Genomic DNA, 72,089 nt, shown 5'->3' on the forward strand with positions numbered 1-72,089 from the left:
TATTTTTAATCTTTCACTCTTTAAGTAAACTGGGCTGTACATTTATTTTGAGAAGTGAAAAAAAATTTGCTCATTGGCATTGGCATCCAGCTAAAATCAAGTTCAGTAATGCCCCAGGCTATTCAAAGCTTTTGTGCCTGTGACCTATTTGTGGGAAGATAATGTATTAATAATTGTAATGTTATAGCAGCCTCCTGATAATATATTCCAATATTTTATTGGTTTGCTATCTCTGAAAGGACTGGGAACCCCCTGAATAATTCCACTGAGGCGGGATAATCTTAGAAAGTCTCTGAACAGCAGTGAGTCAGCCAGAATAAGCCTGTCTGGCACAATCCACAGGGATCCCCTCAAGAGAGAAAACAAAGTCAAAAGTAGCAGAAACAACTGAGTGGAAGAAGTGAAACCAGTGGAAGATTTAGCCAATTTCCATGGCAGATTTAAGTCACTGGTTTAATGTTGGTCGAAGAGGTGTTCTTGGAGTTGCCTGCATTACGTTGCTTCTCATTTCGATGCTTAGTTTATGAAACATTTATGTGTCTTTTCATGTATTGTTAGTTTCCTCCCCTTTTACTCCCTGGAATGAGAGTCACAAGAGAGGCTACAGAAGAGGTAGTAGCCCCTTCATATCTGATGCAGACATGCAAGTTTTCAGTCCCTTACTGTAAGTTATGCCTTTATGCTACTTGCTTTCAATCCTGGCAATGCCACCATAGATTCTGCTGCAATTGGTCTTGGCTGGGTCGGGGAATAGTGCTTTTTAAGAGCAGCACTGGTGATTCTAATATGTAGCCAATGTTGAGAACCATGCCCTCCATCTTTTTGGCTTGTTTGCTTTGAAAGACAGAAGAGCAAAATTAGGGGAATATTTGCAGTGTAAGGTCTATCTATATTCCTCCAGGACACACATGCCCCTCTCTATCCCCTATCCTTAACTAGGCACATTCATGAAGCAAAAATTCCCTGTACCTCATCATGGCCACGGGCATGAGGGAATGATGCTGGATCATGACCTTAAAGGAACCATGCAGCTCTATGGGCATGAAGAAGCCATGCAGTATGATGGCCATGAGGGAACCATGAGGCTCCATGGGCATGAGGAACCATGCAGCTCCATGGCCATAAGGGAATCATGCAGCTACAGGGCCATGAGGAGCCATGCAGCTTCATGTGCATGAGGTAGTATGCAGCTCCAAGGGCATGAGGAAACCATGCAACAATATGGGCATGGGGGAACCATGCAGCCTCTTGAGCTTGAGAAAATCATGTGGCACCATGTGCATGAGGAAACTGGGTAGCTCCATGTGCCTGAGGAAACTATGCAGCTCTGTGGGCATAAGAGAACCACGACGCTACATGTGCATGAAGGAACCATGCAGCTCCATAGCCATGAGGAAACAATGTGGCACCACGACCATGAGGAAACCACGTGGCTCCATGGGCATGAGGGAACCATGCGGCTCCATGGGCATGAGGGAACCATGCAGCTCCATGGGCATGAGGACACCATGTAGTATCATGGGCATGAGGGAACCATGCAGCTATGTGTCCATAAGAGAACTATGCAGCTTCATAGGCATGAGGAAATTATGCAGCTCCATGGGGATGTGGAAACCATGCAGCTCTATGTCCATGAGAAAACCATGAAGCTCCATGGGCATAAGGAAACCAAGCAGCACCACGTACATCAGGAACCATGGAGCATCATGACAATGAGGAATCCATGCAGCTCCATGGTCATGAGGGGACCATGGGGCACCATGGTTATGAGGAAACTATGCAGCACCATGGGCTGAGGAAACCAGGCAACTCCATGGGCATAAGGAAATCATAGCTCCATGGCTATAAGAACAGCAAGCAGCTGCATGGCTAGAAGGAAATAATGCAGTACCATGATAGTTGATTACTGTTCACAACTTTTAGTACATCTGGTAGTCTGAGCCTTTAGATACTGCATATCCATTTCCTAGTTGAATTAACTTTTATTTCATGTCTTTTAAACTGGGTTCTTGCCTTTTGACTGGATTGGTAAGTTACTGGACCATCTAAGCCTTTTTCCTTATCAGAAACAGTGTCTTTCTTCCTCTGTATTGTGAAATGAGTGCAAATAGCCTGAATGTATTAGTCCGTTTTCACACTGCTGTAAAGAACTACCTAAGACTGGGTAATTTATAAAAAGAAGAGGTTTAATTGACTCCCAGTTCTGCATGGCTGGGGAGGCCTCAGGAAACTTACAATCATGGTGGAAAGTGAAGGGGAAGCAAGTCGTATCTTACATGACATCGGGAGAGAGAGTGAAAGAGTGAGGAAGTGCCACAGTTTAAAACCATCAGCTCTTATGAGAACTCATTCACTATCTTGAGAGCAGCATGGGGAAGATGGCTTCCATGATCTAATCACCTCCCAACCTCAACATGTGGGGATGACAATTCGAGATGAAATTTGGGTGGAGATACAGAGCCAAACCATATCACTGTGCTTGCAGAAATAGCTTGAAAATCTCTTCTATTCTCATCAACATACCTCTGAGGGCATGATTTCTTTTTTTACGTTCTCATAGTAGAAAGAACTGCAACGTAGACTAGATAAGTTAACAGGGAATAGCCAGTTCGTTGGTATCATTAAAGGGTTTAAATATTGACGTACACAGTGGCTTAAACAGTGCATACAGGTTTTTAATATGGAGAATATCTATTTCATAAGAACTAATGAGATGATGTATGTGACGGTACCCAGCACAGTTCATGGAATTGAATGGGTGCTCAATGTGTCTGTGTTTCTTAATTTATTAACTCCTGTGCCAAGACACTTGATGAGGGCTTCCAGCACAAGATGCTGGGAGTCCTTGACCATGTCAGTGATAAGAGTATGACCCATTTCACTGATAGTGGGTTACAATATTTTCTTTTATTTTCTAAGTAACTGAGAATACGGAGGTCTTATCAGCAGGAAGTTCAGAGTTTGTTCTTATCTTTGCTCACTCATGTAGGTAGTAAAATTATTTAAACATATTTTTCTATTTATTAACAAATATTAAAAAGTATCTACTTCCATCAGTGGATGAATGGCTACACAAAATGTGGCCCATACAAACAATGGAATACTATTCATTCTTAAAAATGAAGACAATTCTGATACATGCTACAACGCAGATGAACCTTGAAAACATGATGCCAAGAGAAGTAAGTCAGATGCAAAAGGACAGATAATGTATGATTCCACTTATGTGAGGTATGATAATAGGCAAATTCACAGAGACAGAAAGAACAGTGGTTACCAGGCATTGAGTGGAGCAGAAGAAGAGGAGTTATAGGGAGTACAGAGTTTCTGTTTGGGATGATGAAAAAGTTCTGGAAATGTATAATGTTGATGGTTACACAACATTGTGAATGTACTTAATACCATTGGATTGCATGCTTGAAATGGCAAATTTTATGTTAGGCATATTTTATCACCACCACTACCCCATATTTTATCACCACCACTACCCCCCCCCACCAACACACACACACACACGTAACTACTGAGTATATGCTGGAGGAGAGTAGTGGCTTTCTGGAATATAAACAAAAGCCTTATCTGTAGCATTGGCTGATTTCCATGGTGTAAATTCTTCCTCTGAGGCAGATTTCAAGCTATCAACACAATGACTCTGAACTTGGAGTTGGCAATAGAAGAGCAACATTGGCTCTTCTGAGTCAGTAGGAGCTGACTTCAGCCCACTTCTGACTGGAAAATGAGAAATTTGGTATAACTTGACTTTTTCACTGCTTTCCCCACTTGCCACTTTTTGTTGTACATTGGCAGTTTGAATTAAGGTTAGAAAATTATTATTTTTATGTTAAGTAATATAATGATAATTTGAAACTTGTATTAAATTTTAATGTGTATGTTAACTTTGGAGACTACATTTTACTGATCACTAGCTTTTCTTTTTCTTTTTCTTTTTTTCTTTTTTTTTGAGACAGGACCTCACGCTGGCACCCAGGCTGGAGTGCAGTTGTGTGATCACGGCTCACTGCAGCCTTGACCTCTCAGTCTGAAGCGATTCTCCCACCTCAGCCTCCTGAGTAGCTGGGAGTACAGGTGTGAGCCACCACACCCAGCTAATTTTTATTTTTTTGGAGAAATGGGTTCTCACTATGTTTCCCAGGCTGATAACTTCTGGGTTCAAGCAATCCTCCTACTTTGGACTCTGAAAGTGCTGGGATTACAGGTATGAGCCACCATATGCAGCCCCAACTTGTTTCAGAGGGGTGCATTTGTCCCAGTTCTTCAGGTTTCCCCTTATTTGATTTGCTTTAGTGCTTTACATGTTTAGTGATTTTTTTTCCTGTTTACTCATCTTACAGAGTGACATCAATTTCTCTATTGGTAGTTGAAATGGGTCTGATGGGAGGAATGTGGATTTTTGTTTATTTCAGGCACATAGGAAGAAGAAAGAGAAAAGGAAAAGGTTAGGTTGCCAGGAGACTTTGACTTACCAATTAGTCTAGAGATCTAGCATGCTAGTGGGTAAAGGCTGGGAAGTAGAATCAGAATTTACTTCCATATTTCTTGAGGCAATCAGACTTCAACAAGGGCAATGCTACTTTTCCTGGTGTGGCAGGGTTGTTCTTAAAATGGGCTAGTGATGGCAGTGCTCCTATACTTGGTCAGCATGGCAACATGAGCTGATTTCTTAGGTACATTTGTCCAACACATGAGAGAAGTCATGGGAACAGCCCGCTCTTCTCCTATCTAATTGCCTTTGCATAATGGTTTGAAATACCTCGATGTTTCTTGGTTGAAGATGTCACCCATTATTCTTACCTAAAATTTTGCTTTTACCTTTTAAATTGGCACTGGGAATGGGACATGACAAGATTTCTTTATCTGGAAATCTAAAAAAGAAGATCATAAACTAAATGTTTGGGGTCAGAGGTGGCAGTTCCATGCTGCTGAGAGCCTGATGTCTGTTTCTTACCAGCGCTGGCTTCTCCAACAGGTCAGTGCTTGCTCTTTCTGTGTGGATCCTGTGTGGGGCTGTGTGGATCCTACTGTTGCATCAGCATAACCGATACCATTTACTTCATTCATTTGGGGTACAAATATGATCCCGTCACCTTAATATTGTCAAATTAATTGTTTAAAACCCAAGGTATCCTGGTAGGAAGATATCCAGTGGTTGCCTTAAGACCTTTACCCCTACTTAAAAATTCCCAAGAACTCCAAAGCTTTACTCTGTCCAAATTTAGGGGAGGATTATTTCTCCTTCTATTAATAATACCATAATTAGAGGGAAGTGGGAACCCTGATCACTGCTTCATATTAGCTCATGTCACTGCTGTTGAAACTGGGTCCCATAGATGATTCCCTTTGCAATATGTTGAATGTTCAAGTTCCTGTGCAGACCACTGTGGAATCTCAAAGTTGAGCTCGAGATCATTATTCCCATAGTCCATTCTTAAACATGTCCTAACAACACTGTGCTAGGATGACTGAGTCCCAAGAGGCTTCTAGTATCAGTATGCATTGTGCTGTTACCAGGCCTCCTGACTCCCAAGTCTCAGGCCTGTTGAGCCCCGGTCACTAGCCTAGATTATACCTTTCCACAGTTAATTTTATTCCAGAGGCCTTGCCTTTCTTTACTCTGGGCCTTCTTCTGGGCCACCCTCGTCTACCCTCATGGTTCTCCCATGAGGGAACAGGGTTTGCAGGATCAGATCCTTCTCTCCTGCAATATACAATATGCAGATTGGTCCACTTTCTTCAGCAGACATGGACTCTGCTTGCCAGTGGATATTGTGTTGGGTCTGACGTGGCAAGGCACAAATATTCCTATTGTAATCTTCTGCCAGAGAAAAAGTCCATGCTCATTCTTCAAAAGAGAGAACACTCAAGTGATTCTTTGAAGAAAAAATATCTTGTTCAAGGTACTACTCTGCCCTTACCTATGTTGAAAAGCAGCTGGCAGAGACTGTTAATACAAAGGCAGATGTAACTCCTTTTGTGGTATTGTTTCATCTTTACGTTTATTCTGTGGTACGAGAGAGCATGGCTAATGTGGGCATATGGAGTCACAGTATTAGAAAAGGCAAACAGGTAAGTGGTAGAGTCAGAATTTGATTCCATCTCCCTGACTCTGAGGCCAGTGTCTATTCTGTCAATTGACAGTTATTATTGGGTACTTGCTGGTGCCAGACACGGCACTTGGTAGGTGCTGGGGATACAAGGAGAAGACATGGTTCTAGAGAGGAAGTTAAACTACAAGAAAGAAAATGTAAAGGTGTGAACAGGGCACTAAGAGCACATGAGAGAGGGCACTTGAGCGGGGGTTTCCTGGAGAAGGAGATGTCCAAGCTGAGTCTTGAAGGAAAAATTGGGTAAGGCGAGTAGGCTCTTTATAGTGAGATAAACAGCAAGTGCTGACTGCAGAGCTTTCTGGTTACCATAATGTACTTTGTTATTGGGATAGAGAGCAGCTGCTGTGTAAAGGCTTTCTAAGTGTTTCTTTCTTCTTTCTTTTTTTTTTTTAAAAACACAGCTTTATTGAAGTGTAACTGATACCCAGAAAGCTGCACATATTTGATGTATACAATTTAATAAGTTTGTACATATGCATACACCTGTGAAACTATTACCACCGTCAAGATAATAAACATATCCATGCCCCTTTTTTTCATGGTAAGAATACTTAACATGAGACCTACCCTCTTAACAAAATTAGGCGCACAATACAGTATTGTTAACTATAGGCACCATGCTGTACATCTGCATAACTCTAGGACACATTCATCTTGCATGACTGAAGCTCTATACCCATTGAACAACAACTCCTCCTTTTTTCCCCCTCTTCCATCCGCCAAAAGCCACCATTCTACTTTCTGCTTTTATGAGTTTGACTATTTTAGATGCCTCATATAAATGGAATCATACAGTATTTCTTTATAAGGGCATATTTATACCTACTGGAAACCAGTTTGTTGCAACTAATTACCATTTGAACTTATGGGACACATTGGTTTGTGTAAAACTAAAACAATTCTGAACCCATTATTGCCTGGTTTTCATTTCCATTCTTTAAGTCCCATATAATCAAAGTTATAGTTATTCTAACATATTTTTGAGCAATGTTTGTAAATGGACTGATGTTAGTTGAGTACATGCCACGTGTTAGGTTCTTTATATCAATGTTCTCATGATGTGTGTATTATTACCTTTGTTATAGACAGGAAAACTGAGGCTCAGACAGATTAAATATGCTGAAGGTCGCACAACTAAGTGTATCAGCTGGAGCAATAAGTGTGTCAGCTGGAATACAAACTCAGACCGGGCTGCTCATTCTAAGGCAATACCCAGAGCTCTCACTACCATCCTCTGTGTTGCTGGAAGTCTGAGTTGCTGACAGAGAACCCTATTAATTACATGTGAGTGAAAATAGACTGAGGGGCATTAAGCAGGTGTGACCATAAAAACTGCTTCTGTTTCCATGGATTTAATTATCTCCCACTATTGGCTTGAATTGGTTGTGAATGCACTGATAGAAGGTAATCAAAGAGCTGAATGAACCTGGCAGTTGTAAACGGAAGCACAGGGTCCCCGTCAGGCCAGTACAGAAGTGAATGCATCCGTTGTTTTTAATAGGCCAAATATTTCTCTCTTGTTCCCTAGGAGGCAATTGGAAGAGACATGCTGATAGCTCCCCTTGGGACATTAACCGGAATCATATTTGTAAAGTGAAGCTTAAGTTGGTCATTTTATTCCCAGTTTCACAGAAATAGGAGGCGAATGGCAGTGGGAGCAAAGACACAATTTCTAGTTCCTCAAAGATCACAAATTCTATTAGTGCAATATTTTCACACAGTTATATAAAATGTTCACTTTCGATAAATCTCTATTTTCTGGTGGTTTTAAAGGCAAATCTTTTCTACTGTAATGATTGTTTGAATGACCAATGTGGACATTTCTCCTTGCCTAGATTTCTGATTCCTCAGCAATATAATCCCATGATCCACATTTAGTTTGTACTTTCTAGGTGATCAACACAGCTGCTCTGTCTGTGGGATGTGGATAGCCTCGTGAACTTCTGACCCCTATGTTTTGAATGCCTTATGGTCATGACTTAATTTTGAAGATAACATTTGGTGAGTCAAAGGAAAAGAGTGAACTCTCCCATATGTTCCTTTAATACTACTTCCCAAGGTTAAGAAAGAGAAATTGAAATATGCTAAGTCAGAAAAGAAATTCATGGCAATGGGAACCAGTTTGGGATACGGCTATTCTGAAGGTTCAGAGATGTACTTATTTCCTGGAAGATCACGTTGCAACTGTCAGTTAACCTATAAGGATCCCTATCAATAGAGGAGAGGAGAGAAGAGGAACAAGATAGGTTTTTAGTGCCTCGGTGCATTATGCTATTCTCATCAACCATCACATTATGAATTTAATGAAGTTACTCAGATAACTATAAGTCAGATTAGAGTTCAGTGTGTTTTCGATTGAATTATCCAGTTTGATTATTGACATGTACAATATTTAATTAAATTTATTACCACTAATACAGTATAAATGAAAATCTGGCTAGATTTTCAAAGCCATAGTTTTACCTAGGAATATGAATAATAACTGGATGTGGCAGTTCTCAAAAAGAAAGAAACTTTTTTTCACAGATATCTCATTCTATGTCATAACAACATATATGACTGTTTAACTGGGTAACCATTTGTTTATAAAGCTATTTTCATGTTCCTAGCACTGCTAGAGTTTGGGATTCCTGTAATGAGTAAGATAATCCCTTGCTTTCAAAAAACTCACAGTCCTTTTTATTGAAGGCTTGAATTATTTATCTTTAGTAAATCGAAATGTGTTTTAAGTGTGCTCACCCAGTCCATGAATTAAAGTTCTGGTTAATTATTTTGTAAAGAAAGGATTACTTTTGCCATAAGAAGAGCACTGTAAGTTTACTCTTTTTGTATCCTGTTTCTTAATGTGGGGCTTTATAGCTAGTGTAGCTGCTTCTTAAAACAGGTGTTTCAAACAACGGAAGGGAGAGCCAGGTTTGTTGGGCCTTGGGTCTTCTGGCCACTTATTTCCCACTTTTCCCCTACTCAACCCTCTGCTTTTGTGACATTTCTTGCATTGAGCTCATTCTCCCCTTCTTTGATAATTTGCTTGTTATGTCCCCTTCACCCAGAGTTTCTTCTTTTCTTTGATAATATGAACTTTTCATTGTTTTTTAAAGCTTAGCTTAACTTTTCTTCCTCCTTAAAGCTTTCCCTACCCTCACCCAGAACTCTCTTTTTATTCATTAAATTCTAGGAGCAATGTCAGGGCAATTAGCACTTGGTCAGTTTCTAGTGTTTCAATAACATTAATAACAACAAACAGCAGTTTTCACTAAGTGCTTACTGAGTACCAATGTTATAACCACCGGACATGCATGTACTATTATTATCTTTATTTTATAGATAAGAACATTGCAATCCAGAGGACTTTAGTAGCTTAATAAAGGCCCCACAGCTGGCAAGTAGTGGATCTGGGTAAACCCAGACCATTAGATCCTAGAGCCTGAGCTATTATCCACTGGCATTTCTGAATGTGTGGTCTTCTGACCATGTACATTAGAATCACCAACATGGATACTGTTAAAAATGCAGATTACTGGCCTGGCGCAGTGGCTCTCATCTGTAATCCCAGCACTTTGGGAGGCTGAGATGGGTAGATCATGAGGTCAGCAGTTGGAGACCAGCCTGGCCAACATAGTGCAACCCCATCTTTTCTAAAAATACAAAAAATTAGCCAGGTGTGGTGGCTGGTGCCTGTAATCCCAGTTACTTGGGAGGCTGAGGCAGAAGAAACGCTTGAACTCGGGAGACAGAGGTTGCAGTGAGCCAAGATCGCGCCATTGCACTCCAGCCCGGGAGACAGTGCGAGACTGTCTCAAAAAAAAACCCCAAAAAAACCAAAAAACAAAAAAAACAAAACAAAAAAAAATGCAGATTACTGAACCCACCCAGATCTACTGTCTTAGAATCTATGGATCTAGATGCAGAGCCTGGGAATCTGCATCTTTAACAAGCTTCCCGGGTAACTCTTACAAACTATATTTTGAGAATCATTGCATATACTTTGCTGACTTTTCATTAATATATTTACCTTCCTAATCTGACTGTAAACTTCTTGAGGTCAGAGATTATGCTATCTACATACAACCTTCTAAATCCCCAAGTCTGCAATAGACATTTAGACATTGACTACAAGCTTAATCAATACTTGCTTTTTTTCTGATATAGGCAGCAAAATTAAATATTTTCATACAACTGTTGGAAAGATTCATATGATGGGACTTCTCATGAAAGCATCTGGTAATAGCCAAAGGCCCCGTAGTTAGGACCAACCTCATGAATGCTTCTTCTCATTCTGATACTGACTTAGTACATCTTCATTTCCTGCCTCAGTTTGCCTGCCTTTGAAGTTGGGGACATTTTAATAATAAAGAAACGGAGGTATTGGTGGGAGCTAGTAATGGTAATTAGAATATAGAATTTAAAAAGTGATAAGACTAACATCTCATTTAGACATTTAAGATATAAATGAAATTAGCTTATTATTGAAGTTAGATCATACATGGTCCATTTCTAATTCACTGTGACAAGACTTTCACATCAGTTCAATTAGGTAGATGTTGAGGGGTCACACAAAAGCTTTTCTGTACCCTCTGATGGCTGTTGACAATTGCTGAGTTAGCTAGTAGTGGCCTTGCATTAGTCTGTGATAACAGGATACTCACACCTTCCAGTCCAGCCTCCTAGTTTCAGATGATCTATATAATTTCCTCAGGTCAAGCCAGAATTTTAACCCTGATCTTAATATTCCAAATTCATTGTTTCCCACAGCCGCATCCTATTTCCTCTGCATGGCATGCTACTAAACATATGAGTCAAAAAGCAGCTTAGGTCGTGTGGGAATAAGGCTGGTAACAGAAAAGAAAAGACTTATTTTGTACTCCCCTGACCTTTTTTTTTGGCTAACCAATTTCTTATGCGGCATCAGCTCCTGAAGGACTGCTGACAGCATATTAGCCATTTACATTTTATCCATTTATAATCAGAATCATGGCAATCCAAATGTTTACTTTTAATATGAATACCAACCGTATCACTAGGCAATTGTTATCATTAAACCCTAGCAATTGGCTAATGTCCAACGAATAATTTAAACTGTGGAACCTTGTGGGTTACTGTCCTGCCTGTGTGTTATTAATTCTTATCAACATTTTGTTTAAAGAAACAGTTTTGGAAGGAACAATAAGCAAAAAATAAAAGTATCACCTACCTATCACACACTACTGAGGATGGAAAACATCTAATATTTATTTGGAGATCCGATGGACTGGGGATGAGTTGTCAACAGAAACAGCACCTGTGAATGTGCCCTTTGTCTTTCTAGAAAAGTCATTTGTTAGGAATTTATTTATTAAATAAATTTTATTGTGTATATTGTGTTTATTTATAAATTATATTATATATTTTATATGTAGTATGTGTATATATATAGTAGTAAGATGATTACTATAATGGAATGAATTAACATATCCATCATCCCTCACATAGTTACCCATTTTTCCCCTCTGTGGCAAGAGCCTCTATAATTTACACATTTAGCAAAAATCCTAAATACCATACATTATTATTAACCATAATCTCCATGTTGTACATGGATCTTTTAGGGCTTTGCCATGACATATTACCTGTCTATTACCTGCCTGTAAATAGGTTTTTAGATTTCCCTGACAGGAGAAGGTTAAACATTGTAAACATTGTAAAAATGTTTAACCTTCCCCTCAAACATTGTAAAAAACATGCCATTAGATAATTTCTTAAGGAAATACTCCAAAAAGCTTCTCTTCTCCTAAGAGACATCTTAGGATGAGTTAGTCAGTGTAAATGGGGGGTTGAAGCACATCCAAATGAAAGATGAATTCTGCTGCCTCATTCTTTTAATGGCCTCCTGCCCAAAATAAAACTAGCCAGCAAGCGGTATTTATCTTAGCGATGCTGCCATTTCATATTACAAAGTGACCATGCAGTCTCATGAACATAGTCCAAAAGTGCTGACTTTCAAAGGCAGTTGAATTTTTTTTTTACTTGTTACTGTTTTATAGCTTTGCATAAAATGCTAATGCAATGACATTTGTAGAACTATTAAATCATTTTAATGAAAGAGTAACAGTTATACAACTAATTCATTTTAGTGCATTTCACTTGCAGAATCCTTTAGTAGTTGATTGTAATGGGAAGAAGCAATTTTTTTTTGTAGCTCCATAATTTTGTTCTCATGTGGAACCAAATCTCATTATTTTGGTGTAGTTTATATCCAAGTCTAATGGAGCAAATCCATTGACAGAATTTGTTGTCCCAAATCTGGGCCCATTTGCCTGATGGCCCCCACTTAATGTGATCTATAGTCTAGCCAAGCCAAGTCTGCTTCTCTGGAAAAATATGGCTTTCTGTTTTCCTTTTAAGTGTTTAGGGGTAAATATACAGTCATGCATTTTCAGCTACTGAAAAATGAGCTCAATCGCCATAACACCAAATCAAGGAAAACATTTGGGCTTTAAAAATTATCTTTGATCATATAACAAGACAGCTGGGATTGATTATTATCCCGGTCCCACATTTCCTCATTAATGGCCATCCCACTCGGTATATGCTGTCATGCCAGGACCTCTGTGGAAGAGAATGGCTGGAAAGCCTGGAAACATTAAGCCCTGTGAGCAGTGGAAACAGATTTACATTTCTAAACAGATCCTTTGTTAAAGATCACCAGTGCATAGATCTGCAGCTTTCTTCTAGAGTAAAATCATTCTCTGTTTCTCTATTCCTGGCCCCCATGTTTTCAGACAAAGCTTCCATTAATAGATAACTCTTTCTTAAACAAAAATTTCTTTTAAGGAATTGCATTCCCTGATGTCCTCAAATGCTTAGGTTACCCAGAGAGTTGACTTCATTGTCAACATATTTTTACCCCCTTACAAACATATGTATTCCCTTTAACATTTTTCTCCTTACAAACTGTATTATTCCTCTTAAAATAAGTATATTCTTGTGAAATATGAATTCATTTTGTTTACCCTTACTGCAAATTTTTCTTCTGATTTTCTTCTGAACCAACTAGTCTCATTATTATTCTACCATGAGTTTAAGGATTTTGCTGCTAAAATGTTCATATCTTTTCCTTCACTCAGGCTTCTCTTGAGCATAGATGTAAAATATTGCAAAGATGTGAAAACTAGAATGTTTTCCCTCCAGGTGAACTGATTATCAAACTTAGTGTCCTGAACAACAGCACTCTTCTGCATTTTATCTAGCTTTGATCATTTTAGAACATAGATTTCTTCTAAAACAATGCCTGTACAGTATCATTCCAAATATATAACAGTGAAATTAATGCCTTTTTCATTCACACGGTATTATCGACCGGAAGAAGCACATCCATTTAGATTCTCACTAGCAGCCTAGTTTACTTTATTCCATTATTTACAATGAAAGGGTTAGAATTTCTGTTTGTATTTATGTAGGTGGTACATTAAATGTGTACAATTTTATGAATATTTTTCATCCAGCTCATCAGAATACCAATTTTGTCTGTTAAAATATCGTATATTTCTGGCCAATACCACATCTGACCCGCGAGCACAGAACCCCGCCCTTGCCGCTCTGCCGCCCAGTCCACACCCGCCGCCAGCTCACCATGGATGATGATATCGCCCCACTTGTCATTGACAACGGCTCAGGCATGTGCAAGGCCGGCTTTGCAGGTGATAATGTCCCCCTGGGCCATCTTCCCCCTCCATCGTGGAGCTCCCTAGGCGCCAGGGTGTGATGGTGGGCATGGGTCAGAAGGACTTGTACGTGGGGCGGCAAGGCCCAGAGCAAGAGAGGCATCCTGACCCTGAAGTACCCCATCGAGCACACATCGTCACCACCTGGGATGACATGGAGAAGATCTGGCTCTACAATGAGCTGGGTGTGGCTCCTGAGGAGCACCCGTGCAGCTGACTGAGGCCCCCATGAACCACAAGGCCAACTGCAAGAAGATGACCCAGATCATGTTTGAGACCTTCAACACCCCAGCCATATACGTGGCCATCCAGGCCTTGTGGTCCCTGTACGCCTCTGGCCGTACCACTAGCATCATGATGGACTCCGTGGATGGGGTCACCCACACTGTGCCCATGTACAAGGGGCATGCCCTCCCCCATGCCATCCTGTATCTGGACCTGGCCGGCTGGGACCTGACTGGCTACCTCATGAAGATCCTCACCCAGCGCGGCTACAGCTTCACTACCAGGGCAGAGCAGGAGATTGTGCATGACATCAAGGAAAAGCTGTGCTACGTCGCCCTGGACTTCGAGCAGGAGATGGCCACGGCAGCCTCCAGCTCCTCCCTGGAGAAGATCTAGGAGCTGCCCTACTGCCAGGTCATCACCATCGGCAACGAGTGTTTCCTCTGCCCCAAGGTGCTCTTCCAGCCTTCCTTCCTGGGCATGGAATCCTGTGGCATTCACGAAACTGCCTTCGACTCCATCATGAAATGTGACGTGGACATCCACAAAGACCTGTATGCCAACCCAGTGCTGTCTGACGGTACTACCATGAACCCTGGCAACCCTGACAGGATGCAGAAAGAGATCACTGCCCTGGCGCCCAGCACAATGAAAATCAAGATTATTGCTCCTCCCGAGCTCAAATACTCTGTGTGGATTGGCTCCATCCTGGCCTCGCTGTCCACTTTCCAGCAGATCAGATATGGACCAGCAAGCGGGGGTATGACGAGTCGGCCCCTCCATCCTCCAAATGCTTCTAGGCAGACTGTTAATTGCGTTACACCCTTTCTTGATAAAACCTAACTGGTGCAGAGAACAAGATGAGATTGGCATGGCTTTATTTTTTATTTTATTATTTTATTTTTATTTTTATTTTTTTTGTGGCTTGACTCAGATTTAAAAACTGGAACGGTGAAGGTGACAGCAGTCTGTTTGAGCAAGCATCCTCCAAAGTTCTACAATGTGGCCGAGGACTTTGATTGTACATTGCTCTTGTTCTTTTTTTAATAGTAATTCCAAATAACATGAGATGCATTGTCACAGGAAGCCCCTTGCCCTCCTAAAAGCCACCCCACTTCTCTCTAAGGAGAATGGCCCAGTTCTCTCCTGAGTCCACACAGGGGAGGTGATAGCATTGCTTTCATGTAAATTATGTAATGCAATTTTTTTTTTTTTGAGACAGAGTCTTCTTCTGTCGCCCACGCTGGAGTGCAGTGGCGTGATCTCGGCTCACTGCAAGCTCCGCCTCCTGGGTGCACACCATTCTCCTGCCTCAGCCTCCCGAGTAGCTGGGACTGCAGGCATCCACCACCACGCCTGGCTAATTATTATTATTATTATTATTATTATTATTATTATTATTTGTATTTTTAGTAGAGACAGTGTTTCACCATGTTAGCCAGGATGGTCTCAATCTCCTGACCTCGTGATCCGCCCGCCTTGGCCTCCTGAAGTGCTGGGATTATAAGTGTAAGCCACTGCGCCCAGCCTAGCACAATTTTTTAAATCTTTGCCTTAACACTTTTAAAATTTTGTTTTATTTTAAATGATCAGCCTTCATGGCTCCCCCTTTTTTGGCCCCCAACTTGAGATATATGAAAGCTTTTGGTGTCCCTGGGAGTGGGCGGAGGGCAGCCAGGGGCTTACCTGTACACTGACTTGAGACCAGTTGAAAAAAAGTGCACACCTTAAAAAAATCATATATTTCTTTGGGTTAATGTCTTAATCATTTACTATTTTTTATGAGTTGCAGTGAAAATGAGATGAAAATCATTTTGCAATTTAGTCCTATGTATCATTAACTATACATTAAACTCCAGAGATCTGAAACAGTTAACAACTAACAACTATGTAGTAATTAAAAGTTTACAGAACACATCAACCATAACCAGAACCCACCTCTGCAACAACCCTGTAAGATAGATTTGTTATCTTATTTTACTGTTGAGAATACTGAGGTTTTGGAGAACATAATAACTGGAAATTTGTTTCTGATCAGTGTAATAGAAAACATCATTTTCTATATGTAGCTGGAAATAAGGATGAATCTGAAGACCTAATATGCATGGGGTATTTGGCCACAACAGAACCAGTATGTTTCTAGGAAGATGTGCTCCAGGACTGATGCATGATTTTTAAAATATTTTTAATTTTTTGTGAGTACAGAGTAGGTATGTATATTTATGGAGTACATGAAATTTTTAAAAATTTTTTATTTTTCCATAAGTTTTTGGGGTACAGGTGGTATTTGGTTACATGAGTAAGTTACTTAGTGGTGATTTGTGAGATTTTGGCGCACCCATCACCCAAGCAGTATACACTGCACCATATTTGTAGTCTTTCATCCCTTGCCCTCCTCCCACTCTTCCCCACAAGTCCCCAAAGTACATTGTATCATTCATGCCTTTGTGTCCTCACAGCTTAGCTCCCACGTATCAGTGAGAACATATAATGTTTCATTTTCCATTCCTGAGTTACTTCTCTTAGAACAACAGTCTCCAATCTCATCCAGGTCACTGCAAATGCTGTTAATTCATCCCTTTTTATGGCTGCATAGTATTCCATTTTATATATACACACCACAGTTTCCTTTTTTTTTTTTTTTTTTGAGACGGAGTCTCACTCTGTTGCCCAGGCTGGAGTGCAGTGGTGTGATCTAGGCTCACTGCAAGCTCCGCCTTCCAGGTTCACACCATTCTCCTGCCTCAGCCTCCCGAGTAGCTGGGACTACAGGCATCCACCACCATGCCTGGCTAATTTTTTGTATTTTTAGTAGAGATGGGGTTTCACTATGTTAGCCAGGATGGTCTAGATCTCCTGACCTTGTGATCTGCCTGCCTTGGCCTCCCGAAGTGCTGGGATTATAGGCGTGAGCCACCGTGCTCATAGATTGATGGGCATTTGGGTTGGTTCCGTGATTTTGCAATTGTGAATTGTGCTGCTATAAACATGCATGTGCAAGTATTCTTTTCAAATATGGCTTCTTTTCCTCTGGGTAGATACCCAGTAGTAGGATTCCTGGATCAAATGGTAGTTTTATTTTTAGTTCTTTAAGGAATCTCTATACTGTTTTCCATAGTGGCTGTACTAGTTTACATTCCCATCAGCAGTGTAGAAGTGTTCCCTGTTCACTGCATCCACGCCCATATCTACTGTTTTTTTATTTTTTTTGATTATGGCAATTCTTGCAGGAGTAAGGTGTTATCACATTGTGGTTTTGATTTGCATTTCCCTGATCATTAGTGATATTGAGCATTTTTTCATATGTTTGTTGGCCATTTATATATCTGCTTTTGAGAATTGTCTGTTCCTGTCCTTAGCCCACTTTTTGATGGGATTGTTTGTTTTTTTCTTACTGATTTGTTTGAGTTCTTTGTAGATTGTGGATATTAGTCCTTTGTCAGATGTATAGATTATGAAGATTTTCTCCCACTCTGTGGGTTGTCTGTTTACTCTGCTGACTCTTCCTTTTGCTGTGCAAAAGCTCTTTAGTTTAATTAGGTCCCAGCTATTTATCTTTGTTTTTATTGCATCTGCTTTTGGGTTCTTGGTCATGAAATCCTTGCCTATGCCAATGTCTAGAAGGGTTTTTCCAATGTTATCTTCTAGAATTTTTATAGTTTCAGGTCTTAGGTTTAAGTCCTTAATCCCTCTTGAGTTGATTTTTGTATAAGCTGGGAGATGAGGATTCAGTTTCATTGTCCTACATGTGGCTAGCCAATTATCCCAGCACCATTTGTTGAAAAGGGTATCCTTTCCCCACTTTATGTTCTTGTTTTCTTTGTCAAAGATCAGTTGGCTATAAGTATTTGAGCTTATTTTTGGGTTCTCTATTCTGTTCCATTGGTCTTATGTGTCTATTTTTATACCACCACCACCACCACACTGTTTTGGTGACTATGACCTTATAGTATAGTTTGAAATCAGGTAGTGTGATGCCTCCAGATTTGTTCATTTTGCTTAGTCTTGTTTTGGCTATGCAGGTTCTTTTTTGTTCCATATGAATTTTAGAATTGTTTTTTGTAATTCTGTGAAGAATGATGGTGGTACTTTGATGGGGATTGCATTAAATTTGTAGATTGCTTTTGGCAATACGGTCATTTTCACAATATTGATTCTACCCATCCATGAGCATGGGATGTGTTTCCATTTGTTTGTGTCATCTATGATTTCTTTAGAGGACTTTCAACTCCTTGGTTAAGTCAGTTCCTAAGTATTTTATTTTTTTTTGCAGCTATTGTAAAAGGGGTTGAGTTCTTGATTTGATTCTCTGCTTGGTTGCTGTTGGTGTATAAAAGAGCTACTGATTTGTGTATGTTAATCTTGTATCTGAAAACTTTGTTGAATTCTTGTATAAGTTCTAGGAGGCTTCTGGAGGAGTCCTTAGGGTTTTCAAGGTCAACAATCATATCATCAGCAAACAGTGACATTTTGACTTCCCTTTACTGATTTGGATGCCTTTTTATTTCTTTCTCTTGTCTGGTTGCCTTGGCTAGGACTTCCAGTACTATGTTGAAGAGGAGTGGCAAGAGTGGGCATCCTTGTTTTGTTCCAGTTCTCAGAGGGAATGTTTCCAACTTTTCCCCATTCAGTATTATGTTGGCTGTGGGTTTGTCATAGATGACTTTTATTACATTAAGGTAAGTCCCTTGTATGATGATTTTGCTGAGAGTTTTAATCATAAAGCAATGCTGGATTTTGTCGAATGCTTTTTCTGCATCTATTGAGATGATCATGTGATTTTTGTTTTTAATTGTGTTTATGTGGTATATCACATTTACTGACTTGTGTATGTTAAACCATCCCTGCATCCCTGGTATGAAACCCACTTGATCATGGTGGATTATATTTTTGATACATTGTTGGATTTGGTTAGCTAGTATTTTGATAAGGATTTTAGCATCTATGTTCATCAAGGATATTGGTCTGTAGTTTTCTTTTTTGGTTATGTCCTTTACTGGTTTTGGTATTAGGGTGATGCCGGCTTCATAGAATGAATTAGGGAGGGTTCCTTCTGTCTCTGTCTTGTGGAATAGTGTCAAAAAGATTGGTACCAAGTCTTCTTTGAATGTCTGGTAGAATTCTGCCATGAATCTATCTGGTCCTGGACTTTTTTCGTTGGTAATTTTTAAATTACCATTTTAATCTCACTGCTTGTTATTGGTCTGTTCAGGGTAGCTAATTCTTCCTGATTTAAGCTAGGAGGGTTTATTTTTCCGGGAATGTATCCATCTCTTCTAGGTTTTCTAGTTTATGTGAGTAACGTTGTTCATAGTAGCCTTGAATGATCTTTTGTATTTCAGTGGTGTCAGTTGTGATATCCCCTATTTTGTTTCTTAGCGAGGTTATTTGGATTTTCTCTCTCTTCTTGGTTAATCTTGCTTTTGGTCTATTAATTTTATTTATCTTTTCAAAGAACTAGCTTTTTGTTTCATTTATCTTTTGTGGGTTTTTTTTTGTTCTAATTTCATTTAATTCTGCTCTGATCTTGGTTATTTCCTTTCTTCTGCTAGGTTTGGATTTGGCTTGTTCTTGTTTCTCTAGTTCCTTGAGGTGTGACCTTAGAATGTCAGTTTGTGCTCTTTCAGTATTTTTCATGTAGGTGTTTAGGGCTATAAACTTTCCTCTTAGCACCGCCTTTGCTGTATCCCAGAGGGTTTGATAGGTGGTGGCATTATTGTCATTCAGCTCAAAGAATTTTTAAATTTCCTTCTTGATTTCATTTTTGACCCAATGCTCATTCAGGAGCAGGTTATTTAATTTCCACGTATTTGCATGATTTTAAAGGTTCCTTTTGGAGTTGATTTCCAGTTTTATTCCACTGTGTTCTAAGAGAGCACTTGATGTCATTTCAATTTTCTTGAATTTATTCATGCTCATTTTATGGCCTATCATATGGTCTATCTTGGAGAAAGTTCCATGCACTGTTGAACAGAATGTATATTCTTGGTTGTTGGATGAAATGTTCTGTATATATCTGTTAAGTCAATTTGTTCCAACATACAGTTCAAATCCATTGTTTCTTTGTTGACTTTTTGTCTTGATGACCTGTCTAGTGCTGTCAGTGGAGTATTGAAGTCCCCCACTATTATTGTGTTGCTGTCTGATTTCTTAGGTCTATTAGTGATGGTTTTATAAATTTGGGAACTCCAGTGTTAGGTGTATATATGTTTAGGATTGTGATATTTTCCTATTGGACAAGGACTTTTAGCATTATATAATGTCCCTCTTTGTCTCTTAACTGCTGTTGCTTTGGTTTGTTTTGTCTGATATAAGAATAGCTACCTCTGTTCGCTTTTGGTGTCCATTTGCATGAGATGCCTTTTTCTACCCCTTTAAGTTTATGTGAGTCTTTATGTGTTTGGTGAGTCTCCTGAAGGCAGCAGATAGTTGGTTTGTGATTTCTTATCCATTCTGCAGTTCTGTATCTTTTAAGTGGAGCATTTAGGCCATTTACATTCAATGTTAGTATTGGAATGTGAGATACTGTTGCATTCATCGTGCTCTTGTTGCCTGTGTACTTTTTTTTGCTTTTTAACTTGTATTTTTGTTTTATAGGTCCCATGTGATTTACGCTTTAAAGAGATTCTGTTTTGATGTGTTTCCAGGATTTGTTTCAAGATTTAGAGCTCCTTTTAGCAATTCTTGTAGTGGTAGTTTGGTAATGGCGAATTCTCTCAGCATTTGTCTGTCTGAAAATGACTGTATCTTTACTTCATATATAATGCTTAGTTTTGCTGGATACAAAATTCTTGGCTGATAAATTTTGTTTGAGGAGGCTGAAGATAGGGCCCCAATCCCTTCTAGCTTGTAGGTTTTCTGCTGAGAAATCTGCTGTTAATCTGATAGGTTTTCCTTTATAGGCTACCTGGTGCTTCTGTCTCACAGCTCTTAAGCTTCTTTCCTTCATCTTAACTTTGGATAACCTGATGACAGTGTGCCTGGGAGAAGATCTTTTTCTGATGAATTTCCCAGGTGTTCTTTGTGCTTCTTGTATTTGCAAGTCTAGGTCTCTAGCAAGGCCAGGAAAGCATTCCTTGATTATTCCCCCAAATATGTTTTCCAAGCTTTTAGAATTCTCTTCTTCCTCAGGAACACTGATTATTCTTTGGTTTGGTCATTTAACATAATCCCAGACTTCTTGGAGACTTTGTTTATATTTTCTTATTCTTTTTTCTTTGTCTTTGTTGGATTGAGTTAATTTGAAGACCTTGTCTTTGAGCTCTGAATTTCTTTCTTCTACTTGTTGAATTCTGTTGCTGAGACTTTCCAGAGTAGTTTGCATTTCTAAAAGTGTGTCCAAAGTTTCCTGAATATTTGATTGTTTTTTTTCTTAAAGCTATCTGTTTCCTTGAATATTTCTCCCTTCACTTCTTGTATCATTTTTTGGATTTCCTTGCCTTGGGCTTTGCCTTTCTCTGATACCTCCCTGATTAGCTTAATAACTAATCTCCTGAATTCTTTTTTAGGTAAATCAGAGATTTCTTCTTGGTTTGGGTCCATTGCTGGTGAACTAGAGCGATTTTTTGGGTATGTCAAAGAGCCTTGTTTTGTCATATTACCATGGTTGGTTTTCTGGTTCCTTCTCATTTGGGTAGGCTCTGTCAGAGAGAAGGTCTAGGGCTGACAGCTGTTGTTCAGATTCTTTTGTCCCACGGGGTATTCCTTTGATGTAGTACTCTCCCCCTTTTCTTATGGATGTGGCTTCCTGTGAGCCAAACTGCTGTGATTGTTGTCTCTCTTCTGGGTCTAGCCACCCAGTGAGTGTACCTGGCTCTGGGCTGGTACTGGGGTTGTTTGCACAGAGTCCTGTGATGTGAGTCATTTATGGGTCTCTTAGCTGTGGATACCAGCTCCTGTCCAGTGGAGGTGGCAGCACAGGGGCGGTGCAATGGGCTCCATGAGGGTCCTTAATTTTGGTGGTTTAATGCTCTGTTTCATGCTGGTTGGCCTCCTGCCAGGCAGTGGCACTTTCCAGAAAGCATCAGCTGTGGTAGTGTGGAGAGGGACTGATGGTGAGCGGGGACCTAGAACTCCAAAGATTAAATGCCCCTTGTCTTCCATTACCAGGGTGTATAGGGAAAGACCATCAGGTGGGGGCAGGGCTAGGCATGTCTGAACTCAGACCCTCCTTGGGTGGGTCTTGCTGCGGTTGCTGTGGAGGATAGGGGTGAGATTCCTAAGTCACTGGAGTTGTGTACCTATAAGGATTAAGGCTACCTCTGCTGAGTCATGCAGGTTGTTAGGGAAGTAGGGGAAAGCCAGTAGTCACAGGGCTCACCCAGCTCCCATGCAAACTGAAGGGCTGGTCTCACTCCCATCATGCCCCGCCCCTCAAACCGCCCGGAGTCTGTTTCCAGGTGGAGGGTGAGACAGACTTGAAAACTTGCCCCGGGCTTCCTGCCTCCCAGCTGTGAAAGAAAAGGGCTTGGTTCTTACCCCACCTGTGGAGTCTGCACACTAGATTCTTTCCACTCCTGCCCAGTTCTGGCCAGGAGGTTCTCGCCCCATTCAAATTGTTACAAAGTTCAAAGATTTCCTTCTCGTCGTGGAGTTTTACCCCCTGCTCCTCTAGCCACCCTCCTGATGGATCCCTGTGGTGCCAGGCAGGAATGGGCTGCTTGGGGACCCAGTGAGCACCCAGGGCCTTTCTGCTGCTTTCTCTACCTCTGTATTTCCCTTGGCTCTCTAAATTGACTCAGCTCCAGGTAAAGTCAGAAACTTCTCCCACAAACAGACCTTCAGCTTCTCCAGCGGGGGTGTGTGTTTGGGGGAAGAGGGTCTTCTTTTCGCACTTCCGCAGTTGAGGCACTCACAATATTTGAAGTGTCTCCCAGGTCCTGCAGGAGCAGTCCACTTCCTTCAGAGGGCCTGTGGGTCTTCTCAGAATTGCTGTTTTGTTCTTGCAGTCGATCTGGAGCTACAGTTCACAATGCGAGCCTCCACACGCTGCTCTGTCTGGAGCTGCAATCTAGTCCTGCCTCCCATCCACCATGGTAATCTCTCATGAGATGTTTTGATACAGGCATGCAATGTGTCATAATCACATCATGGAGAATGGGTTGTCCATCCTCTCAAGTATTTATCCTCTGTATCACAAACAATCCAATTATACTCTTTTAGTTACTTTCAGTTGTACAATTAAATTATTATTGACTATAATAAAATAATTATTAAATTATTATTAACTATAATCACCCTGTCTTATGGTTTGAATCTGTGTCCCTGGCCAAATCTCATGCAGAACTATAATCCCCAGTATTGGTGGTGGGGCCTAATGGGAGGTGACTGGATCATGGGGGTGGATCCTTCATGAATGGGTTAGCACCATCCCACCTTGGTACTGTATACTGAGTGAGTTCTCACGAGATCTGGTAGTTTAAAAGTGTAGCCCCTCTCTCCTCTCTCCTGTTCATGACATGTAAGATGCTTGCTCTAGCTGTACCTTCTGCTGTAAGTGAAACCTTGCTGAAGCCTCCCCAGAAGCAGATACCACCATGCTTCCTATACAGCCTGTGAAACTGTGAGCCTGTTAAACCTGTTTTCTTATAAATTACTCAGTCTCAGATATTTATTTATAGCAATGCAATAATAGCCTAATATACTCTGTTGTGCTATCAAATACTAGGTCTTATTCATTCTTTCTATTTTTCTGTACCCATTAACCATCCCCACCTTCCCCATACCCCAACTTTCCTTCCCAGCCTCTAATAACCATCCTTCTACTCTCTGCCTTCATGAGTTCAATTGTTTTGATTTTTAGATCCCCAAAATAAGTGAGAACATATGGTTTGTCTTTATTTCACTTAACATGATGACCTCGTTTCATCCATCTTGTTGCAAATGACAGGATCTTATTATTTTTTGTGGCTGAATAGTACTCCATTGTATGTACCATGTATGTATCCATTCATCTGTTAATGGACACTTAACTTTCAGATGTTGCCTGCTGTGAACAGTGCTGCAACAAACATGGGAACTGATGCATGATTTTCGTGGTAGACTTCGTTGCCATGTATTCAAATGCATTTTAGATGATAATTGGGACATTGCCAGCCATGGCAGGCCATGGAAAGGCTAGGGTTCTATAGAGAAGATGTAAATAACAAGTCAAGCAAGTGCTGCTAGGAAGAGAGCATTACAGGACTACAAATTCAAAGACTGGAAAAGACCCTGTGGACCATTACTGCTTTCTTGATCTTTCAAGAAGGCTTGAATAGAGAGAGTAGCTCTCTGTCAATGTGGCTGGACTTAGATATGTAAACATTTTTCTACTTTTAAATACATTCTTTTAAGTATGAGTGGCCCTTCTCTCCTGAATCTATTCCTTAAAATTTAAACAAAATTTATGGGTACATAGTAGGTATATATATTTATGGAGTACCATCACTGTACTCTCTATCTCCCTGAGTTCAGTTGTTTTAATTTTAGTTCCCACAAATGAGTGAGAATACGTGAAGTTTGTCTTTCTGCGCCTGGCTTATTCCACTTAATGTCCTCCAGTTTCATGCATGTTGTTGCGAAGTACAGTATCTCATTGTTTTTTATGGCTGAAAAGTATTCCATTGTGTATATGCACCACATTTTCTTTGTCCATTCATCTGCTGATGGACCCTTAGGTTGCTTCCAAATCTTGGCTATTGTGAACAGTACTGTAATTAACATGGAAGTGCAGCTATATCTTTGATATACTGATTTCCTCTTTTGGAGTATATACCTAACAGTGCGATTGCTGGATAATATGGTAGCTCTACTTTAGTATTTTGAGGAACTTCCAAACTGTTCTCTCTAGTGGGTGTGCTAATTTACATTCCCACCAAAACTGTAGGTTTCTCTTTTCTCCACATCCTCACCAGCATTTGTTATTTATTTATTTATTTTTTAAGGTTTTTTTTTTTTTATACTTTAAGTTCTAGGGTACATGTGCACAATGTGCAGGTTTGTTACATAGGTATACATATGCCATGTTGGTCTGCTGCACCCATTAACTCATCATTTACATTAGATATTTCTCCTAATGCTATCCCTCCCCCAGCCCCCTCACCCCACGACAGGCCACAGTGGGTGATGTTCCCCGCCCTGTGTCCAAGTGTTCTCATTGTTCAGTTCCCACCTATGAGTGAGAACGTGCAGTGTTTGGTTTTCTGTCCTTGTGAGAGTTTGCTGAGAATGATGGTTTCCACCTTCATCCACGTCCCTGCAAAGACATGAACTTACCCTTTTTTATGGCTGCATAGTATTACGTGGTGTATATGTGCCACATTTTCTTAATCCAGTCTATCATTGATGGACATTTAGGTTGGTTCCAAGTCTTTGGTATTGTGAATAGTGCCACAATAAGCATACGTGTGCATGTGTCTTTATAGTAGCATGATTTATAATCCTTTGGGTATATACCCAGTAATGGGACGGCTGGGTCAAATGGTATTTCTAGTTCTAGATCCTTGAGGAATCGCCATACCGTCTTCCACAATGGTTGAACTAATTTACACTCCCACCAACAGTGTAAAAGTGTTCCTATTTCTACACATCCTCTCCAGCATCTGTTGTTTCTGGGCTTTTTAAAAAAAATTATTATACTTTAAGTTCTAGGGTACATGTGCACAATGTGCAGGTTTGTTACATATGTATACACGTGCCATGTTGGCGTGCTGCACCTGTTAACTCATCATTTACATTAGGTATATCTCCTAATGCTATCCCTCCCCGCTCCCTCCACCCCATGACAGGCCCTGGTGTGTGATGTTCCCCACCCTGTGTCCAAGTGTTCTCATTGTTCAATTCCCACCTATGAGTGAGAACATGCAGTGTTTGATTTTCTGTACTTGTGATAGTTTGCTGAGAATGATGGATTCCAGCTTCATCCATGTCCCTACAAAGGACATGAACTCATCCTTTTTTATGGCTGCATAGTATTCTGTGGTGTATATATGCCATGTTTTCTTAATCCAGTCTGTCATTGATGGACATTTGGGTTGGTTCCAAGTCTTTGGTATTATGAATAGTGCCTCAATAAACATACGTGTGCATGTGTCTTTATAGCAGCATGATTTATAATCCTTTGGGTATATACCCAGTAATGAGATGGCTGGGTCAAATGGTATTTCTAGTTCTAGATCCTTGAGGAATCACCACACTGTCTTCCACAATGGTTGAACTAGTTTACAGTCTCACCAACAATGTAAAAGTGTTCCTATTTCTCCACATCCTCTCCAGCACCTGTTGCTTCCTGACTTTTTAATGGTCGCCATTCTAACTAGTGTGAGATGATATCTCATTGTGGTTTTGATTTGCATTTCTCCGATGGCTAGTGATGACGAGCATTTTTTCATGTGTTTTTTGGCTGCATAAATGTCTTCTTTTGAGAAGTGTCTGTTCATATCCTTCACCCACTTTTTGATGGGGTTGTTTGATTTTTTCTTGTAAATTTGTTTAAGTTCTTCGTAGATTCTGGATATTAGCCCTTTGTTAGATGGGTAGATTGCAAAAATTTTCTCCCATTCTGTAGGTTGCCTGTTCATGCTGATGGTAGTTTCTTTTGCTGTGCAGAAGCTCTTTAGTTTAATTAGATCCCATTTGTCAATTTTGGCTTTTGTTGCCATTGCTTTTGGTGTTTTAGTCATGAAGTTCTTGCACATGCCTATGTCCTGAATGGTATTGTCTAGGTTTTCTTCTAGGGTTTTTATGGTTTTAGGTCTAACATGTAAGTCTTTAATCCATCTTGAATTGATTTTTGTATAAGGTGTAAGGAAGGGATCCAGTTTCAGCTTTCTACATAAGGCTAGCCAGTTTTCCCAGCACCATTTGTTAAATAGGGAATCCTTTCCCCATTTCTTGTTTTTGTCAGGTTTATCAAAGATCAGATGGTTGTAGATGTGTGATATTATTTCTGAGGGCTCTATTCTGTTCCATTAGTCTACATCTCTGTTTTGGTACCAGTACCATGCTGTTTTGGTTACAGTAGCCTTGTAGTATAGTTTGAAGTCAGGTAGAGTGATGCCTCCAGCTTTGTTCTTTTGGCTTAGGATTGTCTTGGCAATGCAGGCTCTTTTTTGATTCCATATGAATTTTAATGTAGTTTTTTCCAATTCTGTGAAGAAAGTCATCGGTAGCTTGATGATGATGGCATTGAATCTATAAATTATCCTGGGCAGTATGGCCATTTTCACAATATTGATTCTTCCTATCCATGAGCATGGAATGTTCTTCCATTTGTTTGTATCCTCTTTTATTTCGTTGAGCAGTGGTTTGTAGTTGTCCTTGAAGAGGTCCTTCTTGTCCCTTGTAAGTTGGATTCCTAGGTATTTTATTCTCTTTAAAGCAATTGTGAATGGGAGTTCACTCATGATTTGGCTCTCTGTTTGTCTGTTATTGGTGTATAGGAATGCTTGTGATTTTGTATCCTGAGAATTTGCTGAAGTTGCTTATCAGCTTCAGGAGATTTTGGGCTGAGACGATGGGGTTTTCTAAATATACAATCATGTCATCTGCAAACAGGGACCATTTGACTTCCTCTTTTCCTAATTGAATATCCTTTATTTCTTTCTCTTGGCTGATTGCCCTGGCCAGAACTTCCAACACTATGTTGAATAGGAGTGGTGAGAGAGGGCATCCTTGTCTTGTGCCAGTTTTCATTTTTTTTTTTTTTTTTTTTTTTTTTTTTTGAGACGGAGTCTCGCTCTGTTGCCCAGGCTGGAGTGCAGTGGCGGGATCTCGGCTCACTGCAAGCTCCGCCTCCCGGGTTCACGCCATTCTCCTGCCTCAGCCTCCCAAGTAGCTGGGACTACAGGCACCCGCCACTACGCCCGGCTAATTTTTTGTATTTTTAGTAGAGACGGGGTTTCACCGTTTTAGCCAGGATGGTCTCAATCTCCTGACCTCGTGATCCGCCCGCCTCGGCCTCCCAAAGTGCTGGGACTACAGGCGTGAGCCACCGCGCCCGGCCATTGTGCCAGTTTTCAAAGGGAATGCTTCCAGTTTTTGCCCATTCAGTATGATATTGGCTGTGGGTTTGTCATAAATAGCTCTTATTATTTTGAGACACATCCCGTCAATACCTAGTTTATTGAGAGTTTTTAGCATGAAGCGTTGTTGAATTTTGTCGAAGGCCTTTTCTGCATCTATTGAGATAATCATGTGGTTTTTGTCTTTGGTTCTGTTTATATGATGGATTACGTTTATTTATTTGCATATGTTGAACCAGCCTTGCATCCCAGGGATGAGGCCTACTTGATCGTGGTGGATAAGCTTTTTGATGTGCTGGTGGATTCAGTTTGCCAGTATTTTATTGAGTATTTTTGCATCAATGTTCATCAGGGATATTGATCTAAAATTCTCTTTTTTTGTTATGTCTCTCCCAGGCTTTGGTATCAGGATGATGTTGGCCTCATAAAATGAATTAAGGAGGATTCCCTCTTTTTCTATTGATTGGAATAGTTTCAGAAGGAATGGTACCAGCTCCTCTTTGTACCTCTGGTAGAATTCGGCTGTGAATCCGTCTGGTCTTGGACTTTTTTTGGTTGGTAGGCTATTAGTTATTGCCTCAATTTCAGAACCTGTTATTGGTCTATTCAGGGATTCAACTTCTTCCTGTTTTAGTCTTGGGAGGGTGTGTGTGTCCAGGAATTTATCCCCATCTTCTAGATTTTCTAGTTTATTTGCATAGAGGTGTTTATAGTATTCTCTGATGGTAATTTGTATTTCTGTGGGATCGGTGGTGATATCCCCTTTATCATTTTTTATTGCATCTATTTGATTTTTCTCTTTTCTTCTTTATTAGTCTTGTTATCAATCTATCAATTTTGTTCATCTTTTCAAAAAACTAGCTCCTGGATTCATTGATTTTTTGAAGGGATTTTTATGTCTCTATCTCCTTCAATTCTGCTGTGATCTTAGTTATTTCTTGCCTTCTACTAGCCTTTGAATGTATTTGCTCTTGCTTCTCTAGTTCTTTTAATTGTGATGTTAGGGTGTCAATTTTAGATCTTTCCTGCTTTCTCTTGTGGGCATTTAGTGCTATAAATTTCCCTCTACACAGTGCTTTAAATGTGTCCCAGAGATTCTCGTATGTTGTGCCTTTGTTCTCGTTGGTTTCAAAGAACATCTTTATTTCTGCCTTCATTTCGTTATGTACCCAGTAGTCATTCAGTAGCAGGTTGTTCAGCTTCCATGTAGTTGAGCCGTTTTGAGTGAGTTTCTTAATCCCGAGCTCTAGTTTGATTTTACTGTGGTCTGAGAGACAGTTTGTTATAATTTCTGTTCTTTTACATTTGCTGAGGAGTGCTTTACTTCCAACCATGCGGTCAATTTTGAAATAAGTGTGATGTGGTGCTGAGAAGAATGTATACTCTATTGATTTGGAGTGGAGAGTTCTGTAGATGTCTATTGGGTCTGCTTGGTGCAGAGCTGAGTTCAATTCCTGGATACCCTTGTTAACTTTCTGTCTCATTGATCTGTCTAATGTTGACAGTGGAGTGTTAAAGTCTTCCATTATTATTGTGTGGGAGTCTAAGTCTCTTTGTAGGTCTCTAAGGACTTGCTTTATGAATCTGGATGCTCCTTTATTGGGTGCATATATATTTAGGATAGTTAGCTCTTCTTGTTGAATTGATCCCTTTACCATTTTGTAGTGGCCTTCTTTGTTCCTTTTGATCTTTGTTGGTTTAAAGTCTGTTTTAACAGAGACTAGGATTGCAACCTCTGCTTTTTTTTTTTGTTTTCCATTTGCTTGGTAGATCTTCCTCCATCCCTTTATTTTGAGCCTATGTGTGTCTCTGCATGTGAGATGGGTTTCCTGAATACAGCACACTTGGGTCTTGACTCTTTATCCAATTTGCCAGTTTGTGTCTTTTAATTGGAGCATTTAGCCCATTTACATTTAAGGTTAATACTGTTTTGTGTGAATTTGATCCTGTCATTATGATGTTAGCTGGTTATTTTGCTCGTTAGTTGATAAAGTTTCTTCCTAGAATCGATGGTCTGTACAATTTGACATGTTTTTGCAGTGGCTGGTACTGGTTGTTCCTTTGCATGTTTAGTGCTTCCTTCAGTAGCTCTTGTAAGGCAGGCCTCGTGGTGACAAAATCTCTCAGCATTTGTTTGTCTGTAAAGGATTTTATTTCTCCTTCACTTATGAAGCTTAGTTTGGCTGAATATAAAATTCTGGGTTGAAAATTCTTTAAGAATGTTGAATATTGGCCCCCACTCTCTTCTGGCTTGTAGAGTTTCTGCTGAGAAATCCACTGTTAGTCTGATGGGCTTCCCTTTGTGGGTAACCCAACCTTTCTCTCTGGCTGCCTTTTACATTTTTTCCTTCATTTCAACTTTGGTGAATCTGACAATTTTGTGTCTTAGCGTTGTTCTTCTCAAGGAGTATTTTTGTGGCTTTCTCTGTATTTCCTGAATTTGAATGTTGGCCTGCCTTCCTAGGTTGGAGAAGTTCTCCTGGATAATATCCTGAAGAGTGTTTTCCAACTTGGTTCCATTCTCCCTGTCACTTTCAGGTATACCAATCAGATGTAGATTTGGTCTTTTCACACAGTTCCATACTTCTTGGAGGCTTTGTTTGTTTCTTTTTACTCTTTTTTCTCTAAGCTTCTCTTCTTGCTTCATTTCATTCATTTGCTCTTCAATCACTGATACCCTTTCTTCCACTTGATCAAATCGGCTACTGAAGTTTGTGCTTGCATCACGTAGTTCTCGTGTCATGGTTTTCAGCTCCATCAGGTCATTTAAGGACTTCTCTATGCTGTTTATTCTAGTTAGCCATTCGTGTAATCTTTTTTCAAGGTTTTTAGCTTCTTTGTTATGAGTTCAAACATCCTCCTTTAGCTCAGAGAAGTTTGTTATTACCGATCGTCTGAAGCCTACTTCTCTCAACTTGTCAAGGTCATTCTCCATCCAGCTTTGTTCCGTTACGGGTAAGGAGCTGCATTCCTTTGGAGGAGGAGAGGTGCTCTGATTTTTAGAATTTTCAGCTTTTCTGTTCTGGTTTCTCCCCATCATTGTGGTTTTATCTACCTTTGGTCTTTGATGATGGTGATGTACAGATGGGGTTTTGGTGTGGATATCCTTTCTATTTGTTAGTTTTCCTTCTAACAGTCAGGACCCTCAGCTGCAGATCTGTTGGAGTTTGCTGGAGGTCCACTGTAGACCTGTTTGCCTGGGTATCACCAGCGGAGGCTGCAGAACAGCAAATATTGCAGAATGGCAAATGTTGCTGTCTCATCCTTCCTCTGGAAGCTTCGTGTCAAAAGGGCACCTGGCTGTATGAGGTGTCAGTTGGCCCCTACTGGGAGATGTCTCCCAGTTAGGGGGTCAGGGACCCACTTGAGGAGGCAGTCTGTCCATTATCAGATCTCAAACTCTGTGCTGGGAGAACCACTGCTCTCTTCAAAGCTGTCAGACAGGGACATTTAAGTCTGCAGAAGTTTCTGCTGCCTTTTGTTCAGCTATGCCCTGCCCCTAGAGGTGGAGTCTACAGAGGCAGGCAGACCTCCTTGAGCTGCAGAGGGCTCCACCCAGTTTGAGCTTCCTGGCCGCTTTTTTACCTACTCAAGCCTCAGCAATGGCAGATGCCCCTCCCCTAGCCTCGCTGCTGCCTTGCAGTTCGATCTCAGACTGCTGTGCTAGCAGGGAGCAAGGCTCTGTGGGTGTGGGACCCTTTGAGCCAGGCATGGGATATACTCTCCTGGTGTGCCGTTTGCTAAGGCCATTAGAAAATCACAGTATTAGGGTGGGAGTGTCCTGATTTTCCAGATACCATCTGTCACAGCTTCCCTTTGCTAGGAAAGGGAATTCCCTGACCCCTTGCACTTCCCGGGTGAGGCGATGCCCTGCCTTGCTCCGTGGGCTGCACCCACAGTCTGACAAGCCCCAGTGAGATGAACCCAGTATCTCAGTTGGAAATGCAGAAATCACCCATCTTCTGCGTCACTTATGCTGGGAGCTGCAGATTGGAGCTGTTCCTATTCAGCTATCTTGGAACCTCCTCTCAGCATTTGTTATTACCTGTCTTTTGAATACAAGCCATTTTAGTTGGGGTGAGATAATATCTCATTGGAATTTTGATTTGTATTTCTCTGATTACCAATGATGGTGGGCACTTTTTCATATGCCTGTTTGCCAGTTGTATGTTTTCTTTTGTGAAATGTTTATTCAGATCTTGTGCCCATTTTTTAATTGGATTATTAGATTTTTTCCTATTGAGTTGTTTGAGCTCCTTATATATCCTGGTTGTTAGTCCCTTGTCAGATGGATAGTTTGGAAGTATTTTCTCCCATTCTGTGGGTTGTCTTTTCACTTTTTTGATTATTTTCTTTGCTGTGCAGGAGCTTTTTTTTTTTTTTAAATTATACTTTACGTTTTAGGGTTGTGCAGAAGCTTTTTAACTTCATGTGATCCCATTTGTCTATTTTTGCTTTGATTGCCTGTGCTTTGGAGGTAATACTCAAGAAATTTTTGCCTAGACTAATGTCCTGGAGTGTTTCCCCAAAGTTTCCTTTTATTAGGTTGATAGTTTGAGGTCCTAGATTTAAGTATTTTGATTTGATTTTCGTATATGGCAAGAGATAGGGGTTTAGTTTCAGTCTTTCGCAGTTTTTCCAGCACCATTTGTGGAAGAGACTGTCCTTTCCCTAATGTATGATCTTGGCACCTTTGTAAAAGAGGAGTTCACTGTAGATGTGTGGATTTATTTCTGGGTTATCTATTCTGTTTCATTTGTCTATGTGTCTGTTTCTATGCTGTTATCATGCTGTTTTGGTTATTATAGCTCTGTAGTATAATTTGAAGTCAGGTAGTGTGATTCCTCTAGTTTTGTTATTTTTGCTTGGGATGACTTTGACTATTCTGGGTCTTTTGTGGTTCCATATACATTTTAGCATTATTTTTTCTATTTCTGTGGACAGCATCATTAGTATTTTGATAGGAATTGCATTGAATCTGTAGATTGCTTTGGGTAGTATGGACATTTTAACAATACGGTTGTTCCAATCCATGAACACTTTGGGTTGTTTTCAATTTCTCACATCAATGTTTTAAAGTTTTTATTGTAGACATGTTTCACTTCTTTGGTAAAGTTTATTCCTAGGTATTTCATTTTATGTGTAGCTATTGTATAAGGGAGTACTTTCTTGATTTTTATGTTAGATTGTTCACAGTTGGCATATAGAAATGCTACTGATTTTTGTATGTTGGTTTTGCATCCTGAAACTTTATTGAATTTGCTTATTAGTTCTGATAGTTTCTTGGTGAAGACTTTAGGTTTTTCCTAATATAAGATCATAACATCTACTTCATTGAATTTGTTTATTAGTTCTGACAGTTTCTTGGTGGAGACTTTAGGTTTTTCCTAATACAAGATCATAACATCTACTTCATTGAATTTGTTTATAGTTCTGACAGTTTCTTGGTGGAGACTTTAGGTTTTTCCTAATATAAGATCATGACATCTACAAACAAGGGTAATTTGACTTCTTCATTTCCAGTTTGGATGCCCTTTATTTCTATATCTTGTCTGATTGTTCTAGTTAGGAATTCCAGGACTATGTTGAATAACAGTGGTGAAACTGGGAGTCCTTGTCACATTCTAGATCTTAGAGGAAAGGCTTTCAGTTTTCACCGATTCAGTACAATACTAACTGTGGATTGGTCATATATGGCTTTTATTGTTTTGAGGTGTTTTCCTTCTATAGCAATTTTGTTGAGGGTTTTTTTCATGAAGGGATGTTTAATTTTATCACATGCTTTTTCAGCACTAATTGAAATGATCATATGGGTTTTGTCTTTCATTCTATTGACATGTGTATCACACTGATTGATTTGCATGTTTTGAACCATCTTTGCATCACTGGAATAAATCCCACTTGGTTATTATGAAGGATTTTTTTTTTTTGAGACAGAGTCTCACTCTGTCACTCAGGCTGGAGTGCAGTGGTGTGGTTTTGGCTCACTGCAACCTCTGCCTCCCAGGTTCAAGCGATTCTCCTTCCTCAGCCTCCTGAGTAGCTGGGATTACAAACATCCACCACTATGCCCAGCTAATTTTTGTATTTTTAGTAGAGACGTGGTTTTGCCATGTTGGCCAGACTGGCCTCTAAGTCCTGACCTCAGGTGATCCACCTGCCTCAGCCTCCCAAAGTGCTAGGATTATAGGCATGAGCCACCATGCCTGGCTGATGAGGATCTTTTAAATATGTTGTTGAATTTCATTTGCTAGTATTTTGTTGCAAATTTTTTGGATCAATATTCATCGGAGATATTGGCCTGTAGTTTTCTCTTTTTGCTGTGTCTTTGTTTGGTTTTGGTATCAGGTTCTGACCCCTGGAATGGACAGTTCCCTTCTGGCTATGGCTGGTCTAAATGTTCCCTCCATGGATTCCAGCTGTGTTGCTTTCCACTGTGAGAGGCCAGCATTGAGTTCCAATGCAAAGTCCCACAATCACTGTGCAACCCCTCCTCCAAGTGCACAGATTCTCTCTCTGAGGCCATTGCTGGAGGCTGAGTGAGGAGGTAGTGGAGACACTTCCGGACTGCTTTTTCTACTCTTTTCAGTGCCTCTTTCCTTGATGTGTTAGTCCATTTTCATGCTGCTGATAAAGACATACCCAAGACTGGGTAATTTATAAATAAAAGAAAGTCTAATGGAATCACAGTTCCACATGGCTGGGGAGGCCTCACAATCATGGTGGAAGGTGAAAGGCATGTCTTACATGGCAGCAGGCAAAGGGAATGAATGCTAAGCAAAAGGGGTTTTGCCTTATAAAACCATTAGATCTTGTGAGACTTATTCACTACCATGAGAACAGTATGGGGGAAACCACCCTCATGATTCAATTATCTCCCACTGGGAAACTCCCACTACATGTGGGAATTATGGGAGCTAGAATTCAAGATGGGATTTGGGTGGGGATACAGCCTAACCACGTCATTCTGACCTAGCCCCTCCCAAATCTCATGTCCTCACATTTCAAAACCAATCATGCATTCCCAACAGTACCCCAAAGTCTTAACTCATTTCAGCATTAACACAAAAGTCCACAGTCCAAAGTCTCATCTGAGACAAGGCAAGTCTCTTCTGCCTATGAGCCTGTAAAATGAAAAGCAAGTTAGTTACTTCCTAGATACAATGGGGGTACAGGCATTGGATAAAAACACCCATTTTAAATAGGAGAAATGGGCCAAAACAAAGGGGTTAAATGCCCCATGCAAGTCTGAAATCCAGCAGGGCAGTCAAATCTAAAACTCCAAAATGATCTCCTTTGACTCCATGTCTCACATACAGATCATGCTGATGCAAGAGGTGGGTTCCCATGATCTTGGGAAGCTCTGTCCCTGTAGCTTTGCAGGGTACAGACTCCCTCCCAGCTGCTTTCACAGGCTGGTGTTGAGTGTCTGCAGCTTTTCCAGGGGCACCATGCAAGCTGTTGGTGGATTTATCATTCTGGGGTCTATAGGACAGTGGCCCTCTTCCCACAGCTCCACTAGGCAATGCCCCAGTGAGGATACTGTGTGGGACCTCCAACCTACACTTGCCTTCCCCACTGCCCTAGCAGAGGTTCTCCATGAGAGCCCCACCCCTGCAGCAAACTTCTGCCTGGACATCCAGGCATTTTTTTACATCCTCTTAAATCTAGGTGGAAGTTCCCAAACGTCAATTCTTCTGTGCACCTGCAGGCTCGACACCATGTGGAAGCTGCCAAGGCTTGGGGCTTGCACCCTCTAAAGCAATGGCCCAAGCAGCATCTTGGCCCCTTTTAGCCATGGCTACAGTGGCTGGGATGCAGGGCACCAAGTCCCTAGGCTGTACACAGCGGGGGGGCTCTGGGCCCAGCCCATGAAACTATTTTTTCCTCCTAGGCCTCTGGACCTGTGATGGGAGGGGCTGCTGTGAATGTCTTTGACAAGCCCTAGAGACATTTTCCTCATTGTCTTGGCAATTAACATTTGGCTCCTCATTATTTATGCAAATTTCTGCCACAGGCTGGAATTTCTCCTGAGAAAATGGTTTTTTATTTTTCTATCACATTTTCAGGCTGTAAATTTTCTGGACTTTCATGCTCTGTTTCTTTATTAAAACAATGTTTTTAATAGCACCCAAGTCACCTCTTGAATGCTTTGCTGCATAGAAATTTCTTCTGCCAGGCTGGGTGTGGTGGATCATGCCTATGATCCGAGCACTTTGGGAGGCCAAGGTGGGTGGATCACTTGAGGTCAGGAGTTTGAGACTACTAGTCTAGCCAACATGGTGAAACCCTGTCTATGCTAAAAATACAAAAATTAGCTGGGCATTGTGGCATGTGCCTGTAATTCCAACTACTCAGGAGCCTGAGGCAGGAGAATTGCTTGAACATGGGAGGCAGCAGCTGCAGTGAGCCAAGACTGTGCCACTGCACTCCAGCCTGGGAAACAGAGTGAGACTCTGCGTCCCCCAAAATATTCTCCTGCCTAATACCCTAAATCATCTCTCTCAAGTTCAAAGTTTCACAAATCTCTAGGGCAAGGGCAAAATGCCACCAGTCTGTTTGCTAAAACATAGCAAGGGTCAACTTTACGCCAGTTCTCAACAAGTTCTTCATCTCCATCTGACACCATCTCAGCCTGGATTTCATCGTCTATATCATTATCAGCATTTTGGTCAAAGCCATTCAACAAGTCTCTAGGAAGTTCCAAACTCTCCCACAATTTTGTGTCTTCTTCTGAGCCCTCCAAACTGTTCCAGCCTCTTCCTGTTACCCAGTTCCAAAGTTGTTTCCACATTTTTGGGTATCTTTACAGCAGCGCCCCACTCTACTGGCACCAATTTACTGTATTAGTCTGTTCTCATGCTGCTGATAAAGACATACCTGAGACTTTGTAATTTATAAAGAAAAAGAGCTTTAATGGACTCACAGTTCCATGTAGCTGGGGAGGTCTCACAATCATGGTGGAAGGTAAAAGGCATGTCCTTCATGGTGGCAGGCAAGAGGGAATGAGAGCCAAGCAAAAGGGGTTTCCCCTTATAAAACTAACATATCTTGTGAGACTTATTCACTACCATGAGAACAGTATGGGGGAAAGTGCCTCCATGATTCAATTATCTCCTACTAGGTCTCTCCCACAACACGTGGAAATTATGTGAGATATTCTTCAAGATGAGATTTGGGTGGGGACACAGACAAACAGTATCACTTGATATGATGTTAAAACCAGGTACATGATTGCTCACCTGATTTTTCATTCTTATGAAGTGCTTTCTTGTGTGGATAGTTGTTCAATTTGGTGTTCCTTCCAGGGGGAGCATTCACTAGGGGCTTCTATTTGGCTATCTTGCATTGCCTCCCACCTATTTCTAAAGCAAGAATCTGTTAGGTAACATCCATTTGACTGCAATATCTGTGCAGTTGTTGTAGTCATGACACATCTTATTGTGTACAGCCAAATTTAGTCTTCCCCAGATTCTCTTTCTGTTTCCCTTTTCCTAGAAATTTTCCCTGCGTGATTTCATATATTCCCAAGTCTTGAAATATCACTGATATACTGGAGTGAAGTAGATTAGCACTACTTCACTCTGTTCCAGAGTTTTTCTTTTTCAAATTTAAATTCAATTCATATTATCTTCCAAGTCTTCTCTCTCTGTCTGTCTTAATTCCTGGCACTTCAATCATATCTATCCTAAGTTTCCATAATTTAGAAACCTCAATGTTTCTCTTCCTCTATGTAAAACAGGTCACTAAGTTGAGTTGATTCTACCCCTGAAAGCTCCGGAAGATGCTTTTACCTCTCCAAACCCATTGGCCACTGCTCTACTTAGCCTCTCATCATCTCCTTTATGGGTTGTTGCAACTGACCTCTGATGAGTCTGATCTCTGTGCTGTGGTTCTCCCTTTCTTCCAATCCATTCTTTGCATTTTTAAAAACGATTTTGCAAAACTGATTATGCTCCTCTGCTTGATTAAAATCTGAGTGAATTCCCTTAAGGCCAAATTCCATCCCCTAAGGGTTTTAGTCAAAGACTTTTGCAATCTGATTCCAATGTAACAAATATGTATGTGTGTATACAAATTGGAATCAGATTGTGAAGTTATTTAAATGTACATATGTACCTATGTATATGTGTGTGTGTATAAAATCTAGTTTAAGTTTTTCTTCTTCTTACCACATTATCTATGTGCTAATCGTAGTAGAGAATCCAAAATTCTTTAAGTAAAATGTGTACTTTCAAACCTCCATGCCTTTGCTCTTGCTGTATCCCACTTTAGAAAGTCCTTATTCCCATGACCAATATTCTATTTATGCACTATGATCAAGCTCAAGTATTGTCTTCTTTGTGAAACCTTTCTTGAGCATCCTTCTTAATTCCCTGTCCAACTTTCTGCTCTAACGTGAGATTAATCTCCGTGCTATAGAACGGACTTGAGCATTGCATTTAGAATGGCTTCAGTCATTACATTTCTGCCTATACTAAAAATATGGACTCTCCTGAAGGAAGGTAATAACCAAGGTTTTTTCACAAGGCTTGGTCCATGATCTTACTAACCTAAGTCCATTCGATGCTGTCTGGTGTCTTCTCATTTGAACTTGTTACATCCTATCATTCTCAGAACTCTGGAGGTTAACCACGTCTGGACAAGGCCATTCCAAAGCTGGAGAGGGAAATGTTACAGTAATGCAGCCTCTTTGCATAATCATTCAGTTTCTATTGATTCCTTATTCCTTAGACTTCTATTCTTGATTTTTTGACCCTATGCCTGACCTAACTTCAGGTAGCTGAGCCTGTGCTGTTAGCCACCTGCCTGGTTATTTTCTCCTGTCAATTAGCTGCCAGCTGAATCCCTGGGTGCTGGATGCCTGCCATCTGTACCTGTCATCATCTCTGGCCATTTGCCAAGTTCCTCTCCTTCTATGCCTCCATGGTCGCCTGAAATCCGTTACCTTGACTCTCTTTGTTCTGACCAGAGACCTCTATTCCAATCTTAGAAGACAAACTGATAATTTGTTACCTTTGAGGAGAGATATAAAGGCACTTATACTGAAAATATTTTATGGATATCTCTTTTTTGGTTCAAAATGCAGAATATGACTGAGAAAACGACTCTGAACAGATAATTATGACAGGGACAAAAATGGGGAATGAGAAAATTCTGGAGTGTAGGGGTGATATGGTTTGGCTGTGTCCCCATCCAAATCTCAATTCGAATTGTATCTCCCAGAATTCGCACATGTTGTGGGAGGGACCCAGGGGGAAGTAATTGAATCATGGGAGCTGGTCTTTCCCATGCTATTCTCATGGTTGTTGTTAAGTCTCATGAGATCTGATGGTTTTATCAGGGGTTTCTGCTTTTGCTTCTTCCTCATTTTCTCTTGCTGCTGCTATGTAAGAAGTGCCTTTTGCCTCCTACCATGATTCTGAGGCCTCCCCAGCCATGTGGAACTGTAAGTCCAATTAAATCTCTTTTTCTTCCCAGTCTCAGATATGTCTGTGTCAGCAGCATGAAAATGGACTAATACAAGGGGGATCCCCATAGGAAGGTCTGCATGATACATGACAGTCATAGGATGTCTAGGGATGAGGCACCATTGATGGTGAAGAGACTTCAGGCCTGTACTGATTGCTATGCTGTAATTGTGCAGCATAAACTAAGGCTCTCTTACAGTTGAGGCAGATACACAATATACTAGTAGCAGATATATTCAAACTTTGGATTTGGGTGCATTAGATTTGGGAGTAGGTCTGATAATTTAAATACATAGGGAAAGCTCCATGTGTCTCTTTGTGTACATGATACATTCCAGGACCTGGCATTCAAGATGTATTATTGAAAAAAATCATAAAAGTTCCTTGGAATGTTCTGTTTTGTAGAAAACCTCACATTTAATTATATCAAATCATACCATATAATTTACTTTTTATTGTTGTTTAAGGTGGGACAAATGCTCTTCTTTCTCACTGGTAGAACTATGCATTCAGAGATTTACAATGCAATAATGTGGCTTAAGTAGACATGGTTTGGGTATAATAGGTATCCAGAAATACTGTGCTGTCAAGAAAGGAGTGGGATCTGTTTACCAAGGTATGCAATAGGGGCTGGAGAAGTTATCCAGTGATAGAGGCTTGGCCTGAAACAAGCAGCTAGGCTGCTCAAACACAATATGCTCAAGTCTCATCCTGGAAGGAAAAGGTTCCAGGTAATCCAAAATCAATATTCAGATGCCAGAGTATCCACTGCCAAGTGGTGACTGTTTTGGGAGCTCCTCCCATACTCATATGGAGACATTAGAGATAAATTCATTCTTAGGGAAGAGCTGGAAAGAACTAGAATCCAAGAGGAATTATAGTACAGTGGAAGGAATATTACTTATTAACAGCAATGTGAATTTGCTTAAGTTTTAAAAATTCTCTAAGCTTTAGTTTTCTTTTGTATAAAACAGTGATAAAGCATCTAATGATACTGTTGAGAGCTAAAGGTGTAATACATGATAAGATATTAAATATATGAAGAGCTTTGCATAGTGCCTTGCTATTAGATGTGCTCACTAAGTCATTCACTGCCTAGCCATCCTCAAATCTTTTTTATTCGATTTAATTTTTATGGATATAAATAGTTGTATATATTATTGGGCTAATGTGATATTTTGATACGAGCATACAATGTGTACTAATTAAATCTGGTAATTGGAATATCTATTGCCTCAAACATTTATCATTTCTTTGTGTTGGGTACATTCCAGATCTTCTCTTCTAGCTATTTTGAAATACACAATAAGATATTGTTAGCTATAGTCACCCTGTTGGGCTACTGAACACTAGATCTTATTCCTTCTAACCGTATTTTTGTACCCAGTAACCAATCTCTCCTTATCCTCCCTTCTCCTCTACCCTTCCTGGCCTCTAGTAACCACCGTTCTACTCTATACCTCCGTGAGATCCACTATTTTAGCTTTCACATATGAGTGAGAACATGCGATGTTTGTCTTATTTCACTTAACGTAATGTCCTCCAGTTCCATCCATGCTATCGCAAATGACATTTCATTATTTTTTTTATGATGGAATAGAATTCCATTGTGTATATAGACCATGTTTTCTTTATCTATTTGTCTGCTGATGGACACAGGTTGATCCCATATCTTGGCTATTGTGAATAATGCTGCAGTTAATGTGGAAGTGCGAATACCTCAAGTCTCTTTTTTAATCCCGGAAATCAAAGTCACCTTCATTTAATAGGTGACTTTGATTTCCAGCCAAAAATAATAGAAATGCGGGCAGAGCTCCAGTCCTGAAGGGGGTTGTGCCAGGGTAATAAGTCAGATGGATGAGACAAAAGTGGTGGTGGGGGGGATAAGCTGCTCAAAGCTCTTTCATAATCCACTGGTTTCTGTTTCTGCTCAGTAAAATGAAGGAATCAGAAAATACTTGAACATAAAAAGACAATTTGTATTAGTTACTGATGCCAAATGTGCACAGAAGCTGGTCTTAATAAATATGACAATAGTAAAAAAATGCCTGAGTCGTTCTTTGATGTTATGCTTCTGAGCCCCAGAATGACAAGAAACATCATTTTTTTAATACTCCAAAAATAATGTTGCCTTGTCTTTTTTTTTTCCTGAGGAATGCTAAAGCAATGTTTTTCCTGCCTGATGCTATTTTATTATTAAAAAACCTTGATGTCCCATTAACTTCTATATGAATGATGAAACTGTGTAAATCTCTCTAGTGGCCAGACTAAACTCAAGGAAGCCACTTAAAATCATGTGCTAACCAAAGAATGCCTTCCTTTATTACTCTGCCAGTGTTCTTACGTGGCATGAGAAAAGCAGCCTGTGATGGGGTGAGCTCTGGGGGAAGATAACAGGGTTGAGCACAGAGATAAATGGGTACTCCCCGGTGCTGTGGAGGCAGCTTCCGTGGGGATTATCAGCTATCTGTGCAAATGTGATTTCAGATCATAATGCATTCATGGTAATTCTGCCTATTGCTATGCAACAAGGCTGATTTCCCCCATATAAATGAAAGCAGGAATTAAGAAATTTAGTATCAGTGATTTGTAAAGCAGTATATTTCAGAGATTCTGTTGAATACTTTATTAGAAAGAGCTACACAATGAAATATGAGTGAGGTTTCGAAAGTTCCCACTTGCTTATTCTATAAGGCATAATCAGGTGACTGAAGCATTTAGGGAAAAAGTGAGAGGATTGATTTAAATATGGCTTGCAGGCCAAATCTGGTTCACTTCCTGTTTTTGTATGACCTGTGAGATAAGAGAATTTTATTTTTACATTTTTGTAAAATTTTTACATTTTTGAAAAAAAATCAGAAAGAAGACTACTTTGTGACACCTGTTAATTATATAAAATTTAAATTTCAGTGTTAATAAATGAAGTTTTATTGCAACACAGTGCCATTAATTCATTTACATAGTCTATGGCTGTTTTTGTGCTAAAATGACAAAACTGAGTCATGGCAACATGGTGTATAAAGGCTAAAATTTTTATTATCTGGCCTTTTGTAGAGCAAGTTCATTTTTCCTTCATCTAAACTTTTAGCATAGCTAAAATAACATGACAAATCATAACTAGTTCACTTTCTTTGTAGCATAAAAATGTAAAGTTTTAGAATTTAAAGCACATTGGATGACAAAGATTGACAAATTCCTGTACTAATCCGTTGAGAATATGTGAAATGTCAGTGTCTGACACATAGTAGGCATTTTAACTACTTATTACATGAATGAATGAAATGACTATGACTTTTGAGGTAGATAACAGGCAAATGCTAAATATATATGGTTTTGGTAGTAGGAAGGACTTATCACTATGGCTTTGATCATGATGCAAACTAGATTATGATATACATACAAGTCATGTATTTATATGTTGTCTATCTGAGATGACAATATATGCTAATATTTCCTTCTTGGAATACTGATGAAAACCAAGACTTGTTTATCCAAGCCCTGTAAAATAATGATGATCTTCTTATACTAAGAAACATCAAGGATCAATTTTATTTGTTTTGCAAGTAATGGACACATTATCAAACTAAAGGGCAATTAATCCTTTTCCTAAACCTACTGTATTGGAGAGGAATATATTCTGCTAAAACTAGTAGATGGTTAGTCTACTAGTTAGCCTGGCTAATGGAGGCTTAAACAAACAGGTGTTTATTTGCCTATTTATCTTTTTGACTCAATTATGCCATTTGGGACCTAAGCCTTTTCTAACTTTTCCCTCTACTGTCATTGGCATATTGATATGTAATTTCATTGTTGTACTATAGCTGCTGTCAGCCCAGAAATCACACCTGTGTTCAGTGCAGGAAGCAAGTGTGGTGGGGTGGGTTGGGATGGCTGATGGGGTTGTCTAAGCCTTATCAGAAAAAGCAAAAGTTCCTAAAAGCCCCCATCTGACTTCTGTTTATGTCCCAATGGCTAGAATTGTGTCATATGGCCAATTGTAGCTTCAGGGATAGGCTGGGAATGTGTTTAAACTTTAGTGAAGGCAGGCAGGTGAAAGAGGAATGGCTATTGGGAGTATCTCTCACACCCACCCATAAATCTAGGTAACATTCTGCAGAAGCCTCTTTTTTTTTTGAAACAATTGCTCCAATCTTTTTGTTTGTTTAAGGGCCAAAGACAAAAGGAGAAATGAGCGCAGCACCATTCAGCAGGCATTTGCTGAGTTAGATACCAGTGATAGCTATTTCAGAGAATATTGTTCATGTTCATTTTCTAGATTATCCCAAAACATCATGTTTTCTATATTGTACAAGCAGAGTTAATAGTTATACACATTTGGAGAGGAAAGAGGCATTTAATCATCTTTGTGACTTCTGCAAAGCAATTAAACATTTTTGTGCAGAAACATTTCACATTAAACTGGGACTGGGTGTGAAAAATGTTCATCTGTCTCCATTTTAATCCTTATTCTACAATAAAAATGCAAATCAGAGCATGTTGGAGCAAGAAGGAGGGTCTTCACAGGCCGTTTAGTCCAAAGCCCTGATCTGTGATTTAAAATGGGCCTCATTGTGCCAGCCCTGTGTGCATTTGTCTATGTCTTACCCAGGATGACAGGGCAGAGCTGCCTGCTTTATTACTGCAGCCTTAATGACTTCCCTGATTTGATATCCAATCTACAGGTCCCTACTTTTCCTTTTCTGATTGCCTTTGAATGTACAGCAGGTGGAAACTTATGGACTCAGTGCCAAATATTCTTTCTGTTTTCATTGCTCCTGTTTCCTTTTGAATGGTAGGTGATTTAATCATGTCCAAATGCAAGTCCTACTGTTGCTCTGGAATCAGTTTTGAGGGGAAGTCTTTCTGTGGTACTCCTGATCTGATTTGCAGGAAATCACAGATGCTGAAGAAATTTAAGAGATCATCCAGTCCAACCTGATTTTTTGGATGAGAGCAGTGAATCCAAGAAAGTTTAAGTAAAGTGTTCAGGGTTACACAGCTATTTAGTGCCAAAATAGAAATTTGGTTTGGACAAACATCACAAGTTCTCATTTATCTGTGGGAGCTAGAAATTAAAACAATTGAACTCATGGAGATGGAGAGTAGAAGTATTGCTACCATAGGATAGGAAGGGTCGTCAGGGGTGGGGGTGTTGGGGGGAAGGGGGAATGGTTAATGGGTACAGAAACACTTAGAATAAATAAGACCTAGTATTTGCTAGCACAACAGGGTGACTATAGTAAAAAATAATTTAATCATTCATTTAAAAATAACTGAGAGTATAATTGGGTTGTTTGAAACGCTAAGGGTAAATGCTTGACGTAATGGATACTCTGGTTACCCTGATGTGATTATTATGCATTGCATGCCTATATCCAAAAATCTCATGTATCCAATAAATGTATACACCTACTATATACCCACAAAAATTAAAAATAAAAAAATTTGGTTCTAACTTCTAACCCAATATTCTTTTCATTATACCACGCCACAGAGAAGACTATATTGTCTAAGATTATACACAGGAGCAAAGGCAATATAAAACAAAACAAAAAGGGGATTCTGAGATTTGACACAGAGACGAAGACCTATGCTCATGTCTTTAACCTGCCCTTTCAGAAAGGGCTTTATTGAAAGAACAAAATAATCTAACAAGATTTAGAAAAGAGCTTTATTTGGGGTATGCTTGCCATACAATAAACTGCACATATTTTAAGTATACGATTTCAAGTACACACACACACACACACACACACACACACACACACACACAGAGAATGAAACAATAGCTACAGTCAACATAATAAACATATCATATAGTGGGTCTTTTTAATGGGTTCTCTGTTGTAAAAAAACTAGAAATCTGAAGTTTTTAAATCTTTTTTCTGAAACTTTTATTTTAGGCTTGGGGGCACATGTGAAAGGTTTGTTACATAGGTAAACTCGTGTCACAAGGGTTTGTTATACAGATTATTTAATCACCCAGGAATTAAACCCAGCATCCAATAGTTATCTTTTCTGCTCTTCTTTCTCCTTCCTTCCTCCACCCTCAAGAAGAACCCCGGTGTCTGTTGTTTCCTTCTTTGTGTTTGTAAATTTTCATCATTTAGCTCCCACTTATAAGTGAGAACATGTGGTATTTGGTTTTCTGTTCCTGTGTTACTTTGTTGAGGGTAACAGCCTCCAGCTCCATCTGTGTTCTCACAAAAACATGATCTCATTCTTTTTTATGGCTGCATAGTATTCCATGGTGTATATGAACCACAATTTCTTTATTCAGTCTGTTGTTGATGGGCATTTAGGGTAATTCCATATCTTTGCTATTGTGAATAGTGCTGCAATGAACATTTGCGTGCATGTGGCTTTGTAGTAAAATGATTTATATTCCTCTGGCTATATACCCAGTAATGGGATTGCTGGGTCAAATGGCAGTTCTGCTTTTAGCTCTTGAGGAATTGCCATACTTAATTTACACCTCCCACCAACAGTCTATAAATGTTCTTTTTTCTCCACAGCATCACCAGCATCTATTATTTTTTGACTTTTTATTAATAGCCGTTCTGACTGGTGTGAGATGGTATCTCATTGTGGTTTTGATTTGCGTTTCTCTAATGATAAGTGATATTGGGCATTTATTCATAAGCTTGTTGGCTGCATATATGTCTTTTGAAAAGTGTCTGTTCATGTCCTTTGCCCACTTTTTAATTTGGTTGGTTGTTTTTCTCTTGTAAATTTGTTTAAGTTCCATATAGATACTGGATATTATATCTATTAGACGCACAGTTTGCAAAAATATTCTGTTCTGTAGGTTGTCTGTTTACTCTGTTGATAGTTTCTTTTGCTGTGCAGAAGCTCTTAAGTTTAATTAGATTTCACTTGTCAATTTTTGCTTTTGTTGCAATTGCTTTTGGTGTCTTTGTCATGAAACTTTTGCCCATTCCTATGTCTAGAATGGTATTGCCTAGGTTGTCTTCTGGGTTTTTATAGTTTTGGATTTTATATTTAAGTCTTTAATCCATCTTGAGTTGATTTTTATATATGGTTAAGGAAGGGGTCCAGCTTCAATCTTCTGCATATGGCTAGCCAGTTATCCCATCATCATTTATTGAATAGGGACTCCTTTCCCCATCATTTGTTTTTGTCAGTTTTGTTGAATATCAGATGGTTCCAGGTGTGTGGCCTTATTTCTGGACTCTCTATTCTTTCCATTGGTCTGTGTGCTTGTTTTTGTTACTGTAGCCATATAGTGTAATTTGAAGTCAGGTAACATGGTATCTCCAGCTTCGTTGTTTTTGCTTAGGATTGCCTTTGCTATTTGAGCTCTTTCTTGGTTCCATATTAATTTTAAAATAGTTTTTTTTTTTTGCTCTGTGAAGAATGTCACTGTTAGTTTGATAGGAATAGTATTGAATCTGTAAATTGCTTTGGGCAGAATAGCCATTTTAATGACATTCATTCTTCCTATCCATAAGCATGGATGTTTGTCCATTTTTTTTTTTTTTTGCCTTCTCTGATTTCTTTCAGCAGTGTTTTTTTTTTTATTATACTTTAACTTTTAGGGCACATGTGCACAATGTGCAGGTTAGTTACATATGTATACATGTGACATGCTGGTGCGCTGCACCCACTAACTCGTCATCTAGGATTAGGTATATCTCCCAATGCTATCTCTCCCCCCTCCCCCCACCCCACAACAGTCCCAGAGTGTGATGTTCCCCTTCCTGTGTCCATGTGTTCTCATTGTTCAATTCCCACCTATGAGTGAGAATATGCGGTGTTTGGTTTTTTGTTCTTGCGATAGTTTACTGAGAATGATGATTTCCAATTTCATCCATGTCCCTACAAAGGACATGAACTCATCATTTTTTATGGCTGCATAGTATTCCATGGTGTATATGTGCCACATTTTCTTAATCCAGTCGATCATTGTTGGACATTTGGGTTGGTTCCAAGTCTTTGCTATTGTGAATAGTGCCGCAGTAAACATACGTGTGCATGTGTCTTTATAGCAGCATGATTTATAATCCTTTGGGTATATACCCAGTAATGGGATGGCTGGGTCAAATGCTATTTCTAGTTCTAGATCCCTGAGGAATCGCCACACTGACTTCCACAATGGTTGAACTAGTTTACAGTCCCACCAACAGTGTAAAAGTGTTCCTATTTCTCCACATCCTCTCCAGCACCTGTTGTTTCCTGACTTTTTAATGATTGCCATTCTAACTGGTGGGAGATGATATCTCATTGTGGTTTTGATTTGAATTTCTCTGATGGCCAGTGATGTGAGCATGTTTTCATGTGTTTTTTGGCTGCATAAATGTCTTCTTTTGAGAAGTGTCTGTTCATGTCCTTCGCCCACTTTTTGATGGGGTTGTTTAAGTCTCAGGATACAAAATCAATGTACAAAAATCACAAGCATTCTTATACACCAATAACAGACAAACAGAGAGCCAAATCATGAGTGAACTCCCATTCACAATTGCTTCAAAGAGAATAAGATACCTAAGAATCCACCTTACAAGGGACGTGAAGGACCTCTTCAAGGAGAACTACAAACCACTGCTCAATGAAATAAAAGAGGATACAAACAAATGGAAGAACATTCCATGCTCATGGGTAGGAAGAATCAATATCATGAAAATGGCCATACTGCCCAAGGTAATTTATAGATTCAATGCCATCCCCATCAAGCTACCAATGACTTTCTTCACAGAATTGGAAAAAACTACTTTAAAGTTCATATGGAACCAAAAAAGAGCCCGCATTGCTAAGTCAATCCTAAGCCAAAAGAACAAAGCTGGAGGCATCACGCTACCTGACTTCAAACTATACTACAAGGCTACAGTAACCAAAACAGCATGGTAATGGTACCAAAACAGAGATATAGATCAATGGAACAGAACAGAGCCCTCAGAAATAACGCTGCATATCTACAACTATGTGATCTTTGACAAACCTGACAAAAACAAGCAATGGGGAAAGGATTCCCTATTTAATAAATGGTGCTGGGAAAACTGGCTAGCCATATGTAGAAAGCTGAAACTGGATCCCTTCCTTACACCTTATACAAAAATCACTTCAAGATGGATTAAAGACTTACATGTTAGACCTAAAACCCTAAAAACCCTAGAAGAAAACCTAGGCATTACCATTCAGGACATAGGCACGGGCAAGGACTTCATGTCTAAAACACCAAAAGCAATGGCAACAAAAGCCAGAATAGACAAATGGGATCTAATTAAACTAAAGAGCTTCTGCACAGCAAAAGAAACTACCATCAGAGTGAACAGGCAACCCACAAAATGGGAGAAAATTTTCACAACCTACTCATCTGACAAAGGGCTAATATCCAGAATCTACAATGAACTCAGCAGTGTTTTATAATTCTCATTGTAGAGTTCTTTCACCTTCCTGATTAGCTGTATTCTTAGGTATTTCATTCATTTTGTAGCAAATGTGAATGGGATTGCCTTTCTGATTTGGCTCTCTGCTTGGCGGTTGTTGGTGTATACGAATGCCAGTGATTTTTGTATTAATACATTGATTTTTGTAATCCTGAAACTTTGCTGAAGTTGCTTATCAGCTTAAGAAGCTTGTAGGCCAAGACTATGGGGTTTTCTAGATATAGAATCATGTTGTCTGAAAATAGATCGTTTGACTTTCTCTATTCCTATTTGGATGCCATTTCTTTCTCTTGCTTGATTGCTCTGGCTAGGACTTTCAATACTATGTTGAATAGGAATAGCGAGAGAGTGCATCCTTGTCTTGTGCCAGTTTTCAAGGGGAATACTTCCAGCTTTTGCCCTTTCGGTATAATTTTGGCTGTGGGTTTGTAATAGATGGCTCTTATTGAGGTATGTTCCTTCAATACTTAGTTCATTGAAAGTTTTTAACATGAAGGGGTGTGGAATTTTATTGAAAGCCTTTTCTGGGTTTATTGAGGTAATCATGTGGTTTTTGTTTTTGGTTCTGTTTATGTGATGAATCATATATATTGATTTGCATATGTTGAACCAACATTGCATCCTAGGATGAAGCCTACTTGATCGTGGTGTATTAGCTATTGATATGCTGCTGGGTTCAGTTTGTCAGTATTTTGCTGAGGATTTTTGGATCGATGTTTATCAAGGATATTGCCTGAAGTTTCCTATTCTTGTTGTGTCTCTGCCAGGTTTGGGTATCAAGATGAAGCTGGCCTCATGGAATAAGTTGGGGAGGAGTCCCTCATCCTCAGTTTTTTGGAATAGTTTCTGTAGGAATGGTAGCAGCTCTTCTTTGTACATCTGGTAGAATTCAGCTGTGAATTCGTCAGTTCCTGGGCTTTTTCTGGTTGATAGGCTATTTATTACTGATTCAATTTTGGAGCTTGTTATTGGTCTGTTCAGGGAATCAGTTTCTTCCAGTCTTAGGAAGGTGTTTATGCCCAGGAGTTTATTGATTTCTTCTAGGTTTTCTGGTTTGTGTGCATAGAGGCATTCGTAGTAGTTTCTGATGGTTATTTGGGTATCTTTATTTCTGTGGGGTCAGTGGTAACATACCCTTCACCATTTCTAATTGTTTTTATTTGGATCTTCTCTCTTTTCTTCTTTATTAGTCTAGCTAGTGGTATATCTTATCATTTTTTTCAAAAAACCAACTCCTGGATTCACTGATCTTTTGAATAGGCACTGTTAAGATTTATCTTTCTCAATTTGATGATGACATGTCTTGGTGTAATTTTGTTCACATTTATTTTCCTTGGAGTTAATTGAGTTTCTTGAATCTGTGGGTTGACAATTTTCACCAAACTTAGGAAAATTTCAGCTATAAAATTTTCAAAAATTTTTCATCTTTTTAATCCCTCTCCTTTTTAGGGCCTCTGAAGACACATATTATTACACTTGTATTTGTTTCACAGCTCCCTGATACTATATTATTTTAAAAATTCTCTTTTCTCTTTTTTTATTATTTCTATTGTTGCATCTTTAAGTTTGCTAATCGTTTATTCTTCAATTTCTTTTCTGTCATTAATCCCATCAGTGTATTTTCATTTTATGCACTGTAGTTATAATATCTAGAAATGCAATTTGGATCTTTCAAATATTTTCTGTGTCTCTGCAAATTAATTTGAATGTATAAATTACAACAATGAGTCTTTCAATGTTCTTGTCTACTACTAATAACATTTGTGTCAGTTCTAATACATTCTTCTCCTCACTATGCATTCTACTTTTCTGGTTTCTTTTTTCAGGCATGGTAATCTTTGGTTGGATGGCAGACATAGTGAATTTTACTTTTTGGATGCTGGATTTGCCGAAGTGTACTGGTTAAAGAAGCAATGAAACCATCAAAACTTAAATATCATTTAAATGCAGAAGTTAAAGAAGTTTAAAATCAAAATTATTTTTCTGAAAAACTGAACAAATAAAGCTAAGAAAGCATTTTTCATTGAAACTTGATGAATGTACATGTTAGTAATTTTGATTAGTATTAAATCAGTATTTTCCTTTGGGACTAGTGACATGTGCATTCATCAAGTATATGTGTAATTTGAACATGATGGTGATATGAAGAATTACAGCATTTTTTAGCCTAATTGCCATCAAACATAATGAGCTCTGAAATGTATAAAACTATGGAGAATTACATCATCAACGAATGTGGTTTGGAGTTTTAAGTTTTGCATGGGAGTATTTTTTGACTGTGCAGCTGCAATGACAGAAAAATATTCTGAGTAGTTACTTAAGTATGAATTTATATATTATGTATGTATATATTTTTTCAAACATGGTGACATCACACTATATCTACAGTTTTTAGCCTGCATTACTTACAAGATAATAGCCATTTACTAATATAATGCTGGTATCTTTCTCTGTCATCACAATTTATAAAGATTGGATAATATCCCATTGTAGGTTCTATTTAACTAGTTTTGCACTGAAAAACAAGTCTCAATTATTTACTTTCTTTACTTATTTGAGACAGCCCTATAATGAGCGTCCAAATAGACACGCATGCACGTGCACATGTGCATCCACCCACACATGCATTCATATATATTATTGCATTCTTGTCCATTTTTTTCCTTAGGTTAAATTCTTGTTAAGATGAAAGGATGATGCCAAAGAACACAATACATATTGCCAAATGTGCCTGCACACCCTCTCAAACTATGGGCAAATACAATTTAATCTTAATTGTTTACAAGCAAAATTGATTGCTTGTAGTCATAATGTGTACAACCTTCACTAATAAGAATGTTGCTTGCTTTTCATGTTTATTAACCCATTGTTTTCACTCTTTTGTGAGTTGTCTGATCATATGCTTTGCCCGTTTGTAAACTGGAGTCATTTCCCTTTTCATATTGTTTGTAAAAATTCTTAAATTATCTCTTGCTCATTTATATTACAAATCTTTTCCAAGTGTGCCATTTAAATTTTGCCTTTCTTATATTTTTGCCAATATTTAAATGTTGATATTAAATCAGTTTTTCTTTTTGATTTCTTTGTTATCATGCTTAGAAATATCTCTGCTATTCAAAATATTCAAAATTTTGCATATATTTATTAGTTTTTAGCATTTTAATTTTATATTTAAGTTTTAACACATCTGAAATGTAAAAAATGGAACACTTAAGATATTATATTTATCAGCTAGCCAACATAACAAAGTGCCACAGGCTGGGCGGCTTAAACAGCAGTCATTTATTTTCTCATATCTGGAGACTGGAAGTCCAAGATCAAGGTGAGGTTGGGCCAGGCTTCTGGTGAGGCCTCTTTTCTTGGTTAATAGAGGGCTGCTTTCTTGCTGTGTCCTCACATGGCCTTTCTTTTGTGCTCGCTCAGAGAGGCAGAGGTTTCTAATATTTCTTCCTTTTATAAAGACACCAGTTCTATTGGATTCGAGCCTACCCTTATGACTTCATTTAACCTTTATGACTTTTTCATACGCCCTATCTCCAAATATAGTCATAGTGGGAGTTAAGGCTTTGACCTGTGAATATTTCAAGGAGCAAGATTGAGGCCATAACAGACATCCATTTTATTTATTTATTTATTTAATAATTTTTTTTAATTTCCATAGGTTTTTGGGGAACAGGTGGTATTTGGTTACATGAGTAAGTTCTTTAGGGGTGATTGGTGAGATTTTGGTGCACCCAACACCTGAGCAGTTACACTGAACCCAGTTTGTAGTCTTTTATCCCTCATCCCCCTTCCATCCTTTCCCCCAAGTTCCTAAAGTCCGTTGTATCATTTTTATGCCTTTGCATCCTTATAGTTTAGCTTCCACTTATAAGTGAGAGTGTATGATATTTGGTTTTCCATTCCTGAGTTACTTCACTTAGAATAATAGTCTCCAATTCCATCCAGGTTGTGTGAATGCCATTAACTCATTCCTTTATATAGCTGGATAGTATTCCATCATAAATATGTATACCACAGTTTCTTTATCCACTTGAGTAACAGACATCTATTTTAAAAAATGGCTGGTCAGTTTTCCTGATACTATTGATTGAATGATTCATCATTTCCCCCACTAATTTGAAATTACATTTTTATAATTTAATATATTCTTAATTAGGTTTTATGTAGTAAATATTCATTTGGGTTTACCTGCATATTTACCAATATATTTTCTTACCATTTCTTCAGACTACCTGTAGTCATCTTTCTTCTGATGAAGTATATCCTTTAGAGGTTTTTTATTATAATTTTCATTTTTAAAGGTAAAGCACAAGTTTTGTTATACGTAGGACTCCTTTGTTTTGAAAAGATTGTTCCACTGTCTTATTGTATTTGAGATTGGCAGTTATTTTCTCTTAGTACATTGTAATAATTATCTATATTTCACTACTTTCTGCATCCCATTGTTATTGAAGAGTCAGCTGTCAATCAATTGTCATTTCTTTGTTGGTGCTTTGCCCTTTCTTTCTGTCTGTATTTAATTTATTTTTTCCTTTTTATGTTCTGCAGCTTCACAGCAATGTGTCTGGGAGTGTATTATTCTGGAAGTGTCTGGGAGACTGGATATATTGGGGTTCTTGGATCTGAGAAATAGAGTCTTCTCAGATCAGTCACTGTTCTTTCAAATACTGCCTGTCTTAAATGGAACTCTGATTGAACCTATATTAGACCTCTAGCTCAATCCTCCCTGGCTCTTAACCTTTTATTCATTATTTTCATCTTTTTTTTTCTTGAGTTCATGTTGGATAATTTTTAATATCTATTTTGTAGACCACTAGTTCTCTTTATAGCTGCATCTTGTTTGCTATTTTATTCCTCCATTGAGGTTTCGAGTTCATTTATTTTAACATTCACTTCTATAACTCCATTTTGTTTCAACTCAGTATGCTTAATAATTTCTTATGGTCTCTTGTTTCTTTCTCACATTTTCAAGTTCCCCTGTTATCTTTAAAACTTTGTTGATATAATTATTTTATTTTCAGTGCCTGATAATTATATTACCGGTGGTCTTTGCAGACCTTTTCTGGGATCTACTTTTTGTTTCTTGCTCATAGTGCCTTTTTTTCCTTTGTGTGTTTTGTAATATTTTTATTGTGGACTCTTCATTTTCTTTGGAACTCTGAGTTCTGGATTGAAGTTGAGTTCCTCTAGATAGGATTAGCATTGGCTTTTGCCAGTTGCTTAGTGGAACTACCAACCTTGAGCAACTTCGAATTGTATTTTGATTGAGGACTCACACAGGTGGTATGAATTGGGGCTGCAAACTTACGTGAGAACTAGCTTGTTACTAATTCTCAGGGATATTTTTCTCTCCACCTAGTGTCAAGGTAAAGACAGGCAAGATTTTGCTGTTTGTTTTTGTTCAGTGAGATTCATTTCTCATCTTGGACCTAGGACTCCTAGCTTTTATATGTAGTTTAAAAAAAGCTGGTTTACTCATTTTGAGGAAATCACAGGCTTTATCTCTTTGTGTTGGGATCTTCACGGCCTCAAAGTGTAAGCTTAAAGTCCTTAGGGCTCAACAGAAACCTTAGGATAAAAGCTAACTTTGGTGTTTGATTACTCTTGGGGTTCCTGCTTTCACTTTATTTTTGGGCTCTATGTATACTTTATTTCCTGTTCAGTTTTGCATTGCATTGAATTTGTTCATTTCATAATTTTATCAATATGTTATTATTTCAAGCTTGAGGGCTATTCATTGACTCTTATCCACCATATTGCCATAAGTAGAAATCTTGGTAATTTATTTTCTCCTTAATCTTTTTTCCCTACGTTTTTGGCATTTACTTTGGCAATAAGAAAATTCCATGCAACTATACAGTAAGACATGATAACTTTTAAATGGGAATATTTGACTCTTACAGAAATGACTTTCTATATAAACACAATTTTTTTCTTGAGCTAAATGCTTTCCAGTTTCCCTAGCACTCTTGGTACACTTGGCACAACACTGACATTTATATATTTATTTATTTCCAGGTTAACTTTCTATTTCTTTTTTGTAATATTAACAAATGCTTTTTAATTGAAGATGGAAAGCCACCCATTCTGTACTAGCTCAGTCCTTGATCATGTTCTCTTTCCCTTGCCACACAGTCATACTTAAAACATTAGTGCTAGCTGTTAGTCTGTTTGGGCTGCTATAACAAAATACCATAAACTGGGTGGCTTATAAATAAGATAAATTTATTTCTTACAGTTTTGGAGGCCGTAGGCATAGGTAGATTCTGTGTGTGTTGAGAACCCGTTTCTTGGTTCATAGACTGCATCTTTTTGATGTGTCCTTATGTGGCAGATGAGACAAAGGATCTCTCTTCGGCCTCTTCTATAAGAGCGCTAATTGCATTCATGGGGTCTCTGTTCCCATGACCTAATCACCTCCCAAGGGCTCCACCTCCTAATACCTTGGGGGATAGGATTTCAACATATGAACTTTAGCGGAACACAAATATTCAGTCTACAGCACTAGTAATATTTACTATTTAGCCAGAAGCATTAAAGTCACCAGTTTCTTTAAAGGGATCACATTTTATCAACCCCATTAGTAGCCTACTTAATGCAATCTTATTTATTATTTAACTAGAAACATTAAAATCACTGGTTCCTTTAAAAGGATATTATTTTATCAACTACATTGGGAATCTACTATGTGCAATCTTAGACTAATTGAATAGAAAAAGGAAAACTAGTACATTATTCCAGGTTCAACTATTGGAACCTGTAGCATTTGATGGGAAAACACAAATAATGAAATATTTGTTATTTACCCTATATTTCAGCTCTTTCTTCTTCAGCGGGAAGAAATCTGTATTATGACATTATTATGTAAAATACTTGATGATGCCCATGAAGAAACAAGTGTACAAAACTGCATTTACAGTATTTTTATTCATGCCATCCTCTGGCACGAAGACTATCTGCATTTAAAAACATATTAAAGGTAGTTTCATATAGGGATTTAGAAAGAAAATAAGTTGATGAGGCTTTATCTCAATAAATTTTTTTGGATTGAGCTGAGGGAATGTATAGATGATCTTGTTTCCTGAAACCATCAGGTTATTTTAGGTCTTGGTTGGCTAAGTTTTCATGGGGGAACATCTTTCCTAGATTGTCAAAAACATCATAATATCATTAAGTACACTAGCACAAACAGAGGAGAGTTTTCACAACTGCCTTTGGTTCCCACCTGGAGATTTTCAGCATTGGCTTTGGCATTGCCTGAGAAGATATTTCAAGTGCCACCCTTGCTCTAAAGAGCATGCTGAAATGTTTATTTGCAGAGCGACCCTTTCGCTCTGCATGTAATCTAGTATAGGTACAGTATCCTGCTGAGGTAGGTGACCTTCCTGTGTCTTGCAGCTTCCTGTAAGAAACAGGGACCACACAGTCCTGATTGCTATGTGTCTCTCCCACCAGACTGCAAGGTCCTAGTTATCACTACATAGCCAGTGCCCTGCAAAGTGTCATGCATGTAATAGATTTGCAATAAATACCTATTAAATGAATAAATGTGTGAATATTGGACTTTTTCAGGAACAGGTTTTCTATAACTATCCCTTTCCCTTTCTCCTTCATCTCAGAATGATACCTAAAGAAAGCTAAATCTTTCACACTGAGAAACAGCCTTGAAAAAATAAAAAAAGGAAAGTTAAATGTAGAGAAATCCTTTATCATCTTTTTCAGTGGGAATTTTCTGGCCAAAAGAAGGTTTCAAACTCAGATTAGTGTTTATATTTCTTGGAAACTGGAGTTTGACTCTGCACTCACACTCATATTTGGCTTTTGCAAGTGTCTTTCATGTGTTGAATCTTCTGTGTTGCTTAAAAAAACCTCCCTTCTGATTCAACATATATTAATATTTATCAGGCATGGGATGTTGAATATTCTAGTCTGAGACATAAAGAGGGTAAGAATTAGACTCTTCTAATTCATATTTTAGACCTGATATACAGGAAGTGGTTGAAGTTAAGAAAGCCAAGGTAGAGATACTGTCATGAAAAGTGGGCCTGTGTTTGTCATTCCACCTGCTGTTAATTAAGGCACCAGGGAAGGCAGATTCTTTCTCTTGCTGTGAATGCTTTTCTCCGTAGGAAGGGCAGGGTTAGGAATTCCTTGGGTTTTTAAGGTTTACTTCCTTACCTATTCAACAAATATTTATTAAGCATCTACCATGTGCCAGGTACAGTGCTTAGGACCTTAAATAAATACATTAACAAATGTTTTCTCACTGCCAGTGATGGGCAGACATTGTTAATGTAGTGTCTGGCACATGGGATAAAATGCTATAAATATTAGTTGTGATTATTGTTATTAAAGTGGTCTCACAGTATGGGGGTGCACAGATCAATAATGTCAACTACATAGTGATTACATATCAGAAAGATTGAATACAGGATAACCAGATTTCAAGACGAAAATGTAGGAAATGTATGCCAACTTACTTATTTCAAGGAGAACACTTTCACCAAGATAGCAACCTTCATAGCTTGATCAAAGCAGCAACTTCAGGGGAAACTCAGTAATAGTCAGAGGCTCCTTAGGGGGCAGTCCACAGCAGGAAGTGTAGTAACGATCTTAATGGACACTATCATCCAGACCTATTCATCTCTTCTCAAGTGGCCAGGGCCCTTCATCTAATCAATGAGGGAGATACTGGTATGAGCCCTGGCTTCCTGACTGTCCTTTTCCCTGCTCCATGCTGCCTACTCTTTATGGTAGCCTGTTCTTTATCCAGGTCACTTAATATGTTAATTACATCCTGTCTTTACTAGTTTCTTTTTCAGAAGGTGCCCTTGCTTTCTTGTTCTGCAAGATCTTTTCTTTTCTTCCTGACTACAAATGGGAATTCTAAGACCTCATTCAGGTTGGGATACTGGTATTACTACCTGGAATCTTAATTTATGAGTCTTCCATTTTAGTATGAACATTTTGATTCAATTTATGGGCTTGCCATTTTAACAAATACTTCAGTTGTGAGATTTTGCCATGAAAATCATACTAGCATGCTAAACTGTTAGTGATATTTTAGGCATGCTAATCTCAATTTATGAATCGATGTCACAGTAAAGAAGTGAGATACAGTCTTGTCGCCACTCCTTCATGTCTATGGTACTGCCTGTGTAGTGTTTCCCCCAAAATGTGACTTTTTGAATTTTCATTGTGAACTTTTAGAATAATGTCATGGTCTGCTTTTTTGGGGGATTTGAAATAAACAGAAAAACCAATTCAACATTAGAGAAAAAACTTCGTTAATCAAATGACATTTTTTCAGCAGGCTCAGATTAAGCCAAACTCTACAAAATATATACCAATTACAGTGATGTTCTATCAAAAAGCAGAATGAATTATAATTATGATAATATTTTTAGCATATTATCAGATACACCACCTGCAGGAATTCCCATGTGTAGTGGTGATATTGTTTAAGAAAATGTGTCCCTTTAATATGTTTTTATATTATTTTAAGTAAAAATCTATTTAAAAGAAAACATGCATACAATGCAGGGAAACATCCAATTTTCCTGCACATTTCCAGATTATTAAATTTCATGTCACTCCACCTGTCTTTATTTTCAATATTAAGTGCCCTGATTCAATTTAATTCAATCAAACATTGACTGCACATTTACTATGCTTCAGTTATACCTTTCTGCCACTTCTAAGCTCCTATAAAACTTGCTGTTTGAACCACTTATATGGCACTGATTGATGTATTACGGTTATTTGTATTTAAGTCTTATCTACTCAACTACATTTCAAGGTCTTGAAGTTCAGGGAATTATATTTTTCTGTTCCTTTAATAATGTCTAATACCTAAGTACATAATAAGTGGTCAATCTATATTAGCTGATTGGATTAAATGAGTTAATCTCTGTAGCAGCACTTAGAATAGTTCCAGGGAAATAATAAGCAATATATGTGATGGTGAAATAAAAAAGGAAAATTAGTAAGTTAAAAAAATCCTAAGGTTGGTATATTTTGGAAAGAGTAGTATAGGACTTAATGTGGTATTGGGCACACAGATGGGGACAATGAATTTTTGGTAAATTATTCAACTGATGATTCCTATGAATTTATATGATGAGATTTTGCCAAGATTTGACCTGTTTAGAGACAACCAGAAAAGGCTATAGTCATTTGATAGAAATATTTGTGGGGAGGGAAAAGTATAGTGGGGATTAATCAGAAGGTGATAGGATAAAGGATAATTTATCCTTGGATGAGCATGTTTTGATAAGAATGAGGGATATTGGAATGAACTAGACACAAGAACTGGATTTCCCGCCTGGTTAGGACACATGGGTGAGGAGGTGGGAGGAGAATCAAGTGCTGGGAGGAGGTCCAGTGCCACCTACTCACATTCAATCTTAGACTCTATCAGGTAAGTGACTCTCAGCTGACGTCTTAGAGATGGGAGTAAGGAATGTTATGCAGAGGCCAACTAGAGTCAGATGCCCAAGAAGATCCTGTCACATAGTTTCAGTAGTGAAGGTAGAGTCAAGTCTGGGCTGGCGTCATTCTAACTGGCATCTGCTGGGGAGGTTGGTCCCTTGTATTCACACCATTATCTTTTTGGAAGAGGTCAATTCTGGTATTTATCATAAATTAATGTGTCCTGAAGCCTGAAGGCATCAACTGATGAACACTATAGTTCTCCAAATCGAATCAAACCATCATATTCAGAGCATTTGGCCACCAGCAAAATCAGGGGTCTGATACAAAATTTAATATCTAACAAAATCCTTTTCCATTTCTTTGACATTAAGAGATGTGGATCTAGTGAAGGCTGATGCAATTCTGTATCAGTTACTCACACAGACACACACACAAACACACACATGTGTGTGCATACATAAATCTAACAAAGTTAATTTCGGGTTCATTTTCTTCCTGAGCTTTTTTTGGTCAGAGCTTCAGCTGCAGCATGTTTTTCTTTGCAATTGAATGCACTGCTTTTTAATTTTTTAAAATCCAAACTAAAATTAAATTTTCCTTTTATAATTTTAACTAGTATGTGCCACATTAGTGTGTGAGAACACATTTGCATTAATACTCTACATCACAAAGTCTTCCTGCTTCCACTCTGTCTTCCTGAAATAAGTACGGTCTTCACCAGGTTCTTTGGAAATCCAGATGCTTACCTGTTTTAAAAACTCTGTGCTGAGTCCTTAGAGACCTACAAAGAGACTTAGACTCCCACACAATAATAATGGGAGACTTTAACACCTCACTGTCAACAGTAGACAGAGCAACGAGACAGAAAGTTAACAAGGATATCCAGTAATAGAATTCAGCTCTGCACCAAGCAGACCTAATAGACATCTACAGAACTCTCCACCCCAAATCAACAGTATATACATTTTTCTCAGCACAACACTGCACCTATTTCAAAATTGACCACATAGTTGGAAGTAAAGCACTCCCCAGCAAATGTAAAAGAACAGAAATTACAACAAACTGTCCCTCAGACCACAGTGCAGTCAAACTAGAACTCAGGATTAAGAAACTCACTCAAAACCGCTCAACTACATGGAAACTGAACAACCTGCTCCTGAATGACTACTGGGTACATAACGAAATGAAGGTAGAAATTAAGATGTTCTTTGAAACCAATGAGAACAAAGGCACAACATGCCAGAATCTCTGGGACACATTTAAAGCAGTGTGTAGAGGGGAAATTTACAGCACTAAATGCCCACAAGAGAAAGCAGGAAAAGTTCTAAAACTGACACCCTAACATCACAATTAAAAGAACTAGAGAAGCAAGAGCAAACACATTCAAAAGCTAGCAGAAGGCAAGAAATAACTAAGATCAGAGCAGAACTGAAGGAGATAGAGACACAAAAAACCCTCAAAAAATCAATGAATCCGGGAGCTGGGTTTTGAAAAGACCAACTAAATTGGTAGACCGCTAGCAAAACTAATAAAGAAGAAAAGAGAGAAGAATCAAATAGACACAATAAAAAATGATAAAGGGGATATCACCACCGATCCCAAAGAAATACAAATTACCATCAGAAAATACTATAAACACCTCTATGCAAATAAACTAGAAAATCTAGAAGAAATGGATAAATTCCTGGACACATACACCCTCCCAAGACTAAACCAGGAAGAAGTTGAATCTCTGAATAGACCAATAACAGGCTCTGAAATTGAAGCAATAACTAATAGCTTACCAACCAAAAAAAGTCCAGGACCAGACGGATTCACAGCCGAATTCTACCAGAGGTACAAGGAGGAGCTGGTACCATTCCTTCTGAAACAATTCCAACCAATAGAAAAACAGGGAATCCTCCCTAACTCATTTTGTGAGACCAGCATCGTCCTGATACCAAAGCCTGGCAGAGACACAACAAAAAAAAGAGAATTTTAGACCAATATCCCTGATGAACATCGATGCAAAAATCCTCAATAAAATACTGGCAAACCAAATCCAGCAGCACATCAAAAAGCTTATCCACCATGATCAAGTGGGCTTCATCCCTGGGATGCAAGGCTGGTTCAACATATGCAAATCAATAAACATAATCCATCATATAAACAGAACCAAAGACAAAAACCACATGATTATCTCAATAGATGCAGAAAAGGCCTTTGACAAAATTCAACAACCTTCATGTTAAAAACTCTCAGTAAATTAGGTATTGATGGGATGTATCACAAAATAATAAGAGTTGTTTATGACAAACACACAACCAATACCATACTGAATGGATAAAAACTGGAATCATTCCCTTTGAAAACTGGCACAAGACAGGGATGCCCTCTCTCACCACTCCTATTCGACATAGTGTTGGAAGTTCTGGCCAGGGCAATCAGGCAGGAGAAAGAAATAAAGGGTATTCAATTAGGAAAAGAGGAAGTCAAGTTGTCCCTGTTTGCAGATGACATGATTGTATATTTAGAAAACCCCATCGTCTCAGCCCAAAATGTCCTTAAGCTGATAAGCAACTTCAGCAAAGTCTCAGGATACAAAATCAATGTGCAAAAATCACAAGCATTCTTATACACCAATAACAGACAAACAGAGAGCCAAATCATGAGTGAACTCCCATTCACAATTGCTTCAAAGAGAATAAAATAGCTAGGAATCCAACTTACAAGGGATGTGAAGGACCTCTTCAAGGAGTACTACAAACTACTGCTCAACAAAATAAAAAAGCATACAAACAAATGGAAGAACATTCCATGCTCATGGACAGGAAGAATCAATATCATGAAAATGGCCATACTGCCCAAGGTAATTTATAGATTGAATGCCATCCCCATCAAGCTACCAGTGACTTTCTTCACAGAATTGGAAAAAACTACTTTAAAGTTGATATGGAACCAAAAAAAAGCCCACATTGCCAAGTCAATCCTAAGCCAAAAGAACAAAGCTGGAAGCATAACGCTACCTGACTTCACACTATACTACAAGGCTACAGTAACCAAAGCATCATGGTACTGGTACCGAAACAGAGATATAGACCAATGGAACAGAACAGAGCCCTCAGAAATAATACCACACATCTACAACCATCTGATCTTTGACAAACCTGACAAAAACAAGAAATGGTGAAAGGATTCCCTATTTAACAAATGGTGCTGGGAAAACTGGCTAGCCATATGCAGAAAGCTGAAACTGGATCCCTTCCTTACACCTTACACAAAAATTAATTCAAGATGGATTAAAGACTTACATGTTAGACCTAAAACCCTAAAAACCCTAGAAGAAAACCTAGACAATACCATTCAGGACATAGGCATGGGCAAGGACTTCATGCCTAAAACACCAAAAGCAATGGCAACAAAAGCCAAAATTGACAAATGGGATCTAATTAAACTAAAGAGCTTCTGCACAGCAAAAGAAACTACCATCAGAGTGAACAGGCAACCTACAGAATGGGAGACAATTTTTGCAATCTACTCATCTGACAAAGGGCTAATATCCAGAATCTACAAAGAACTCAAACAAATTTACAAGAAAAAAACACACAACCCCATCAAAAAGTGGGCGAAGGATATGAACAGATGCTTCTCAAAAGAAGACATTTATGCAGCCAATAGACACATGAAAAAATGCTCATCATCACTGGCCATCAGAGAATTGCAAATCAAAACCACAGTGAGATACCATCTCACACCAGTTAGAATGGCGATTATTAAAAAGTCAGGAAACCACAGGTGCTGGAGAGGATGTGGAGAAATAGGAACATTTTTACACTGTTGGTGGGACTGTAAACTAGTTCAACCATTGTGGAAGACGGTGTGGTGATTCCTCAGGGATCTAGAACTAGAAATACCATTTGACACAGCTATCCCATTACTGGCTATATACCCAAAGGAATATAAATCATGCTGCTATAAAGACACATGCACATATATGTTTATTTCAGCACTACTCACAATAGCAAAGACTTGGAACCAACCCAAATGTCCATCAATGATAGACTATATTAAGAAAATGTGGCACAAATACACCATGGAATACTATGCAGCCATAAAAAATGATGAGTTCATGTCCTTTGTAGGGACATGGATGAAGCTGGAAACCATCATTCTCAGCAAACTATTGCAAGGACAAAAAACCAAACACTGCATGTTCTCACTCATAGGTGGGAATTGAACAATGAGAATACTTGGACACAAGAAGGGGAACATCACACCCCAGGGCCTGCTGTGGGGTCAGGGGAGGGGGGAGGGATAGCATTAGGAGATATACCTAATGTAAATGACGAGTTAATGGGTGCAGCACACCAACATGGCACATGTATACATATGCACCAAACCTGCATGTTGTGCACATGTACCCTAGAACTTAAAGTATAATAAACAAACAAACAAACAAAAACGACAAAAAAAAACAAAACTCTGTGCTGGTGTTGAGCCATTTAGCTTTGAAGTTTTTTTTTTCTTTTCTTTTCTTTTTGAGACAGACTCTCGCTCTGTCGCCCAGGCTGGAGGTGCGATCTTGGCTCATTGCAACCTCTGCTTCCCAGTTCAAGTGATTGTTGTGCCTCAGCCTCCAGATTAGCTGGGATTACTAGCATGAACCACCTTGCCCTGCTAATTTTTTTTTTTTTTTTTTGGAGGTAGAGTCTTGCTCTATCCCCCGGGCTAGAGTGCAATGGGGCTATCTTGGCTCACTGCAACGTCCGCCTCCTGGGTTCAAGTGATTCTCATGCCTCAGCCTCCCGAGTAGGTGGCATTACAGGTGCTTACCACCACGCTTGGCTAATTTTTGTATTTTTAGTAGAGTTGGGATTTCGCCATGTTGGCCAGGCTGGTCTCGAACTCCTAACCTCAGGTGATCCCCGCCCACCCAGTTTTGTATTTTTAGTAGAGACAGGGTTTCATCATGTTGGCCAGGCTGGTCTTCAACCCCTGACCTCAAGTGGTCTGCTTGTCTTGGCCTCCCCAAGTGCTGGGATTACAGGCATTAGCCACCAGGCCCAGTCCTGGATTTCTGCTTTGATGTGTACCTGAGTCTCTGCTCACTATGCTTTAGGTCACTGTATAATTCCTGACTGGTAATTTTTTTTTTTTTTTTTTGCTTCTTTGCATGAGTATGGGCACAAGCCCTTTCTTGAGTGTCCCAGTGAAATGGCCAAAAGCTGGTCACAACACTGACAAAACTCTAATGAAGATTCAAGGACATTGGAAGGGGCATATAGAACATGTAACCTAAAAGCATTTCTAGATGAGGACCCTCTTAGCTCCATAGGCCTGCATCCATGAGGATGAGTCACAGATGATGTCCTCAATGCTGGTGATACTTGGAGGCCAGATTCAATTTTCAGAGAGAGAAAGGAATTTATCTGCTTTTCTAGACTCTGTCTTTTTAGATTCCATTTTTGGCCCCAGGATCTACTCTTTCTTGGAACAGCTGACAGTGAAAACATCTACTCCTTTCAAAGAAATCCCACAGGCAAGTGATCTTGACCAATGGCTCCCACCAGGGTAATTATGCCAAGTTACAATTATCCAGCATCTGCACACTGAGGGGTTTTTAGTTTGAGTAACATGGCATATCAGAGAAAGGTGGCAGTATTCCTGTCCAGGTTGAGCTGTGCTGAGCCCAGTTTAATTTGCTTTTAAAGCACTTGAAGATCATGCCTACTTATATTTCTGCCATCCTAGGGGTCTCATATCCTTATCTACATAATCAGCTCTCAATATACCTCCCCTTTCCCTGTCCCTGAACTTACCCATTTCCATTGGAAAAACAACAGTATTATTTAAATCCATGTATAGAAAAAAATTACTGTGAAAATAAACAATAAAGGCTTAGAGACATCACTCTGGAAAATATATTTTTACAATAATCTGCATCAACAACATATATAGTTTATCTTTTCAAACTCAATATCTACATTCACATAATTTCATAATTTCTCACTAAGGATGATGAGTGAGAGCATGTGATTAGACCAAGGGCTGATGTAAGTTTTTTTTTCCTTAAAAAAGGCAGCATCAGTTGTAATGGTGAATTCATGTCTTCTCCTTTAGGGAGAACAAAATGACCTGCAGCTACTTTCTCAGCTCTCATGATTTTCTTCCTCTTGTTTGCTTCTTTCTCCTCTCATTCTGTCCGCTTTCCCCCCTGCAAACTTTTTGTCTGTCCATGGGTTCTTTAAGTGGGGGACTAAACTAAGGGAACAACCTTCCATAGCAGTTCTTTCTCTCTCTTTTTAGTCTTTTTATTATGCAATATTTCAAATACACACAATAGTAGCATAGTAAAATATACCCTCATGTACCCATTAACCAACTTCAAAAGTTATTAAATTTTGCCAATCTTATTTCATCTATCCCCTCCCCCCATATCTTCATAGTCTGGTGGCATATTTAAAACAAATCCATGAAATATTTTACTCATAAATGCTTTACGATTGACATTTGAACAATATGGATTTGAACTGCATGGATCCACTTATATATATACTTTTTCGTTAAAAATTACACTGCGTGTGCCTGCCTGTCCTGCCTTCCTTTCTGTCTCTTCCACTTCTGCCACCCCTGAAGCAGTAAGACCAACCTCTCATCTTCCTCCTCCTCCCCAACTTACTCAACGTGAATATGATGAGGATGAAGACCTTTATGATAATCCATTTCCACTTAGTGAATAGTAAATATATTTTCTCTTTCTTATGGTTTTCTTAATAACATTTTCTTTTCTCTAGCTTACTTTATGGTAAGAATACAGTATATAACACATGTAACATACAAAATATGTGCTAATCGACTGTATATGTTATTGATGAGGCCTCTGTTCAAAAGTAGGCTATTAGTAGTTAAGTTTTTGGGGAGTTAAAAGTTATATGCAAATTTTCAACTGCATGGAATTTGGTACCCCTAACCTCTGTGTTGTTCAAGGGTCAATTGTAGTATGTTTATAATAGCTAAGGATTTAAAAACACCACTATAAATTAGCAAAGATTCCACAATACCATCTGATTAAATATATTTTTTTTAAGATTCCCACATTTGTCTCAAAATACCTTTTTACAATTGTTTTGTTTGATTTGGTATCCAAATAAGGTTCAGATGTTGAATTTGGCTGCTATTTTTCTGAGGTTCTGAAGTCTTTTTTGATCTCTAACAGTACCCCCCACCCCACTTTTGCATGTCATTTATTTCTTAAAGAAACTGGGACATTTTTCCTGTAACAGTTTTCTCATTTTGAAGTTGGCTGATTACATCCTTATAGGGTTATTTAACATCATCCTCAATTTTATGTATTTCTTGTAGACTTAGTATCTTGATCTAGAGGCTCAACTAGATTTAAATTCAATTACTCCAGCAAGAATAATTCACAGGTGGTAAAGCACAGAATGACTGGTTGTTCCACTTAAATGGTATTTTAAGGTTGATTAGTGGGTTCAGGTGGTATTAGCTGACTGTCTTTTGTAAAGTTCACCATCAATTGTCACTTACTGGTCTTAGCTCCCATTGAGATTCATATCCTTTATTCATTAGGGTTTACAAAATGGGTGATTTTCCAATGCCCTTATTTCTTCTGCATTATTAGTAGAATTTCTTCTATGAAAAAGAACATTCTTTCATCAGCTATTTGGTTGATAAAAACATTTAATAATCTAGGTGAAACATATATGTTTGCTCCTGGCATGCTGCTACTCCCAAAATCGGCTCTGAGGGACCTTCACAGCTCATAAGCCTAGTGGAACACACCGGCTGCTTTATTGCATTTCACCATTGACCACATTCTATTCCCTGGCAGCCTATTTTTTATAATCAACTGGTGCTGAAAGGGAAGTATAGGGCCCTGTGACAAAAGAGGCTTTCCCAGCCCAAATTATGGGGTAGAAGGTCTGCATTCTTTAGTTGCCCCCAAATTTTTGACATGTGAGTATCACAGTCCCCAGCATTGGGTATGTTTGTGAATTTCAGGGTCTTACTAGATGAGATAGGGATGCCATGAACTTTGCATAGTTGCTTAATACTGTCAGGAAAGCTCTCCGCCCAGGAACATTGGAGCTGAGGCTGGCAGCCTTCTGCTTAGTGATTTCTCTAAGTGGGAGGATTCCTGTTGCTGTAGGCTTTTAAAAGTGCCTTGATCTGTAGTTAAAGAGAAAATTCATTGCTCTATTAATGAGTAAATGTGACTCATAAACTCATATTCTGTATTATTGCAAGTAAAAAAGAGAACAAAATCTGTAGCCAGAAATTCAGCTGCTAATTTCATAAATTCATTGGTTAAAAATATTTCTTGCTCCAGAATGGAGCAATTAACAAGGTATCTCTTCGAAATTATAACGGATGTTCTTATCCAAATTCCTTTTCCCTAGTACACTGAAAAGCCCCAGCATATTTCATTATGATCCTAGATATGCTAACATTAAACTCCTTTCTTGGAATTCTCCCTTTAGATGGTAGTAAGTTGAAAGAATGGTTGAAATACTCGTTCTCCAGAGACAAAATACTCTCTCCTACCACTGAGTCATACAGAGCTTGCTATTCAGTCATTTGAGTTCCACTTCTACTTGCTCTAGGACAGCTGTTAAAAGCTGAGCCCTAAGGTTTTAAGTGCCTCTGCCTATTTCTGTATTTGAATTAAATTGAAAAAAGTTCAAAAAAATTTGATTTCTATGTCTGTTTTTATATTTTTTGTGAATTTCTTTAGTAAAATTTAATATGGGGTTGAGAAAGGTTGATGTCTCTGCCATTGCTTGACCAATAATTCTACATGTACATTGAAAGCCTGTGAGCAAGATAAATATATTTTCCAGTTGCTTTTTCTAGAGTCTCTTCATCTGAGGCAGTAGGAAAAGGCATGAAAAATGACTGTGACAGGAAGTGGCTTTAGCATCCCCAAATGCCAATATTTTGGAACTGCTTGGAATTTATTGAAACAGAATCATTGGCAAGAAGTGCTCCATGCTGCCAACATATCCAATGGGCCAAGGCCCTATAAATCTATGAAATAAATAGCTGTCTGGTGGTATTTTTCACCTATTTATTAACTGTTGTATAAGTCTGTTTATTGCCATGGCAATATGAAAGTGGAAAAAAGAAAATTGTTGCCAGGTGGTTACAAAGTATAAAACTTCTTTTAGTCCTCCCTACCTTTAACATTTTTCTATTAGGTTGGTTTGTGGCTCTACTGGCAGTAACATGTATTTGAAAAAGGCATTTTTCCTTAAGAATTCTTGATGGCATCTGCCCCTGAGGACAGCAAGCGCCTACCTTAGAGGAGCTCATGTTGAAAACTGCTGAGACCTGACACCTTACAAACCAGAGGGATCTGGAAAGATTATTTAGGGATAAAAGTAATTTTTCTTTGAAAATTATACTTTGATAAAGAAAAGAAAAATGAATTTTCTAGAGCAATGTCTTAATACCTGATTGGATTTTCCTAAATACATTAGTATTGGGACTATAATATGTAGTAAGACTATTTATGTATCCTTTTCAAAGAACTTTCCCTCTTCCAAACTAAGCTTTCCTAATTCCACTATGACAAAGGTAAGCCTTATCTCTGTTTCCCAGACAAAAATGCTGAAGCTGTAAGTGTAGATGACTTAAGCAGATACAGATAGAATTACAACCACAATTAGTGTTTACTATATTCTTAAACCTGGGGCCATACTGTTAAGAATTTTTTTTGGTCTCCATTCTTTCCGACCAGTGTACACTACTATAAATATTAATTGATTATAATGAATACATTTTGAATGGTTTATACAGGGCTCAAATTTCAGTTCTCTTTGCATATCCAGTCATACTTTAAATTCAGTTCCCTTTGAATCATGAAAGATTGTATTGACTGCACTTGTAACCTCATGGTGGTTTTTTTTGTTGTTTGTTTTTGTTTTGGTTTAAATAAAAGTTCAACAACTCAAATGTTTATAGGACTGAGGCAGTGTAATTGAGTATAATGGATCTTTATGTAACACCACAGGGAGGTAGTGTGGCTTGTGGCTAATTAGAATGTTCCCTTAGTATTTAAATACAAAAATGTAGGGCAATGTTCAAATAAGACTTTTACTGAATTCAGCCAGTAGGTTCAGATTAGAATCTCCAGAAATATGTGAATGCTTAAAAAGTAATTTGCTTAATAAAAATATGACTCAGCAAACACACTTTCAGTTAGAAGTTGAATATGTTCTGGAGATCTAATGTACAGCTTGGGTGGTGATAGATGTGTTAATTTGGTTGTGGTAATCATTACACAATGTATACATCTATAAGAACCATGAATATATTCAATCTTTATTTGCCAATTAAATATTTTTAAAAACTAGGGATGGACCGGGCACAGTGGATCACGCCTGTAATCCCAGCACTTCGGTAGGCTGAGGCGGGTGGATCACCTGAGGTCAGGAGTTCAAGACCAGCCTGGCCAACATGGTGAAAACCCGTCTCTACTAAAAATACAAAAAATTAGCCGGGTGTGGTGGCAGGCGTCTGTAATCTCAGCAACTCAGGAGGCTGAGGCAGAAGAACCGCTTGAACCTGGGAGGCAGAGGTTGCAGTGAGCCGAGATCATGCCATTGCACTCCAGCCTGGGCAACAAGAGCAAAACTCCATCTCAAAACAAAAAAACAAACCCCAAAATACTAGGGATAACACTTCATGGGATGAACATGAGAATTACATTAAAGAAAACGTAGCATCATGAAGCATTTAGCACAGTGCCTGGCACACATAATAGTTGGTTAGTAAATGATAGCTATTATTATTATAAACATTCTTAAAATATATTTTCCTAAATCTAATCTTTCTTAGTAGAAAATTTTATTGTCTTTTTTTTATACTTTGCAAATTGTGGAGGTAATTTTGTAAGTTTGTGGCATGTCTCTTGGTAAACATATTTTCAAATCAAAAACAGGACAAGTGTGTATATTAGTTTCTTAAATCTTGAAAATTATATCAAATGAAATCATTGAAATATTTGAAAATATATCATTTTCTTAAATATTAAAGGAACATGGTTGATTATGCATTTAAAACTCACACATTTCATTGAATAAGATAAAATAAATGGAAAAATATCCTGTATTCATGGATTGGAAGAATATTGCTAAAATGTTCACACTACCCAAAGTAATACAGAGTCAATGCAATTCCTGTCAAAATTCCAATGGAATTCTTCACAGAAATAGAAAAAACAATTTTAAAATGTGTATGGAACCACAAGAGCCCTGATTAGCCAAAGCAATATTGAGATAGAAGAGCAAAGTTTGAGGCATCATACCTCCTGATTTAAAATTATATTACAAAACTATAGTAATCAAAACAGTATGGTACTGGCATAAAAAAGACCAGTGAAATAGAATAGAGACCCCAGAAATAAATCCAAATATATATGGTCAACTAATTTTCGACAAGAGCACCAAAAGGACACAATGGGGAAACGATAGTCTCTTCAATAAATGGTGCTAGTAAAACTGGATTTCCACATGTAAAAGAATGAATTTGGACCCTTATTTTACACCATACATAAAAATCAACTCAAAATTGATAAAAAACATAAATGTAAGCCCTGAAACCATAAAATCCTAGAAGAGAATATAAAGGGAAAGCTCTTTGACATTGACCTTGGCTTAATGCCACCAAAAGCTCAGGCTACAAAAGCAATAAATAAATAAATGACACTACATCAAACTAAAAAGCATCTGCACAGCAAAGGAAACAATCAAGAAAATGAAAAGGTAATCTATGGATTGGGAAAAGTTATTTGCAAAATACAGATCTGATAAGGGCTGAATAGCCAAAATTTATAAAGAACTCTTACAACTCAATAGAAGAAAAACAAATAACTGAATTTAAAAAAATGGCTAAAGGACCTGAAAAAACTTTTCACCAAAAAAGACATAAAAATGGCCAACAGGTATATAAAAAGGTACCCAACATCAGTAACCATCAGGGGGAAATGCAAGTTAAAACCACTATAAGATATCACTTCACATCCATTAGAATGGCTATCATAAAAAAGTCAAGAAGTAATAAATGTCAGCCAGGGTGTGGAGAAAAAGGAGCCCTAGTACACTGTTGGTGGGAAGGTAGCTTGGTGCAGCCCTTATGGAAAACAGTATGGAAGTTCCTAAAGAAATTAAAAACAGAGCTACCATATGACCCAGCAACCCCTATTCTGAGTATATATCCAAAGGAGAGGAAATCACCACCTTGTAAAGATATCTGCACCCCCACGTTTATTGTAGTATTATTCACAATAGCCAAGGTATGGAAATAACCTGTGTTTGTAGATGGATGAATAGATAAAGAATATGTAGTATATATATATATACACATACACACACACACAATAAAATATTTTATATTCAGCTTTAAATAAGAAGGAGATTTTGCCATTTGCCACGACATGGATAGATCTGGAGGACATTATGCTAAGTGAAACAAGCCAGGCACAGAAAGAAAAAGATTGCAAGGTTTTACTTTTATGTGGACTCTTAAAAACGAAAAGATCAAACATACAGAGACAGAGAATCAAACAGTGGTTATCAGGGGTGTGGGTGAGGGTAGGTGGGTGGGAGAAAATGGGGAGATGTAGGTCAAAGGATAGAAAGAAGAAGATATGTAGGATCAACAAGTCTAGAGATCTAATGTACAGCATGAGGACAATAGTTAATAAAATTATATTGTATTAAGG

General features: G+C 38.7%; 1 pseudogene, besides 4 other annotated features; it reads left to right on the forward strand.

Annotated features, from left to right (window-relative positions):
* Positions 13,420-13,927: an enhancer, noted in NCBI's record as "H3K27ac-H3K4me1 hESC enhancer chr9:103493207-103493714 (GRCh37/hg19 assembly coordinates)". NCBI's record gives its function as "activates a minimal SCP1, AML or CMV promoter by ChIP-STARR-seq in naive H9 embryonic stem cells {active_cell/tissue: H9 hESC(naive)}" and the evidence as "EXISTENCE:reporter gene assay evidence [ECO:0000049][PMID:30033119]".
* ACTG1P19 (actin gamma 1 pseudogene 19) lies at positions 13,695-14,857 on the forward strand (annotated as a pseudogene).
* Positions 21,487-22,083: an enhancer, noted in NCBI's record as "OCT4-NANOG-H3K27ac hESC enhancer chr9:103501274-103501870 (GRCh37/hg19 assembly coordinates)". NCBI's record gives its function as "activates a minimal SCP1, AML or CMV promoter by ChIP-STARR-seq in naive H9 embryonic stem cells {active_cell/tissue: H9 hESC(naive)}" and the evidence as "EXISTENCE:reporter gene assay evidence [ECO:0000049][PMID:30033119]".
* Positions 21,487-22,889: a biological region, named in NCBI's record as "MED14-independent group 3 enhancer GRCh37_chr9:103501477-103502676".
* Positions 21,690-22,889: an enhancer, noted in NCBI's record as "MED14-independent group 3 enhancer chr9:103501477-103502676 (GRCh37/hg19 assembly coordinates)". NCBI's record gives its function as "activates an origin of replication core promoter dependent on BRD2, BRD4, P300/CBP and CDK7 cofactors, and independent of MED14, by STARR-seq in HCT116 cells {active_cell/tissue: HCT116}" and the evidence as "EXISTENCE:reporter gene assay evidence [ECO:0000049][PMID:35650434]".

Source organism: Homo sapiens, chromosome 9 (assembly GCF_000001405.40).
Source record: "Homo sapiens chromosome 9, GRCh38.p14 Primary Assembly".
NCBI classification, from domain to species: domain Eukaryota; kingdom Metazoa; phylum Chordata; class Mammalia; order Primates; family Hominidae; genus Homo; species Homo sapiens.